Source organism: Centropristis striata, chromosome 8, assembly GCF_030273125.1.
Source record: "Centropristis striata isolate RG_2023a ecotype Rhode Island chromosome 8, C.striata_1.0, whole genome shotgun sequence".
Taxonomy (NCBI): Eukaryota; Metazoa; Chordata; class Actinopteri; order Perciformes; family Serranidae; genus Centropristis; species Centropristis striata.
The window spans coordinates 22,101,616-22,162,563 of NC_081524.1; the positions used below are offsets into that span (position 1 = coordinate 22,101,616).

Genomic DNA, 60,948 nt, shown 5'->3' on the forward strand with positions numbered 1-60,948 from the left:
GCGGATGAGAACAGCCAGCCCTCCCAGTACATGTTGATAAAAATGCTGAAAATCTGTGTCCGAGTCTGATGCTTATTGTGCACACCTTGTCCAGCCGGCATCCGGACAAGTTAGCTACTGAAGGAAGGAGTCCAGCTAAAAAGAAAAGGTCACCTGGAAGTGTACAGCAGTGGGAAGCCTTAAAGGTTACCTCCATCAAGCTCCATCAAATATTAATGACATCAGAGCCACTGACAGGACCCCCCAGCAGACAAACAAGTCCATTTAGCAAAGGGGGTTCTTTCAGAAGCCTCGGCACTGCGATGCAACACTTTGTTGTTGTTGTTCTGCTTCGGACTGATCCTTCCTGTTAGATTCTCACTTTGTGCAGCAGCTCTGTATATCTGTAGTGCTTCAGCAAAGCCTCGGCTATCCTGGACTGGCGGTGTTTTCAGACACAGCATTCCTGGATTTCTTTTAAAAGGTCACAGGCAGGTGGACTGTGACTTCTTGCCCTTATACATCCAGTATTTTGTATTAACTTATCGATCTAGTGAACGTCAACGAGGGAAGCATAAAGGTTATAGCCGAGTGTGTTATCTCTGCACCTCGCCTTATTAACTATGCAGCTGGTCTGGAGACGCTATACCTGGCAGTAAAAGGAGCCAGAGCTAATATTTAACTGGGGAAATACAGCCATAAATAAACCCTACGTCGTCCTTCCTATAATGGAATATTGGCAGTACTCCTAACAGAAATAATATGAAACGCTGCGGCTATGTCTCTGACTCATTCCAAAAATGGATATTTTACCTCTGAGAGGGCAAGAAGGGTAAACATTGCAATAAAAAGATGAAAATGCGGATCAATCTTTTTCCTGCCGAGCAGCAGCACAGGTTACTGCTGTTTACTTCTTTCCAAAGTTGCTTTTGACTTATTTTAAGCTGAGATAAAGACTTTTTCTCTGTGGAGTGTTGTGCAATAGAGACATGCAGTGAGTCAGGTGCAGGAGTTGGCCAGATGTTCATGCAGGATGCTGGGAGATGCATGCAGAGTTTCAGCTGTTATTTGTCATTGATTGTTTGTTTTTAATGATTCATGCACATAAAAGGACATAAAAATCACTCAAGACAAACTGAATGTGTACACAGTAAAAGCCACAAAATGGCAGCAGCTCTCTGCACAATAATAAGTGAGACTGTGCTTTTTTTGTACACAATCTCTGGGCTTGAAAAGCTAAGCTAATGTGGAAGTGTCTTAAACCTGTATTCTGCCTAATGGCCAGCAGAGGGTGACAGCACTGATTGCAATTCAGGTTGTATGAAAGTCAATGGGAAAATGACCCTACTTCTGACTTAAATTATAACCTCACAAAACATTTTTTACTAATGAGTTTATGGTCTCAGTTACTAGTTACCAGTCTTATTCAATACAGCATGATGTTTATTTTGCAAATGATGGTCTCATTTAGAGTAAAATAGACAATAAAGCAGGGTATGCTTTAGGGCGGGGCTACTGTATGATAGACAGGTCATGACCATGGTGCACTTTAGTCTTACAACATTGACCCTTTCACAGTGTTTTCAATTAATCAAAGTAAACTAGAACTAAAACATTTTGGACTCTGGTTGGACATAAAGGCGCTGTAGGGACACAGTGGTTCGTTTTAAATAAAGGTTGCTGCTTGTTAACCCAAATAGATGGCTAGCACTATGTTAGCTGATGACATATTGTCATTCCAGCTCCTGCATTACCAAATAAAGCCTTAGAGTACTCCGCCTATTTTTATTCAAATAAGCAGTCCGTGGCACAAAATGACATCACTACGATTTACTTCCAATGGAATATCTAAAACACATTTTTAAATGTAAGCTGGATGACTTTGTAAAGATCTTGCCACCCTTCTTTAAATTCTTCTCTGGCCACCCTTCTTTAAATATGCTGGTAAAGACTCACAACTATTATTATTATTATTATTATGAAAGGGATGATAGATGGCAATGAGGAAAACTGGCAAACTGATGTTTTGGGGTTATAAGGCTGGACATTACTTATAATTATTATTATTATTTTTAATTTCCTTTCAAAAAACATAGCATTTTCTCTTGGAATTGAGATTATTGTAATTCTTTTTTTGTATTACTCTTCTTTCTTTCCAGATATATTTGCTACATTGCTGTCAGTTGTAATGGGACGGATTATATCAATTGTATTGTATACAGTGATGGAAAAAAATATTAGACCACCCTTGTTTTTCTTCAATTTCGTGTTCATTTTAATCAATTTCCCGTGGTTTTCTTGATAATAGCCAAAATCATTATCAAGAAAACCATGGAAAATATCTAGATATCAGTCTTAAATTAAACTCTTATGAGATATTTTTGTTGTTATAATTATATTTTTCCAAACTAAATGTACCTTTAGTTGTACCAGGTAATAAAATGGAAAAGAAATTCAAGATAAAGGGATGTTCTAATACTTTTTTCCATTACTATATATAACATAACAAGTAGTTGGATATTTGCTTTTTGTGGCCACAGTGTGGTGTTGTTGTTTGCGGTTTGTGTCTATGTTGGAAAACGTTAAAATGTTATAAAAATATTGTACCCAAAAAGAAAAAAGAAAGAAGCAGTCCGTTTCTGTTAGTCCTTTTATTACCTTGGAAAAATAAAATCGTATTCAGCCTGTTTCTCTTTCTTTCCAAGGGTAATATTAGCTGGTACTTGTGGAAAAGTCTGTATATCATCGGATTATTCATAATAGTGCTCATGTGTGAGAGGGCAGCCTTAATACGTTGTCAAAGCAAATAACTGAAAATTGTCCTAGTTAACTTGTTGCCATATTAAAACATGAAATACTGTAAGAACGCTAAATGAGCCTATGTTTTATTGTTTTCATTGAGGCAGCTCTAATATGCCTCTGCACAGTTTGCTGTCAGATCATTAGCAGCCACAGTTTCTACTTTCTTTCATATACTTCAAATAATTCAGCTTTTTTTCATTGCAATTGAAAACATTATATGTTTTTTAACTCGTTATGGATATATGCAGGAGCTCCAGTACCCAATTGAATCATATATCTTTATAATTAAACTTAATGGAGCAGTAATTGAATGAGTCACGCTATTATTAGCTTTGCACAGTTAGAAAATGATGGCATTTTTACTCGCTTATGAAACGATTAAATCAATACATCCAACTGTAGATGTACAGTAGGCTGCACGCCCCCTGATCCAACATGCACAAGGGTTTTTCTCATTATTGGTAACGAAGGAGTACCCTAATGAGTTGCTTTTCTCCATCAGTAAAGCTGTAATGGAATCATTTTTAATGGCTTGAAAAGCAATGTTACCCAGCACCACATACAATGAAGCCAATGACAAAGTCTGCACATTTCCAGCTAATTTCTGCTGATATTTTCATTTCACAGTCAGACCTCATATTGGATTAATATCCCGTAGTTTTTCTGCATTAAATGTGGATAGCACTAGAAAATCTGCCATTCAGACTGAATACAAAACAGGAGAAACTCATTTGTTGCTTGAGGCTCTCTATGTAGAGTGTTTTTTTTTTTGCTGCGCTCCCACCCAGTACTCACATTTGGTGCTGAGCTGTTGTGCATCTTGTTTGGTTGTTGAATTTATGGAACATCTTAATACAATACAGGTTGCAGAACTATAGCACCGGTACAGTCCTTTTTCTTATTTTGAAGTTGGGTGTTATGCACACAAACCTTTCTGAATAACACATTTTTGGATAATAACCTGCTGCTGGAATTCAACAGGGCCTCTTCTCAGAAAAAACATGCACATACATAAAGATAGAGATATTCAGGGAGATACTGTACTCCGGTTTACATCTAAAAAAACGAAACAATAAAAATATGATGACTCCTTCTGCGTCGGGGAACCACTGTGGCTTTGCAGAAAGCAATTTTTTTCTGCCTTGTGCTCTTTTGACTGAGTCGAAAGGTCAGGAAAGTTGCAGTTTTCTTACAATAAACTACCACACAACCCACGAACAACTACAACTCAACATCATATACGTTGAGGATGTAAAATGAATGGATTCCCTGCTTGCTGCTGTATTAACCTCAATACCTTCATCCCATTGAGGTGAACCCTGACCACCCCAGCAGCCCTGTAGGTGCCCTCATCTTCCCTCAGCTTTGATCCAGTATTTAATAATAGATTGTGGTCAGCCAGTCAAGTCCTCCTCTTGCTTTGGGGGGCCTCCAAGGCCTGCAGTTACAAGGCTACTGTACTGCCGCTCTCTTTACACAGTGCGCGGACAGGGAAAACTGGCTTCCCTGCCCACGGCTCCTCGCTCTGCCTTCCTGTTTGTAATAGTCTCTGCTGCGGCTCAGCAGGCGAGGCGGAGGTTCACGCCGTCACACTGGGAGGCTCGAAGAGAAGAAACTCTGCAGTTCATTTCCATGTGAGGAAAACGAAGCGCGAAAAATAACCACAAGGAATTGCTTTATGTAATCTTTTATGTCTGAGTCTGCATCCTCAATTTATGAGGCTGTAAACAGTATGCGCATATTTCATCACCGTGAGGCGAGAAAGAGTGTGTGTGTGGGTGTGTGTGGATACGTATGCATGTGGAGGAGAGTGGAGGGGAGGATTTGTAATAGCACCACAATATTAGAATGTGAATAATGCATATAATCCACCTTTTCAGTGTGAGATCAGACTGGGCCATTAAAAAGCTCCAAACTGAAATTGATGATAAGCATCAGAATTGCCAGGCAATCCACCGCAGCAGAGCAGCAGCCGTGTGAGTGGTCTCTGAGTAGTTAGATGACGCTGTTTGGCTGCAGTCGAACACGCAGTGATTGACTCACAGTTAAACAGGAAGCACCCTGTCTGGGACAGGGGAGGCCGGTATGGAAAGACAACTTTGTGTCTTCAATGTAAAAACCTGCATCATGCAGGGAGAGTGAGATCTTATATCACTAACAAAGGTGAAACGGAGAAACAAGGGAAAGGTAAGGCTGTTGTTTGATATTGAAAGAGTGTGTGTGTGTGTGTGTGTGTGTGTGTGTGTGTGTGTGTGAGTGTGTGTGTTCTTGTACTTCCTTCATAGTGAGGACCGGAACACTTTTTTAACCAACAGACTGAGGACATTTTTGTGAAGTGAGGACATTTTGGGAGTTCAGACTTTGTTTTAGGGTTAAGGTTAATATTAGGTTTGTGTTAGGGTTAGGGTTGGGTATTTAGTTGTGATGATGAAGTAGGGCTGGGCGATATATAGATATATTTTTAAATGTGATATGGAATTACATCATATCACATATATTGATATAGTAATTTTTTTGTTTTTTATATATAAATGCTGCCCTTTTTAGGGTTTGTCATTTAGTTCTTTTGTAATGTTCATTATTCTTTTCTCATGTAAATATATTTATTTCAGAAAAAGATTGGCCTATTTTATTTTTATTTAAGATATTTTTTATTTAAATGTGTACTTTATGAAGTTTTGATTTTTTTTTTTTTAAAAGGTACTCCTGTTATTATACAGTATTTATGTTCACTTAAATAAACGGTTTCAATAAAACTACAAAACAATAAAACTTTGACTGAACATTTGCTCTCACGTTGCGATATAAATATCAGGATTTATATCGTATATCGATATTCAGCCTAAATATATCGGGATATGACTTTTGGTCCATATCGCCCAGCCCTACGGTGAAGGTTTGGTTAAGGTTAGGATAACGGGCTAGGGAATTCACTATTCCAATGAGGGCCCTCACAAAGATGGAAGTACAAGAATGTGTGTGTGTGTGTGTGTGTGTGTGTGTGTGTGTGTGTGTGTGGCCACTTCTCTTAAAGATGGGCAGAAGTTTTTCTTGACCAATACTACCATGCAATTTTGAAATTATTTAAGAAAAGAATGATTCGAGGAGAAAGCTGTTGTGGCATGACCATTATAATATCTCTCAAACTATTCCGATGCCAAAGGATTCATGCAAGTAAAAAATAGAGAATCCAGGTAAATAATTGTGAAAATTGGAAGAAGAAGAACTGGATGAAGTCTTTTTGGTTCTACCACCAGGTGGCGCCACTCAGAAATGTTCAGGTCCTACACAAAGTGGCCTTTGGAGCAACTTTTTACTGAAACAAACATAAAAATGTTGTGTTGTCCGTCTTTTGCACTTCTCATCTACATCATAATAGTGTTAATTCATGTGTAAAGCACATGTGTAGTCACAGCTTTAAAGTATTAACATAGAAAGTACTTTTTTGTTCTAATCACAAAATCCTCACTCGTTGCAAAACTCACTGCAAAACTGTAAACAAAAGTGTATCAGAAGATAACACGAGGTTTCACCCATCCGAGTTAGACAAAAGATTTGGATATCTTGCAAAAATAGTATTTTCAGTATGACATTTCCTCTTTGAGTTTCCCTGTTAACTCTTTCCCTCTTGAGCTGCAGTGGAAGGATAGCAACACACAAAAAAAGTAATTTTGAACTAAGAGACTGAAACTGAAAAGAAAATCCACTGAATGCTCATATTACCTTCAACTCTTGAATATATTTTTGTACAAAACGAGGACTGTTGCCTCAGGTCTGTCATCATGCTGCTCTAGGGAGAAGAAAACACCATAACTTGCTTGTATTTCTTTAAACTAATCACAATCATCTTGGGAGTGATGCTGCCTGTGCAAAATAGATCACAGCGATTGTGGAAGGTGAGGAGAATTCTGTCTGAAATAGTCTACATCCGGTGAGTCAGACTTGTTTTTAGAAACACTTGAAAAACCATGACTCTATTTTTCAAGCACAAACACTGCTTTGCATCAGCCACAACTAGCTGTTAGTTCAATTTAACTCTTTAGATCCAACACTGTACACATATCAGTAGCTAATTCTTTGATTTCACACCATCCGCACACTTCAATTATTGGTGAAATATATGAAAGTGTTGAATGTCTGCCATTTGTTCGGCCTATCCACCTCCCCTCCCTCCCTCCCTCCCTCCCTCTCTCTCTCCCTGAGTGTGATATGTGCCATCTAAACTCTGCATCGCCATCAATCATTAAGTCCTCTGCCAGAAATCTGGAAGTCACATTCGCCTCAAACCTCACTTTTGATCCACATATTAGAAAAGTTGTCCAGTCCTGTTTCTTCCATTTACGCTCCATCTTCAAAATCAGACCTGGAAAAAGTCATTCACACTCATGTTCTTCCATTTAGATTACTGCACCTCCCTCCTCACCGGCATCTCACAGGAATCCCTTTCTCGCCTCTAATTGGATCAGAACGCAGCAGCTCGGCTTCTTACCGGTTTTAATGGACGACATCAAATCACCCCGATTTTAGCTTCTTTGTACTTGCTCCCTGTTCGTTTTAGGAGTGATTTTAAGATTTTACTGATCACTTTTAAAACTTGTTTAGGCAGGCTCCTAACTATTTATCAGATTTATTAATTCCGTACGAGCCGCCGCGTCCAAACAAAAGAAAAACCAAAGGCCCGACTTTGGAACGAGCTGCACAAGGAGATAAGGCTCGCAGAGTCAGAAACTTCTTTCAAATCACTTCTTAAAACACACTTTTGTAGACTTGCTTTTATGTAATGCTTCTATATTACCACTTCTTTACTTTTTACTTCTTTCTTTTTTTAACTAATCTTACCTTCTAATTCTGTGTATCTGAGAATGTCTTGTGATTGTTCCTACACTGTCTTATTGTTTTTTCTTTTGCTTTTTTAGCCTATAGGGCTGGAATTAGACCATATCACATAAATTGATATAGTTCAACTTTCTTTATATATAAATGCTGCCCTTACTAGGGTTTGTCATATTTAGTTCTTTTGTCATGTCCATTATTCTTTTCTCATATAAATACATTTATTTCAGAAAAAGATTGGCCTATTTTATTTCATAGGCTACTTTTATTTCATAGGCTATTTTAAGATTTTTTTATTTAAATTTGCACTTTTTGGAGCTTTGATTTTTAAAAAAAGGTTCTGTTGTTATACAGTATTTATGGTCACTTAAATAAACGGTTTCAATATAACTACTTGTGACATGTCATATTTGGCATTGACTTTACTCATTTGCTCTCACTTTGCGATAAAAAATATCGGGATATATATCACATATCGATATTCAGCCTAAATATATCGGGATATTACTTTTGGTCCATATCGCCCAGCCCTATTTTAGCCTCATGGCATCGTTCTCCTTGTTATTAACTACTCTCTGTCAAAACACTTTGTAAGCTACTGTTTTTAAAAGGTTCAATATAAATAAAGTTTTTTTTATTTTTTTATTTTTTTCAGCAAGATGACAGCGGTGGACAGCCTAAACATAAATATGAGTCATATTTTGCAGCCTATATTGTCGTTTTTGAAGGGAGACCGGTCTCCAAATACATACACAGTTATGACGCTATCGCAGTGACAAAATAAATACCTGGGAATGTACTCAAAAGGCAAAAACTATACCAGCCACACAACTAATGGATCAAACATTCAGCTGGGAAGTGAAACTCTACTAACGAAGTAGAGGAGATGTGCGTGCATTTATTCTAATAGGCGTTTCATTTAAGCCCATGCTGGATATCAATTTGCGAGTGTCTAACTGGAGAAGTCTGGGAAGAGAGCATTGACGTATTGATGTACGAGTTAAGGTGAGACTGCACCATGGGAGAATGGGAGCCACATCCTGTTTACATATGAATCAATACTGTTACAAGTCTAAATGGTGAGAAACGTCCAGCACACACAGGGGAGGAGGAATCCTGCAGCAGGAGAGAGCAGGCGGGAATGTACAAGTGGTGTTGTGGATTCATAAATAGATACAGGTAGAAAGAAAGAGTACATTGTGCTCTTTGCCACCCCGAACACTCTGTTATGTGATATAAGATAACTTTAAAAACATAAAACAATAGCGTGCCTGGTGAGCTGGATGACAGGCCGGAGAGCGGGGAGGAGTAAATTATTGCAGCGTATACAGGCCTGTGAGAAAGCTTTATGTGAATAAAACCCATCAACTTTTTATCACTGAATTTCAGAGGCGACATCAGCTTCTCTAATTAAGTGCCAAAAACATCAACAACGAGCTCTGCGGGTCTCAGAAAATGGTTCAATAAGTATAAGTAACAGTGACTTTTCAGTGTGCTGTCATCCAGGTAGAAAGCTAAGAAGATCTCACTTTAATATTCTGTCAAAGAATGCTTTGCTGAGCATGCATGCTTTTTTTTAATATCACATTCACATTATGCAACACCTGGGAGCCCGTATAACTACAGATTTCTGCTGCTGGCCAATGAGTAACTGAATCACAGGAGATGGGATTGAAGTGCCTTGCTTATGCCCCGTGGAGTTTTCATTAAAATGTTTTGTTTTGCATTCAACCCTTCTCATCAAAATTCACTTTGTGTATCGTTAAGAGCTAACAAACATCATGAATCCTCTGTCCCCCAACTGGCCTTCACTTGCGCTGTTAACAGCCACTGCAGCTCGTTCAGTGTGTTGCAGATGGAACAGATGAGTTATATTAAACATCAAAACACACTTGACTCTCGTTCCTGTCTTCAATCCACGAGAGCAAATGTAAAACCTTGATACAACTCAGTGGGGTTTCAAAGTAGCATACAAATGCAACAAGCTGCATAAACAAGGTTTTTTAACCGTTTGGTTTGATTTGTTTGCTTACTAGCTTTTCAAGAGCTACAGTCAAATGGGTTGTTGTCAGCGTCTTCGAGATTTTAGCTGATGTAACAACAACGCTTTGTTACGGCCCTCAGCGTCTGATACCCAAACAGAAAACACCTTTTTGCATCAGTTATGAATGTATGAACTGTTTAGTTCCTGCCACCTACTTGCATTGTGGCTTTTCAAAATAAACTCCTGTGTTTATAGGTCGTTCATTCCGGCTGCAATCAGACTGTTTAACAGCAGCACCACATAATACAGCGTTGTTTGTTCCACCAGGTCACTTTACTGTTTATTTGCACTCTCTCTGTTTACATCCAACCACATTGGGCCTATATTAGGCCTGCTGTATTTTTACCACTTACAGATGCTTTTCAATGAATTAGAATATCATAAAAAAGTTTATTTATGTCAGTAATTCAATTCAAAAAGTGGAAATAACACATTATATACATCCATTACACACAGAATTAAACATGTCATGTCTTAATTTATTTAATTTCTTCTAATTATAATAATAATGGCTTACATTTAATGAAGACCTAAAATTCAGTGTCTCAAAAAAATGTAATATTACAATAGACCAATTTTTAAAAGTATATTTAGTATGGAAATATTGGCCTCTGAAAAGTATGTCCATCTGTATGCACTCAATACTTGGTTAGGGTTATTTGACTTGAACTACTAGAAATTTACTTTTCCATGATATTCTAAATTATTGAAATGCATCTGCATATATACTGTGTATATCTCTGCATATATTTAAATATATTTATTCATTGATGTTCATACTACTACATACAACAACCTATTTAACATGCTAAAATATATTTTCTGTAAAATGCAAAGTACTTTCAGGAAAACAAACACAAAAAATATATATTAATAATAAATGCCAAATATCAGAAATGTATGTATATGTATGTATGTGTTTGTATCTTGACCTGCTGTGACACTGCGGGAAAATAAAGTCATATCTTATCTTATCTTACCTCTTAACTGTTTGCAAAATACAAAAAAAAAATGCAAAATACTTCCGTTACTCTGACACATCAGAAATCATTGGTCCCATATCCCGCCTCCCTTCTACCCAGGACTTCTCACTCAACATCGATGGACACAGTCACCCCCTCCCCCTCTGTCCAAAACCTCAGCATCAGCCTGGAGCCAACTCTCTCCTTCCTCAGATCCTACGATGCAAACCTTCTTTAAGATAGCTTACAAGACCTGACTCCCACCACCAAACCTGAACTCATAAACTGTCATTTCTGTTTTTGTTTTCTGAATTTTATATTTGTTTCAATGTATTGTGTAAAGCAACTTTGAGTACCTTTAAAAGCGCTATATAAATCAAATGTATTATATTTATAATCATAATTATCTCAGTATTTGGGATTCAGGCCGGGCTGGTTAAAAACGTCAAAAACAGTTCTCAGAAGTTGATAAAGACAGAAATGCATATTTGCGTATGAGGATCCAACTTTTGTTCCCTAGGTTGCCCGGAACAGTGCATGAAATGAATAATAAAGCATCCTCTTCTCTGTGTTAAAAAAGCTTAGAAGTCAATTAAAAAAGTGACAAAACTATCAATGAAAGGGAAGAGAAAAACAAACAACAAATTAACATAAATGTGAAACAACAAACAATTATGCCGATAAAAACCTGCAGCTGACACCTCCTCTCCAACTAGACCGGAGACTGGCCTTACCTTCTCAGTCTCACTTCACTAGAACCAACTAGCTGCAAAGGATGACCTCAATATTCCCTTATATACACAATGACAATGATTTTACATTTCTCTGTTACTGCTAACAATATAATTTACCTATTGGCACACAAACATCCCATTAACCCTCTGAAATCTGGGGCTATTATGTCCATTAAAAATCTTTACCATGCCATGTTGGTATCAATTTTTCCAGTGCAACCTCACCTATATGTCCTGATAATTAATTTTTAACCTTGACTTACTTGATCAAAATTTTGAACCCAAAAGAAACTAAGGAAAACATAAAATCTGACCTTGAAAATTGTTTCACACACAGAAATGTACATGTTGCAAATATGCAAATATATGCAGATATTACATATATTCGGTAAATTGAGGATAATATCTAGTTCTATATTTTTATACTACATATATTTGACATTATCTCCGGATTTATTTGGCTGATTAACAGAGTTTCAAACCAGAACTTTAGAGGGAAGCTGGTGGCAAGACTCAATGTTGCTACATTTTTATGTCTTCACGTCATGAAGAAGTCATGTGCAGGTGCTTTCATGGACTCCAGAGGATTAACACCAAATATATTTACTACAGAAAACTGTTGGGGTTTTTTTAGCAATCCTAGCCAGACTGTATGCAGGTGATGTGTAGTGCACAGTATATGCCACTAGAGGGCTCTACTGGTGAAACAGACAGCTGAGCTGAGAAAGACGGCCACTTACAGGACTGTCAAAAACAGTCAAACTGGTCTTTGTCCCGATAATAAAGGTGAGCCAGCGAAAACAGAGAAGGATTTTTGAGGCAATTTTTTTATCATTTTATTCTGCAAATTTAATGGTCTGGCTTCATATAACAGCGGCTGCAGCACTGTTCAGCAGATCAACTGGCAGAGTGATACAACGGGGGGAAACAACAGGGGACTGCTCATTGTTCTGATATCCCAATGGGCTCGGATGACCCAATAATTTGAAAATACACAGTGGAGACCAGTGGCTTTTGATGTGCTTACTGTTGAGACAATGGTTAAGGAATGGCTTGTTTAGGCAGGCGGTAACCTCCAGGTCTGAGCAGTGAGGCAAACCAGGAAGTGCCTAACACCAGGATTCCACTGGATGCGTAACGGCTGCAGATCCGTCGTCAGAGCCGTTACGCACTCATTATAATCAATGTGTGAGATTCCACCGACTCCAGATCCGCTGCGTAGTGAGTCCGACGTCGCACGGCTATCCGAAAGCCCTCGCAACACTTGTGCAGAGCTTCTATTTTTGTCGGACGACGGAGCACTGCGCATAAATTCAGCACAGAGCAGATCGTTCGGGACAGGAAGTCGTGCACAGACACAAAATAAAACATCCGGTATATTTTCAAAATAAAATACCTCGGGTTCACGGCGGATCGTATTTCACAACTTGAAGACGTCATGATGCGGGGACAGACCTGAAGTCAACAGGTTAGAGGTTTTCACTCGTCTTTTCACCCCACTGACACCGCTCACTCCGGTGCTTGTAGTAAACAAACAGAGATCGCTAAGTGAACACCTCCTGCAGCAGCAGCACATACACACTGTACTGCTACAAAGATGACTGTAGCTAACTGCCTCGTTAGCGCTCGTTAAGACTGAGTCGCTGGATTTGTCTCCAAATGTCTCCAAAGACGGACCCGTTTCGGAGTTGTAACGCATCCAGTGGAATCCCGGTGTTAAGGTGACATTACCACAAAATGTCTTTGTCATGGCAACTTGACATAAACAAAATATGTTTCTATATTTGTGTTTATGGCAAGTTGGCATAATGATTATTATAATTAGATGTGCAAGGTTACAGACCAATTCTAGCACTTGGTCATAGATGTTTGACAGAATACCGACAAGATACCCAAAACTGCTAGAATAGAAACATATTTTGTTTATGTCAACTTGCCATGACAAAGACATTTTGTGGTAATGTCACTTTGGTTAAAGTCAAGTTGTCATAATCAAGACAACCCAAAGAATGTCAACTTGTCATGACAAAAACCGAATGACACTTAATGACAGCAGTCATAAACGTTTATGACATTGACATAAAGTTTATGACACGTTTATGATGGTGTCATGTCACAGTTATGACAGTATCATGTCACTATTATGACGATACCTTCAAGTAAAGTGTTACCAAAATCTTCTTCAAGACAATTTGATGTTAATAGTGTAAATAATGGCCCCATTTAGAAGAAAATAGAAGATAAAGAATCTTATGATTTGGGGCGCGGCTACCTTTGATTGACAGGTCACTAACAAGACGAGCCGTCATAAGGAGAGAAGCAGCAACAATGCGTTTCCACAGCAACATGTCAATATATATATGTGTGTGTGTGTGTGTGTGTGTGTGTGTGTGTGTGTGTGTGTGTGTGTACAAAAGGACATTTAGCGGTTTGGTCTCATAACTTTGACCCTTTCACACTGTATTTTTCACTCAATGACAGTTTTTTTAACCATTTTTGTGTAGTCAGTGATCAGATCCCTCTCGCTCCTCCACAGTCCAATTATGGTCTGCTCCCCGTTTCCGAAAAAAAGATGGCGACACAAGATAGCGACACAAGATGGCGACGAATGTAACGATGAACTCAAACGGGCAGTCCACTAACCAATGGGTGATGTCATGGTGACTACGTCCATTAGTCACAGTACAGTCTATGGTTTAGGCACAGAAACACTTGGTTATGGTAAGAGAAAGATCACTTTGTGGGCCTATTGAGAATGTACAGTCTGCATGTTTTCCCATTTCACTATATGGATTCAGGCAAAGACTACATTTTTGGAAACACAATGTACTAAAAAAGGATGTGATGCAGCCTTTTCATATTGATTATGAGCAGCACAGAGACCCTTCCTATGACTGTTCACACTGAATAAGAGCTGAAATATGGACTGTTAAAATTAAAATCCTATAAGTAGAAAAGTAGAATCCCGGACGCCACTGCATTCTATTTAGGATCACTTCTTTATTGAAAAAATTGCCTGAAACAGCCATCAACTTATCCCCTTGGAATATTCAGTCGCCCTGCTAATACCACTGTTCTAAATCGGTACGATTCTGATCCCTACATCAGCACGGATTAGCGCTCTCTATCACTTGTGTGTTTTCGGAAGAACAAGCTGGGACGGTACCGTGGCATCAATTAGTCATGTAAATGTCATCATGGTTATTTAGACTGGGTTCTGATACCTCTATTCTGAGCGAGCGGGGCTTAAATGAAAGCTTAAAATGAAACGAGAGGAACGGGGAATCTCATCTGATGGTATCCACACAGCTGCGGATAAAATATTAAACAGAGACCTCCGGGGCGCGACGGCTATCTGATTGGCAATAAAAACCACTTGAACAATTTGAAACGGCGCTAATTGGAATGTGAGAGACAATGAGGCGAAGCGGGAGGGGAGACACAATGAAGAGAGGACAGTTTGCATTATATTTCCTTTATTACCTCTGATTTCATCTTACTCAAAAAACAATATGCCGTGTCTCCCCTCCTGCTCCGGACGCCGCGCCATCTGTTGTTTCTCTGACTGAATTGTTCTCTCGTGTTGCACTTTGCTCTTACAGTGGCCAGGATTGTCTAACTGTACCTCAATTTCTACAGAGATGAAAAAAAAAATGAAATGAACAAAAAGGCCCATTTCTACACAGATACATTTTCTCTCGGCCCAGAATGGAATGAGTCTATCTGTGGCCCTCGCAGAAAATGTAATCACTCTTCAAGAAAAAAAAGAAAAAGAAAACCGCCAACTTTTGGCTCCAGGTGATGTTGAACTGGAGATGAAGGTAGATAGATAGAGCTGCATACCTCCTAAAAAAAATCTAAGCGCTGTCAGTGCCTGGCATCAACAAAGTACTTTCTCACTGCTTCCTCTCAGGCCTTTGATATGCTTTAATAAATGTTAATAGAATACAGAGTGCTCAGGGTAGAGTTTAGGAATTACAAATTGCTGAGCTCATTCGCAGGCATCCTCAAGGGACTTCTTGGACTCCAACACCTTGACACATTCCCTCGAGGGCCTCGAACGGGGAGGAATGAGAATCGTGCAAGAATGTAAATTGACTGGAGGCAGAGGCTGCCAAGTGAATGCGCAGATGGTTGTGTCAAGCTGGCAGAGGACGGCGGGGAGGGATGGGTGGCACGTGGCTGTCTTTGGCACACCGCAAGCATCTGGCACTTGTGGCACAGGAAAAATGTGCATCCCCACAACACCACTTCCACCCACATCACCGACGACAACCCCACCTCCCTCTATTTTCAGTTTATCTCGCCGCCCAGCATTCGGGAAGACAATAGGGCTGTGAAAATCAAGCCTGTGTGTCCCCTCGCTGCGGGGGCCTCTCTGTTTGTGCCGTGAATGTGGACGGCTCAAGGTTTATGGTAATCTCATCCCAGGGCCGACAGTGTTATGCAGGACTGGGTGGTCACGGCGAGTGAAGCATAAAGGAGAGTTGTAGCTGCAGTAAATGAGAGGTTTTGTTGAAGATCCTGCAGCGCAGCCTTCTCTTCAATGTACTGATGAAGTTGTACACGGTGAGCTCCCCAGTGGAGGACTCTTACACACTTTATGGCTCATCTCGCTCTTCCAGGCCTTGCTGGGTGTAATGGCTGTGATGACAGAACTGTTTTTCTGCTCCTCAGTTGTAGACCTTTAAAAGATGGCTGTAATGTTGTTATTGGCCGGTTTCAAATACACAAAAGGCAGGACACCAATTTGCAGATTTTCCCTGCAGAACAAGCTGTGAACACAACATTTTGAAACTGAAATGTGTTTACAACTCTCCAGGCATCTGGCTTTAATGCATACATCTAAAAAGGACATACTTTTCTCTACTCTATTTTTTTTATATTTTTTCATAAATTGCACCTCTTAAATTTCTTGTATAGAGCAGGTCTTATATTTGCCAGCAAAAACATTTCACGCGTTTGTGCTTGTACAACTGGAGGGACAATAAAACATCTTGACTGATCCACAAGGAAATATGTGACTGAGCTATGTTAGAATGCAGTTAGTCCATTTACTCAAGTACTGTTACTTAATACAACTTGGAGATGCTTAAATGAATGTTTTTAGTCATGCTTGTAAGTGCTATCCTCTGGGATCTTTTGACATGATGATGATTTCTGGAGTGTTTGTGCTTTTAAATTCCTAATAAAAATCAATCAGTGCTGCAAAACTTTTACAGACAGCTATAGTTAAGTGGCAGAAAAAAAGTATATACTACGCATTGTTAAATGACTACCAAACAGTATATACCAGGGCAGAAATTTCATGAGGGCCATGGCCCAATTTGGCCTCGTGCCCTTAAAAAACATATCTGCCCTGCAGTTTTCTAGTCTGCCTCTTTTCTGTCAACACAGCTTTGACACCTTTGTCTTTTGAGAAAAAAAAAGCATCTTTTGATGACATTCATCATCAGCGTTGGGTTTGATTCGAGCCTGGCATGAACCGCTCAGACGGGCTATAATGACAGTTATAAGTGACACAAATCTATCAACAGCCAAGCAAGGAGACTTCATCAAACACACTCTAATCTGTCCCGCCATAGTCTCATGTGCTGCGCTAACGTCACATTTCAAGCTACTGAAAGTTTTTTTACATGATAAAATACACAGTATACATAATACAGTTACAATAAGTTATTTGGCGTTGTGTTGCCGTTGCTCAGCAGAGTGTCTGTCACCCGTCAGTCAGTCAAACCCAGACCCACCTCTCGGTGCTCCTCCGAGATATGCAAGCATTCACACACTTAAACACACACACGCACACTCGTCCCTCATCACTCAGCACTCATCAACCTATCCGGGCTGTCAGAGGTTCAAATACACTGTTGCATATGCCGTTCGGTAGCCGCAAACTAACATTAGCTAACAGTTTATGTTGTTTTAATCACACTAAATTGTGACTTACTGTTTTGAATAACTTCCTGTCGCTAAACACATGCAGCTTCCAAAATAAGATCGCAGTGTGTTAACAGAATCGACCACAGAATTTACAAGAAGACTGTTAAATAAAATATGCAAGAACCTTTATTCTTCTTTAAAATAATTCTTAAAATATGCAATTAGGATCAGTGTAAATGATGGAATAGTGGAATTAGAATGTGTGAGAGGCCACCAATTTTGGGCTTTTATGGAAAAAATTCCAGCCAGCTATTATTCCACACTTGCTGGCTGCTCCATGTCCTGGTGGAAAGCATGTTGACAGCAATTAAAAATGACACAGTATAGGATAACAAAGATTCTATAACATGGTATCTCCCGACTGTGAAAAAGGTTGTGAGGTGTTTGCTCTCATTTAGCTCTCAAAGTGCATGAGATTTATGCATTTTACTTTACAAGGAGATATTTCTTTACCTGCTTGACAGTTTTGACTGAGACTCCAATCTGAAGTGTCATTACTAGTCCTTAAATTAAATTCATTATGGACGTGGACTTAAAATCATTGTTTTATTTTATGGCCTTCATGGTGCCCTCAAAATATTGACAACACAAAAGGCCAAGTGGCCTTGCCCCTAAAATGACGAAATTCCAGGCCTGGTATATGCTTTCAGAAGCACGTAGAAGCTCCTACGGTGGGCTTCAAGTGACGTGGTAAAAACATGAAATCTCTTAAGCCAGTGTTTGGTTTGTCGATTTTGGGCTATTGTTGAAACATTGCAGTGCAACATAGTGAGCTCTTTGGAAGAGAACCTGCTCCTTATGTCGATATCAAGGGCTAATTCTCAGTGCAACAGGCCAGGTCTCAACTACAACAGACCGCATCCCTAAGATTTATTATCTGTCTGACCCATTGCATCCCCTGTTGTCCTATTAGTGAGCTCAACTATATATTCTCATCCACATTTATGCAAAAGACACCCAAAGTGTCTGAGAAGTAGCATTTTTGGATTCCAGTGGTGGGATAATTGTGGATTAACGTTGGCTGTTTTCTGATGTCAAATGAAACTGTAGAAACTGCAAGTTAGGTTGTCACTCGGTAACAGGGGTACCAAAAATAGATGGATCAAATTTAATTCTGTACTGTGTTATTCTGTTAGAAAAATACATTTGCTCAAATTTGATTTTTTTGACAGGACTGCCTGAACCATTTACTTCTATTGCTCACCAGGTGATAATAACATAATAATGTAACACTTTGTGAAGCCAATTTTACTGCCAAAATAGCACTTTTATTAGTTCTCCTGCTCCTATTTTGTAGCTATTTCCTTTTGTAAAATTTTGGGTGGAAATGAATGCAGGACTGACAGTAGAAATAAAATTGAAAGTCTGATTATCAGGCTGCACAAACACTTGTAATTAAGTATTTTTACATGACAGTATCTGTACTTTTATTGACAGTAATGATCCGAATACGGGTCACAGCTTAAGACAGGGATACAGACTAAAGGGGTAGAGAAAATAGATACACAGAGACAATAACAACACTTACAGCGACTGTATGTACTTGAACTGAAGATAAGAAGAGAAGCAGCCAGTGGGAAGCATGAGTCACACTCCCTTTCATGTTTAACACACAGAAACACAGAGAAAACACCGCTCAGCGCTCTCCTCCTGTGTCTGCTCCATTCCTTTTGAAATGCAACAAAACTTGTTACGATGCATTCTCACTCCAAGCAAAAATCTACCAGCCTGAAATATTTCATACCTGCAGACCGCCTCACAGAGCATCTATCTATAAAAGCAAGAAGCATCTGTGTGTGTGTGTGTGTGTATGTGTGTGTCTAGGGCATATCTCGCTGACCGTTAGTCAGACTGACCTAAGATTGCGTATGTGGCTTGCGCATGGCACGAAGGTGTGCATCCTCGATTTTGAAGATTTTTTAATTCATGTAGAACCTGATAATGTAATAAATTCCCGTTAATGTAATAACCCCGTTAATGTAATAAAAATCTGCACTTGAGTCCAGTGAAAATGTAATAAAACCTGATAATGTAATAACTTCCCAGTAATGTACTAAAGTGTATTTCCCAATAGTGTAATACACTTTTAACCAATAATGTAATAAAGTATTACATTAATGGGAGGTTATTACATTATCAGGTTAGCCTTCATTTCGCAAGTCCTGATAATGTAATAACTTCCCGATAATGTAATAAAGTGCAGCAGACCACCCATTACTTGGTTTCAAGTGGTGATACTGTGTATCAACACTAGCTCAAGAGCTCTAGCGCCACCAACAGGTCAAAGTTGAATGTTTATTCACTTTTGATCCGTTCATCCGTTTTTCACAAACGAGGTATCACTGAAACCCTTGGGCCAATCCCAGCTCAATGCATCCTCAATGGGGGTTTTCGGCCATATTGGATTTTCCGCCATCTTTGATTTGATCAAAAACCTTTAAAAGGTCTCTCTTATCACAAATTTTGTCTTATCTTCTCTAATCTTGGCCCAGATGATCTTCAGACCATGACACACAAATGCATTCAACATCTTCTTGAAATTCAAAGGCACTTGGCTGTGACAGCCAATCAAACTTGATGGTGAGGTCACCAAACAGGAAGTAAGCCCATTTCTCAGTAACCCTTTAGCATATCTTAACCAAACTTGGTACATATGACATCATGACATCGTCATATGACTCATGACATCATCCTGGGGACACCCAAAACATCTGGTGACCTTTGACCTCTAGGGGGCCACATATTCTGTCCACTCTTCATGAAACTTGGCATATGATCTTCAGACCAAGTTGAACAAATGTGTCCAACAGCTTTTTCAAATTCAAAACTATTTGGCTCTCTGACAGCCATGATAATCTTGAGTGCAGTATCTCCAGAATGCATTGGTGCAAGTGCTTCAAATTTGGTATGAGTGTTTGTAGGGACTTAAAGATTAATTGATTTGATGATGAAGGTCAAAGGTCTCTCCTTATATTTCCTTGATGCACGTGTTTCAAATTCAGCAGCTAGCTCAGTGAGCTCAGCAACATAGCAACATTTTAGCCAATACATTGCATCCACTCTAGTTGTTTCTAGTTGTTATTATTATTACTACTATTATTGTCTTTAATCATCTCCAGTAATACATTATTACTACTAATACGAATAATCAAAAATATAGTATTACATTACAAGTATTGCATTACCTACATAGTTTTAACAACTACATGCTGGTACCAAAGGCTCATCGATAGCTGTCCAGTGTATAAAGTCCCTTGTTTTATTATAAATGTATTTTATATTCTATATTTACTTCAAATAGTCTATCTACTAAAACATGGAGGGCAAATGAGGCTTTGGTTAGTGAAGTTATTTCATATAATATTCACATTCAATAACGACAATACATTGTCTATTTGCTATTAGTTTATGGATTATACACCAGTTCAGTATATGGATGCCGAAAGAAAGTTCAAATCCATGTTCAAAATAGCCATGATGAAGACATCAACCATAAAGAAGTTCTAAAATGGTGGCTCTAAAATGAGGTTGCTTTTCTGGATAGGCTGCTTTTGTTGTGTGTTGAAATTAACTGAAAAAATACAAAATTGTTGCATTTGGAGTCCACTGCCATTTGCCAGTGATATTTAAAAAGTTCAGAGCACTGTTTGTAACACTATATAGTACTGGCTTTTCTGGATATAGGTTACTTTTGTTGTGTGTTGAAATTAAATAAATAAACAAATACAAAATTGTTGCATTTAGAGTCCACTGCAATTTGCCAGTGATATTTAAGGAGCTCAGAACACAGTTGGTAACACTTTATTTTACAGGGTCCCTAATACAATGTATCCAACCTATGTACTTAGTAAAAATTAAAGTGTTACTGCACTGTTTGAGCAGTGCTTTGTAGCCTAATATTGCTGTTGATTATGTGAAAATGTTCTGAAAGCACTAGGCACAAGTAGTTACATATAGTTTGAGTTACAAAATAATCCATTCCAAAAACGTATAAAAGCTGCAAGCATGTATAGTGGATTGCACCAAGGCTGGTTGAGACCAGGTTTTTTTCCTAGGTTGTAAGCCGGTTTAATGTCAATAAGAGTTAAAGTTGTTTTTTTTTTTACATTTTTTATTTTTATTTTGTGAGAGCATTATCATACAATGCTTACTTTCAGACAATATACAATAGTATTTCTGCCACTCACAATCAAGGTTTTTTGTTTACAAAACAAGAAACAAGATACAGAAAGTTAAACGTATTACATTTGAGAACTTTGAACAAACTGGGAAAGGTAGACATATGTAAGAGAGCAAATAGAAAAAAGAAAAAGAAATTATCCACCATGGAGTTTCAAAATGAAATACAAGTAATACAAACTAATCATTAGACCCAATAAAACATAGTACAATGTTACAGTACAAAACAGCATTACAGGGTCATCCTTACAGTACTTCTGTCTGTTCCACATTAACATCTTCAACTCACTTAGACCACAGTTTAATACATTTATCTTTCTGAAAGAGTTAAAGTTTAACACCAGGATGCTCAAAGATCAGAATGGCAGCCAAATTCTGATGTGCAAAATAGTTTTGGAGCTATTTGGAGAGGTCTGGCAATATCACCAGACATTGAAAAATAAGTTTGCAATCCACTTATGTGAAGATATAGGAGTTAAAACACATTTACGATATTGCACCGCCCCCTAGATGTCAAAGTTCACCAAATTGTTTAGGTGTTCCCAGGATGATGTCATGACTCTATGTACCAAGTTTGGTTAAGATATGTTAAAGGGTTGCTGAGAAATATCAATATCAAGAAGCTTTTGAATGCATTCGTGTGTCATGGATACCTCGTTTGTGAAAAACGGATGAACGGGTCAAAAGTGAATAAACATTCAACTTTGACCTGTTGGTGGCGCTAGAGCTCTTGAGCTAGTGTTGCCTACACAGTATCACCACTTGAAACCAAGTAATGGGTGGTCTGCTGCACTTTATTACATTATCGGGAAGTTATTACATTATCAGGACTTGCGAAATGAAGGCTAACCTGATAATGTAATAACCTCCCATTAATGGTTAAAAAAAAAAACTTGGTTAAAAGTGTATTACATTATTGGGAAATGCACTTTATTACATTATTGGGAAGTTATTACATTATCAGGTTTTATTACATTTTCACTGGACTCAAGTGCAGATTTTTATTACATTAACGGGGTTATTACATTAACGGGAATTTATTACATTATCAGGTTCTACAATTCATTTTTCAAAATATCATCATTAATTACGGACGTGTTGCAGCATTGCACTGTTTCTGATTGGACGCCTTTTAGGGGAGCTCCGCCCCATTGTGTGATAGGCCTACACCTGGTCAGTAACACAATTCACTCTGGATTTACACCCTGACTCATCTCATCTGGAAGTCTATCTAGCCTACCTATCTTTCAGAGTTTAAAAGTGCGCTACAAGGTTTGATTTTCCAATAATATTCGAATAGATTCCAGCGAATATCAATGTTCAATGTGTATGTGCTGGATGGTGTGCGTACCTTATGAAAAGTAAGTGTTTTATGGAGTTGCAGACGTTGTAGTGGTCTGCATGTATTGTGCAAATTCTGTTATTCACATCCATCTGTTTGTGCTGTATGTAAACTTATTCCCTCCTATATCTGTGTCTGTATATATGTCTAAGCATGTTGAATGCTTAAGTTTCTTTTTCTTAAAATAACTATTTCTGTGTATCTTCGTCTATTTCTCATGTATTACCCAATATACACTTTGTATATTAACACGCAAGAGTATTACACCTCATTGTACATCCCACTTTCACACACAACCTAATTTGGCCATAATTGAAAAATCTACTTAGTCTCCCACTATATGAATACATACTTCCTACGGACACTACACTAGAAAAGTTAAAGTAATACTTCTTCTAATTCAATATCAGTTTAGTTTTTGTGCACTCAGTTTGAGGTCAAGGTTTCCTTCCAACTTCTCCAAAATTCTCACGTCTGGATTTTTTTTTTGGACTGGTTGAAAAGAGTTTGCAGAGGAAGAGTGAATGTGCAGAAAGAGAGAGTGGAAATTTCTATAGAGGCCAAGAAAGAGCAGGAGGCTACCTGAGCAGATGTATAAACTGTTAGCCTAGAGAGCTGCTGCTTCAGCTACAACACAACTTAAGGATTTTCCCCGCGGATTTTCCTGCCGTACTGAATGCTGGTGTCTTTTTAATTTTCAGAGGATATTTGACAGAAATATATCACACCAAAAGAACTTACAATTTTGTCATATAAGTTTTTGGCAAATTACTATTATCTGTAGTACTGAAGTCCCGCCCAAACACTTGCACACCAGGCAGAGGAGTGTGTTCAGTGGTAGACTCCTGTTCCAGTCCAGCTCCACCAATAGACTTAAAAACTCTTTCGTCCCCCTGGCCATCACACTGTACAACAGCTCCCATCGAGGGCAGGGAGGACAATAGACAATGGACAATTTCACTTTCTGTTTTGCACTATTTTCTTGGTCATCTTTGCTTGTTTAATTTATCTGCCATTATTTTTTATTTAATTTCCTGAAAATGTTTAATTTCACAGTAATGTCCCATTTCTCTGCAAATGTTTAAATATTTTAGCAAAGGTTTTAATGTAAATTTAGATTCATCATAGGTTAATTATTTTTAGTTTGAGTTTATTTTTAATGTATGTATAGTGTATGTTCAATGTATGTTTGAATGCTGCTACTGGATGTCTGATTTTCCCTCGGGATAAATAAAGTATCTATCTATCCATCCATCCATCCATCCATCCATCCATCCGCTTGACTCAAATCGCGAGCCGATAACAACCATCAATTATGACGTCATAGCATCAAATTACTAATAAAAAACTTAAATGGAAAATGAACGCTTGAACATACATCAGTACAAACCATGCCCTACCCGATAATGGATGGGGCACCTATGAACTATACTGCAGTCTAAAACCAGGGGTCGATTAAGATGTTTTGGCTTTAGTTTTGGGGAGCAGTCACCCTGTTCATCTTTAGCCTGTGAGCTCGGTTAATGATGCATTAGACAGGGTTAAGCATCTGCTTATGAAACAAATAGATTAAACTGATATGTATCTCCACAAATGGTCCCCAGTGCTGCAAGACAGAAAACATATGCACATGTAGTGTTCGTCCCGAGGCGGAGCTTGGTTAGCATGCACAACAGCTAGCCTACTGTACACAGGAAATGACTAAAAATGTTAGCCCTTTGTTGCTATATAGTGTCTACAGTGCAAACAATAAAAAAACCCTGTTTTCTTGTCTTTGTGCAGTTTTCAGTTGAATATGTGGCACAAGGATTAGCAAATAAGCTAATTTTGGTTTATTTATGTTTAAGACATTCATGTCCTTTTTTGGAATTTGGGATGTACAGGGTGTCCATAAGTTATCGTTACAATTTAAAAAATGTATTACAGAAGCAAAAGAACAGACAAAGCGTGAAAATGATCGGCTGTTGATAAATGTGGCGGCTCGAAACAAGCGTCATTTATATGTCACGCCCTAATATATATAATATATCTATAATATATACCCGATTCAGATGACTCGCCTTCAGAGTTTACGACACCAAAGAGCGCAATACGGCCAAAAAGAGGAAGTGAAACGCTGACGTCCAACAGCTGCAACACAACAAACTAGTTTTGTTTGGCAGCATAAGAAGTGAAAAGGAAGGAAATCAGTGGTGCTGTCAGCAGAGTAGTGGACCATTAAACTCCCGGCGAGGTTTGTGTGATTAATTTATACATTGTGATATATAAAGCCTAACAATCTATATAATATCAGAATATTGCCATTATTATGATGGAGATATATTATTCACCTCTTTGCATTTACTAAGAATGATGTCCTAGTCAGAGGAGTGTGTGGGAGCGCTGATTGGAAATGTTCCTATACAGGCAGCACCGGTGGTAAAAGAGACGCTGACGCTCTGGTGTCCAGCAGGATAATAATAATAATGGTAATGGCAGAAGACAACAACATTTAATATCCTCGGCTGGCATTCTGTTTAAAGAATTTCACAATCCTAGGGTGTATATATTTTTGGATTATGTTTTAATGATAAATTATGTAGTCTAAACATGTTTTGCTTTGTCACTATTAAAAATCAAAACACCAGAGTTTTATCAGCTCCAGGCATCGATACTATAGTCTAAGATCAATTCTCAGACTCAGACGTGTGACTCAAATTTGCGTACACGAGCTGAGAGCAGACGTGAGATCTGATCGTACCCTCCGCTCACGTCCAAATTGATAAATGCCGAGGCTTGCGTAGAAATCATCTTACGCCCACTTTACGCTCACTTTCTGACGTACGCTCGTTTGATAAATGAGGACCATTGTGCCTTCTCTTGAAGAGTAGACATTTTTATAGGGGTTCATTTACCACTAGCTATCTCATCAACACTACCTGAAATACACAAATGCAATGTGATTTAAAACTTTGATAACCACTGAGCACATACAACAAATCTGATTAAGATATCTCATCAATTGCCTTTTAGATATATTTTTTTTAATTGTAAAGAGACTTTATGGACACCCTGTATAATTACATGTATTATCTAAAATTATTATTGACATCCTTCTGTGAGCCCACAGGTTTAGTATGAGAAATGAATGGCATAATGCTTGAACAAAATGTCTGTACATTTAGCATATTTCCTATTTATCACCTTTTACAGAACCTGCCCACAGACCAGCGTGTTGTCACTTTGGCAGCCAACTCATTAATGAGTTTAACGTACGAGACCAACAATCTGGTATCCATTTACCCCCTATGTGGTGATTCCTGCTAAGACCCAATCACTTGGCAGCGACCTGGCAACGAAGCATCCAAAAGCAGCCGCACAGCAATACACCGCACACACTGGCAAAACACACAGCAGAGACTTATCTACACTGGCATGAAAACCAATCCACACATTACAGGGCAAAACATGCTGGCTGACACACTCATTTTATCTTGTTAACAGTGTATAACATGATATTATGTCTCTGTGTCACATGAACTCAACTCTTGGAGTTACATTTTTTTAAAATGAGCATATAAGAGAAAAGAAAAGAGAAAGAAGATAAAAAATAACAAGACTCTTCGCAGACAGGCGGCAGGGATTGCTGGAGCACCATGTGCACCAATATCTCACCCAATCTTCCAAAAAACTTCAAAGCAATTGAATTTTTGATGGATTGTGGGTAACCATCTTTCACAGAAAGTGAAATTTGTACAAACTGCTTCAAAAGGATCCAGCCTACCTGGTTTTAATGCAGAACTTTGATGTTAAATGTCCCGTGTCCATGGACCGCGGAATGCATCTGAACAACGGGGGGACACAAGTTCAAGGTGCACAGAGGGGTGGGGGGCATGTGCACTGAAACAAACCTTTACTACAGATGTACATTAAGTAACATAACAGAGCACTTTTTTAGTCCGACACCACACACTGCCACATCTGTTTGCATGATGATTACAGACATATTGAAATGCTTGGATTAACAGCTCAGATTTAACACTAAAATTCACACAAAACAGGCCTTTTTACACATAAAAATGCAGATAAATCAATAGCAAACGTTAAAACTCAGGAGGTTAATATCATACAGTCGGGTGTGCAGAGCCGTGCAAACATACTTCTATACTAGACAAGCTTTAATTAGTTTAGCTGATAGCAGTATTTTATTCCATATTGGTTTGGTTCCTTATCAATACTTTTATTGGTTCTTTTGAATTACTAAATTAAATAATTTATTTAAAAAAAATACTATTTTAAAAAATAAATTCACAACAGCAACATTTTTCTTAGTATTTCAAAAATAATTAAATGTTTCTAGAGAAGCAACACCAAAATGTTAAAAGGTACAGTACTGTGCAAAAGTTTTAGGCAAGTCTGAATAAATGCTGTAAAATAAGAATGTTTTTAAAAAATAGAAATATTAATAGTTTATTTCCATCGATTAACAAAATACAAAGTGAGTGCACAGAAGAAAAATCTAAATCGAATCAATACTTGGTGTGACCATCCTTTGCCTTCAAACCAGCATCAATTCTAGACATTTTTTCACACGTGCCTAAGACTTTTGCACAATACTGTATGTATAAAAGAACCAGTTATATCGTAGATTATCAGTACAGTCACACTTTTGGGTACCAGTCCATTCTTGTGATGCACATGCATGGCTGATAAAAAAAATTAAAATGATAGATAAATGTCACATTGCATAGCAGTAGTCAGTGCAAGTGGGTGACAATGACTCAATAAAAGTTTTGAGTAAAAAAAACACAAATATAATGCATGTTTTATTCATAAAATCATTATATCAGACTCTAAAGGCCACCCAGTCTATACCCAAATCAATAATACTGGTTATCTATAATCCCCTAGCTTTACTTTTACTAGCACCATACCCAGAGGAAAATGCACAAAGAGATATTGCTTTCCTGAGCATATGGATATACAAATCAGATGAATCTTAATCAAACTATGCATAAAAAATGCATATATCGCAAATAAACTTTATCCTTGTGGCAATCATGCAGAAATAAATCAGACTAGATGTGTTTGCCCTTCTCTTTGCACTAAAACATCAAACTTGTTAAATAAGAGTGACTTTGCTGCAGAGATGTGTTGCCAGCTGACAGTTGCCAGCAGATGCTGATACATACTGTCATGAATGATAAAAAGACCTCCTACTGCAGAGGGACATTGTGAGTCAAGTTCAGATTTCTGTATCATCTGCTCTACAGAAGAGTCTTCTGAGAGACAGAGGATTATAGATCCAGTCCACACTCACGCTGCCGGGCCTCGCCACCAGACGCTGTGCTGGGGGGAGGGGAGGGGGGTCTGCAGGGGGCTCAGAGAGACTCAGACCATTTCAAGAGCTTCCACACAGAAGCACTGCGCTGGTTCATCCAGCAGGGGGTGTTTAACCAGCTCATCACGCTTAACAGTGCGACTGGGAGTCATCGGCTGCCAGATGACCTGTCCTGTGCTGCAGGCTGCACGATTAAAGGACAATTCCCACCTCAGAGTCTCTGATCTCTGTGATATTTAATGTATTCAGCTGTTCTGTGATCAGGTGCTGTGATTTCCTTATTTGCTGACCCCTTTCTCTCAACCTCTATGCCAGCTTTTTTTTTTCCTTCCACAGAGAACAAGCCTGGACTAATTAGCATTAACTATGGTTGGATTAAAATATCATTTTAAAAATAATAAACAGCAAAAAAATATGATGTTTACAGCAAATTAAAGGTTTCCTTTTTCTGAAAACACAACTAAGAAATTAAAGTGAAGACTGCAGACACAATAAAAAAAATTATAAAATTTAATAAAATAACTGAATTATTTTACAGGGTTTTGCTTTTTTTTTTTTTACATTAAGTGTGAATGCTATAAAAAAAAGTAAATTACATTTATTACAAATATTAACCATAGAATGGAAGTTGAAATCTGTAAATTAATATAATGGGATATTAAAGATTGTTTTTACAGTATCATTTAATTGCTTAATGATCTTGAATGTTTATTAATGACAATGAATTATATGTAAAAAAAAAAAAAATACAAAAAAAATGTATATATGGCTAAATGGTCAAATTAAAGCAACTTGTAACAAAAAGTAGAAATCAAAAATTAGATCAGATATTTTCAAATACAGATATTTATTGATTTATTGTATAATTCATTTATTTTATTGTTTTTTTAAAGAGCTGTAAAAAAAACGTATTGTTATTTACAATTATTTACTGTTATTTGATGCAAAGGATCAAACTATGACTATAAAAACAGAATGCATTATTAGTGTGGAGTTTCAAGGTTTGTTTTCATCTGTTTGGATAAAAAAATACTTTAATTAAGATTTAATGGATTCAGAAAAGTCCCAGTCCTTTCCATCAACAAAACAAACCTCTTGAACCACATACGCTAAATTTAGATGTTCTAATACTTCGCTGATGGCATCTCAGAAATAATAACAGAGCAGCTGAGGACTGAGTGGAGCCAGTTATTACCCACAAAGCATTTCATTACATCATCGACCCGGCAGTAAGAATCCTCAGGTTTCAGGCTGACAGATGACAGTTTGTGACGAATGTGGTTAAAAGTGAGAGTGAAGTTCATCCATTATTTCAGTGTAAACAATACTTCAGCAATGATCTGCGAGACTCTGCTGCAGCGTTGTGTGAATGATTCGCTTCACCATTGACTGAACTGCTTCACTATTCCAGGCTTGTGTTTTTGAAACAATATACTACACACACACAGACACACACTCACGAGCCTGGCCACGACCCTGTTTTAAATTACCACTTTCTGATGATTACCTCCCTTGCTGCGGAGGGTGATGTTGGCTTTTTGTTTCACCACCATTTGTTTTCTCTCCGCGTTCTCTCCGGAGCATCCTGACAAAGACTCCATGACCTTGCCTCCCATTTAGCCATCACTACCCAACCGAGCAAAAAAGGCACTACTCTGAGGAAGAGAAGAAAAAAAAAGAAATCACAATTGAAGAACAATTCCCTGCAGAAACTCAGGGAATAAGAACAGGAAATGGGATGCTCACTGATGTGCTGAAGAGTGTGTGTGTGTGTGTGTGTGTACGTACGCATTGTGTGCCTCTGTGTGTGTGGCGGCAACAAACTCCAAGAGAAGACGAAGGCAGAAGAATCAACTGATCAACATCTTTTTGTTCTCGTCTTTTCCGGCTCCCCGTGTTATACGGACACTGTAAAAAAATCACACGTTGGGAAGAGAAGCCGCCTGGAGAACTGCTTCCTTCAGCACTTGTTCAAGTTACTAAAATAAAATGTAAAAGTTTGCTTCTCTTCACAAAGACTCTCTCAGCACACACACACTCACTCTCTCTTTGCCTGCCACTTCACAGGAGCAGAAATAAGTTCTGCTGTCACTTTTAGAGATGGAAATGTACAAAATCAAGGTTGTGAATTGATTTATCTGAATTATAGGGAAGGTGCCAAATAGGTTTCATTTATGAAATGACATGTGAAGTTAGATCCTGATTTTAGCATAAAATCATAAGAGAATTGTTCCCAGCGTTTCTAACACTGGGTTCAATTATCTGCTTTTTGGTTTCATTCCGTCCGGTGTGAGCTGTTTGGCCCATATAAATCAGTGTGGGCAGATGGCAGATCAGTAAATTGCATATAAAAGGCGGCTAATGCTGAAACCCCACAGACAGAAAACAGATAAAAGGAGCAAATGAATAAAGCACTGATAGTCATTATTACAATTCATTTATCACTTATGTGACCGCCTTCGGTGTCCTCACTTCACCCACTGCAGCGATGCGACATCTCCTGCCTGCTAATAGCACGATCAAGGTGTGAAATCAACACAGGACTGTAACATCTGTTAGCAGCCTCGAGATACTCTGGTAATAAGCACATTTAACTGATGCCTTGCAGAGAAAGTGCTTTCTTGGCAACTTTAATTTTGTCGATATAATGCTTGAAAACTTCAGGTAGCCTTCAATGCATTGTCTCAAAAATCCACTGCTGTTAAAGCCATTATCTGACAGTATTTACACAACAAAAATGCACAGTTTCTTTACAGATAAATCACTCATTACATTGTTTCCACACAGCAACTTATGACCCTTACAAACATGATTCATGTAAACATTTTCTGCTATAGTTATGTTCAAGGTTTTGGTTGGTACAGGCACAAAACAAACATAAAAGAGAACAATAATGACGGTTGGTAGGAAACAGGAAATGAATAGCAGTCTCCAGTGCCCAAGACACACGCTTTGTTGACTAATCCATCCACTCAGACTTCCTCCCGACAAGGCTTAGCGGCTCTATAACAATGTCACGCTGCTAACGCCTTTGTCACTGACAAACAAGAGTCATAATTCACATGGTCACTAGAGCTCCTTGTAAACAGGTCTAGAACTGGAAAGGTGACGGATGACATCATTTTTCATTGAAGGACAGGAGAAGAGTTTGAATAGTATATGAAAAATAAGCAAATTTATATTTTTCAACACATTTTTACTTTTTTTTAAACAATAAAAAGAGACAAATTAAATGAGAAAGAGTGGAGAAACAGCACCAGAGCTTGTTGAATGTTTTGGTGAAAACTACATGAAGACCTTTATGGTCGCCTATGGATCTCCATACAATACTAAATTATACAATCTAAATTCAGTCATGTCTGTGATTATCTCTGACGCAAAATACACTACCACTCAAAAGTCTGGGGTCACTTAGAAATGTCCTTATTTTTTAAAGAAAAGCTATTTTTTTAAATTAAAATAACAGTCTGGTATGTGGTAAATGACTATTAAAGCTGGAAACGGCTGATTTTCTAATGAAATATCTATTATATATTGTCAGCAACCATCACTTCCAGTAGCACATTGTGTTAATCCACGTTTATAGTGTTGAAAGGCTAATTGATCATTAAAACACCTGAGCATTATGTTAGCACAGCTGAAAAAAAAAAAAAAAGTTTGTGCTGATTTGAGAAGCAATAAAATGATCCTTCCTCAGGCTGGTTGAGTATCTAAAGGTAAAGTTGGAGATTTGTACAGGTTAAAATTATTATTTCTATCCTTGTCAATGTCTTTACTGTATTTTCGATTCATTTTGTAACTCATATCATGAATAAAACAGTTTGTTTTCATGGAAAACAACACAGACATTTTCTGGGTGACCCAAAACTCTTGAGCGCTAGTGTGTGTCCATAGGTCATGTCTGGTGGATTTAGCAGTGGGGCAGGGGTGTGTTGCCCCCTCGATGTAACCCATATATGAAAAAAAAGTGCTTTCTTGGATGAATGGGATGAAGTACCCTCTCTAAGATGCCTTTCTGGTGGAGAAAATGTCATGAAGTTCCTTTCGAGGTGCCTTTCAGCCTTTCAGGTGGGGAAAATGTGATGAGGGTTATCCTTTAGGTGAAAGAAATATGAGGAAATTCCCCTAAGGTACCAAGGTACCTATAGTCCAATGAGATAACCTGATCAAAAAAAGGCCGTACATATAAATGAGGGAATATCTTGTGCTGGGAGTTCCACAGACTTGGCAAGGAGCATTGAAGCCGTTCTAGAGGCTCAGACTTCATACTAGGATAAGTTGATACTGTCTGTGTATGACTCTCTCTTGTCCTGTATTTTGACTTTTTATGATGAGGCCTAGTTTACACTCTCAAAATGTGGCTATCCCTTCCATTTTTCCCAGTTTTGTTCTTTGGTGGTGTTTTTCTCTCATGTCCAGCCACGACAATAACATTTCTAATTTGGCAGACGTCAGCCTTTGGTGTCGGTCACTCACAATCAAAGAGCCCGAGGCTTATTTCTAATCTTACAATCCTGCAACAACATTCAATAATCAAACAGGGAGAAATCCATCATAGAAGGCGCACAGAGACTCATTTCTCCACCAACAGTTGTCCCAAGAGACTGAGTAAAGCAATAAAGCCACATACTATGTTGAGAGTAAGAGGAAAGACTCATATGTAGTCCTATTAGCACCGATACTGCTCTCTACAGCAACAAAAACAGCTACATACAAGAAATGTGGGTTTAATCTGGACAATTTTGAGATTTTCACTTGAAAAATTATTTAACAAGGAACATTGACAGATACTGAGGGCGCACAAACACATTCATTCATAGCGGAAAAGCTGATAAAATAATTAAGGTATTATTTCACACTACAATACAATACAATATGACATCTACAACAGCAGTCAGAGAGTGCAGAGCTCTGCCAAGGTCAATGCCCTGTCTCACAATATTAAGGAAAGTGAAAAATAATTTGTGTATCTGCTCTGGGATTCAGATCAGCTCAAATGTAACAGGATCCTTGGTCAGTTCTACCGTACGGCCTTCTGCCAAGTTTTTCCAATAATGCTAACGACAAACAGACAAACAGGCAAACCAAACTGAATACATAACCTCCTTGGCGGATGTTATAATGAATAATGGGGGTGTGAAGGTTCGTTCTTGACCTCAAAAAACAACATACAAAAAACCCTCAAGGCTCACTCACGAAACTCTTCCACAGCCTTCTGGTACGGCAACACATCCACAAATGCAGGTGATATTCGTGCTGAATTTTTGCAGTCCAGGATGTGACGCACAAAGACTGGTTTGCACCATCCACAAACACACTTTTTTGCTCTTGGTTGAAGCTACAACCATGGATGTCAAAGTTCACTACAGTCAAACTCTTTGTGATGCAAAGATACAAATATTGGGGATTGGATTGGGAAGTGAGTACAATATGATCTGAATCTGTTCAACCAATTAAATTGTCTGTATCTGTACACAGAATGTGCTAACCAGGCGGCAAACTGAAATAGAGCCTTAAGCTGCATTCTATCAAAAATTCCAACAGGGGGCGCTGACGGCGGTTGAAAAAGAACTCCGGTCCTATCTATCACAGTACAAAATGAGACGACGTCTCACTTGATTTATTACCTCAGAAAAAATTATCGTGGCAACATTATGGTCTGAATCGCTAGTTTCAAGTCTTCTTTAGGACAATATGATGTTAATTGTGTAAATAATGGGCAAATTTAGAAGAAAATAGATGATAAAGAGGATTTTGGCCATGGTTACCTTTGATTGACAGGTCGCTAACATGGCATGCTGTCATTAGGAGAGAAGCAAAACTAAACAAAGGATGTCCACGGCACTGTGTACATCTAGAAAGCTGTGAACTTATTTGCCGTGTTTTCAACTTTGACCCTTTCATCGTGTTTTCTCTTCATGAGTCTATTTGAACATTTTGTTAATTTAAAAATGTCTTGTTCAGCGTTCGGTTGTACTTGGAGACACTCGAAGGAGTCCGCGGTTAATTTTTTCCAGTAAGTAACATTCATATTGTTTAAATATGAACAGTTTATTTTTAGATGCACCCGTCCTCGCGCATCCCCAGTGCAAATATGGGCTCTCCTGATTTCAAGAAACAAAGATGCTGATGGACATAAAGCAAGATGGCAGCCTTAACACTGAACTCGTTGATGCTTCAAGCGGGCAACAAACTGTGATGGGTGACATCACGGTCACTACGTCCATTATTTATATACGGTCTATAGTGCTAACCAGAAGTTGAAATTTTACGCCTGAAGTTGATATGGGTTGAAGAAGATGACATGTCTATATGTTCTTAAAGTATTTACAGAACTGAGCTAGAGAACTATTTACAGAACTCTAGTCTTGCATTGCCAGACTCCTCATTAATGCTGGAGAAAGGTCTAGCTCCACCTACTATCATTCCTGCATGATTCTCCTGGTTGTTTGTATCTTTTTACACCAATCACAATCTTCTTGGGGGGTGCTATTCGAATGATACTCGCACTTTAAAGTACATTATCTGTACCGGATACTCATTTCAAGTATAATATGCTTCGCCACCAGAAGCTAATGCTTGATTTTCTTCTTCGCTCGCATAGAATGGAGGCAGTAATGTTCATTTCACAGATGTGTGACCGTGCGCTAAAGCCGCGAGTGAACCTGAAGTTTAATGATCGCAGTACAATAAAGAGGTTTAAAGGCTTAGTTCCCCCAAATCACACAAACACACACACACACACACACACACACACAAAACATACTTCCCCATTTTCTCCTAGCAATATAGTTTCAGTTATAAGGTTATGAGACAGAAAGTTTTAGCATGAAGTTTGTGGATTATTGTGAGGAAGTGAGTCACTGTTTTTGCTGCAGAGTCTGAGCGGGGAAGATATCGAAACATGAGCAAAGAAAACCCAAAGTCTCATGGCTGCATCCTGTTTGGAGGTATTTGGATTGTTTTTTGGTTGGGGGCTGCTCTGACCTTTTAGATTCTGTTCTCCCTAGAGTCTGGATCCCCTCAGTGCTGAGTAGTTCTGTTGGATTTGTTTGGTTTCAGATGGTTAGATTGTAAACTCATGGATAATAGGTTTAATGTATGTGTCAGTGTAGGATGGGATGTGACTGATAGGAGGTTTGTTTGTGCGTTTCTAGCCATGGATAGGTTTTACATATGTGTGTGTGTGTGTGTGTGTGTGTGTGTGTGTGTGTGTGTGTGTGTGTGTGTGTGTGTGTGTGTGTGTGTGTGTGAACTGCACAGTGAAGATTTGGACAAATAAACAGTGGGCTAACCTGTTTACACTCTGTATATGTCTGGATACTGTATGTGACCTTTTAGAGTATGCATGCATCATTTGTGTGTTTGTGTGTACATGCGAGGTAGAACCGGTACACAAAACCACATTAGAGCTGTCACAAGCAGAGCTGAAATTGGATTAGTGTCACCCGTGATAAGGCGAAGGGGCGAAAGAGGGAAAAGGAGAAAATTGGAAGAAAGGAAACGGCTATTTCACCACCACTACCTCCCTCTCCACCTCCACCTCCCACAATAATTTCATTTCAAATTCCAGGCACTGAATGCATAACCGCACTGCCATGCCGTTATGGAGCCGGCTGAAGTTAATAGAATATTTATATGCAGACTGTGGATCCCTGAATTTCCTTTCTTTTCCGAACAGCGTGCAACCCCCCTCCTCTACCTTTCTCCTATCTCTACTTCTAGAATTGCCTTTGTTAGGATTTGACACTATTTTTACACCTCCAAGAGCACTGTATTTCCATCGGCTGCAGTTGAAAGGGCCTGTAGAGAGAGACAGAGTGAATGTGAGCAGCATTTGGTCAGGTGCTATTAGCTTCACCGCACCGTGCCACATAGAAATCAATGCAAAAGGAGTAACAACAGACGACCCCACATCACGTACTTTTTAAACGGGCGGTGGAAGATTCAATTAAGCTAATGCAGAGAGAGACAGAGAGGGACATGCTGCACGGGCATGTGAGCAATCAGAACAATACTCTGGACTGATATCGCCAAAATGCTGCGTTAAATAATGATTGAAGGTGAAAGAAAGCAAGCATGACAGGAGATTGAGAGTATGTCTGCATGGAGAAAGTGAAAAGAGAAAAGTAGCAGGTGGAGTATAGGATACTGGGGGAAAGATGGAGATGCTGACAGGTGAAACTGAAAAGACACAGAAGGGGAGGAAGCAGGTAGGTAGAGGAGGGGAAGAACTCACAGAGGAGCTATAAATACAGGAGAGAGAGGCCCTTTTTTGCTGCATAAAGCCACAATAAGATGCTCCAACATCGTTAGCATTCAGCTAGTGTAGCATTATAGCCCAGCTCCTGCTGTGTCTATAGTAAAACCAATAAGAGGGAGGTATCATGGGATTGTGCTGGAGAAATATGGTACATTCTTAAGCGGCAGGGGGGGAGGCTGGGCGCTGAGCGAGGGGATTGAAAGATAGTACAACTGGGATACAGATAGACTCCCATTAAGTATTCAACCGCGGGGTCACAACGGTTACAGCTCCTCCACAGAGGCAGAGATTTCCATTTTGCCACATCCTAGAATTCATCCCTATAGCTTTTGTGCAGTCACAGTCCTGCTACACCGAAGGGATTTACAATTTTATCTGGAGGAGCTGCTGGTTGTAAACAATAAGAAGCAGTTTATGGCGCGAGTTTGTCACCCAATAACTTTGCGGTCTGTCGAAATGCTCCAATAACCCGCTTCTGCTTCGTGCTGATGCTTTAATCAATGTCCCACGTTTGAATAGCGAGCCCCCCCCTCCCTGCTTTGATACAATAATGATATCAGCAGCAGACGTTTTGCTGGAGCTGAATAAGTCCAACTATGTACGGTTTCCTCCAGTGACTCTGATACTCCCCTGAGATTGAATCATCCCTCAGTTAGGCTGGCTGAGCCTGATAACTCCTTCAGCAGATAACAAGCAGGGACAGACAGGAAACATATATGAGCGAAAAGACACCACCTGTATGTGAGGAAAACAGGGCTGTGTGTGTGTGTCCATTTCTGCAAGTGTGTGTTGTTCACATCAAACAAAGGGAGGGAGGTGTCCTTGGCTCCCCGTTAGCGTTTGAAAAATGACATGAATGGACACCTTTTGGAACAGCGGCACCTCTCTCTTTGTGGGAAGGAACGAAGGCAGGGTGTAATATTAACGGAGCGAGAAAAAGATGAGTCATGTTGTCTTTAATGAAAGCATCCGCGGCATCTGTGTGGAGTTGTGGTTGGCACCATCAGCACATTGTTATCTCCCTCTGTTCCCTGGCTAAGAGGCGGCGGCAGACCTCCCAGGCCGCCGTGTAGCACAGCAGCACAAGAGGCCATTAAAGACAGCCAGCAGCACCTGGCAAATAGGGGAACGCTGGGGAGACGGAGGAAATGAAGGGGAGAAGAAGCAAAAAGAGCCACACAAGAAATGGAACAGAGAAGCTTATTATCGCTCAGAGCGGGTATTACAGGCACACCTTTGGTTTCCTCGTAGAGTGTAGGTGTGAGGAGTAAAGTGGTGGCTGGAAAATTTAATTCTGGCTGACAGTGTATTCATAATTAGACCTCAGCATGATAGGTGTAGCCTCCTAACCTTCCAGAGCAGAATTTAAATACGAAAAAAAGCAGAAGTGGACTCATTTTTTCACCTTTCATGACCAAATTTAGTCTAAAATTATGTTTATTGTAAAAGCTTTGTATATTTTTGCAACAGGATGGATAAAAAAGGCCACCAGTGTTATAATGGAATGTCTGATCTTACTTGTCTGGATGCAAAAAGGCCAGAGTCACACATTGCTTTTTATTTTCAAGCTCAATTCAGCAGCAGCAGAAGCGTTGGGTAAACCAATAATAAATCAGGGGTGTTGTAACAGTGCCCCCTTGTGGACATAAAGAGGTGAGTGAGCATTAACCTTGAATGTGCAGGTGCTCTGTATGTATGCCACCTCACTGAGACACAGTGGAGCAGCCACACTTGTTGGTGGCTATTTGAAGCGTGTGGCAGCTTTACCACGTTATGCCTTTTCTATGATGACTAAATAATTAAAAATATATTTTTTAATTCAAAAGTTGTGTCTGCAGGTCAAAACAGCATCATGGCACGAGTTAAGTGTCAATCTGTATCGATCAGCGGTAGACAATGGCAGCTATAACAGGAGGTCTGAATGTTTTGAAAGAATTTATTCAGCTTCACTTCACAAACACTGCAAAACCTTTCAAATGCCAATCTCAACACAATGCCCGTCAGTTGAATGTGCACCTGACCGTAATTATGCAAATTTAGAGGTAATTAGCCAAGAAACCTGGTAGCCCTAATGAGTTGTTGCAAAAAGAGTACAAGCTAATTTTGGATAATGAGCCTCACATTGTGCGCTGTGGTTTACATAATGCAGAAAACTAAATGTCTTTTTTAAGGGATTTCCACATACAGTTGCAGCCACCCACAGGTTCCGTCTCTATTCAGAAGCTGTAGAGTTAGACCCAGTATGTTTGAGGCTAAGAAAGTTGTGTTTTTTTTCACTACCTGCCACAAACACGCCTTGGTGCTGCTATTTTGGCCCCGGTCACCTATTGACCTGACAGGCAAGTGTCAGGCACATGTCAGCTGCAGGTGGAAACTCTCAGCAGGGAGCGATGCTGTGGCGCCGGCTGGCACAGTTGGATATCACAGCACAGAGGGACTGCAGGTAAGGGGACTTCTCTTTTCACCTTTGCATCCTTTTTTACCATTTTGGTTTGTATTTTATGGCTTTTTATTGTCGTTAACTGATTGTATGAAAGCATCACCAGCTGCTTAATTTCCCTGTGATTCTTTTCAGTAGCTTGTATTTGCCACAGTGGTGACATTTTACAGGTAGTGTAGAACAAAACAGCAGCAGACAGCGAAAAATGCTTCCCTTATTGACAACCTCTCTCGCTTTGTTTTTCTTGTAGCTGTAGCTTGTGCCTGAGAGGGTTACCTAAGGTTTCATGAGGTTGTGTGTGACGCAGGTAAAAGCCAATTTCCCTCTTTCCTCCCATGCATGCAGGTGGATATATGCAGTACTTCTCTCCTTTTGGCACTGGAATCTTAAGCAAAATGTCTTATTTTAATCTCATGAGAAGACAGTGCCAGAGGTCTGTCCTCTGCAGGCAGAAGGGATTTTAAGAGATTTTCTCAACATTGATATTTTAAACTGCTGACCCTGACAAAATGACTCCTCCAACCTGTATTTCAGATATGCAATTCCTGCCTCTTGTCTCTCCTCAGCTAAGCAGTTAACTTGGGCATCAGTCTGGAGGTTTCCAACCCTCTGAAAGATGTACGGCCTGTATTTGGAAGCAGTGAACGATTACATTAATGAATCCTACGGAGAGGATGTGTGGAGACTGATCGAGAACCGAGCAGAGATACCTCACCTCAAGTTTGTCCGACATCAGATGTACAAGTAGGTTGTTGTTTTTAGAAATCATGTTTTCCCATTTGACTACTACTCCATTTTTAAGTGCTTGAACACCAACAACTACTGGATTTTTTAGGCCAAGGACTCGGCGGACTTGAGTACCACATACACTTAGAATAAGTATATAATAGAAAAGCTTCCTTTCAGTGCTTCCACTCTACCTCTATTCAAGTACAGCATGCTGAATCTCTGAAAAAAATGTAACTGCCAAAATATGTGCTGCCACTCACATTCAGAAAGTAGTTATTCATTGATTAGACAAACTATATCGGAGCCTGAACCTCTTTAGTCTATGAAGTGAGGCAGTGTGACAATGCACTTCAAGTTATGTCATAAACAGTGTGACACAATTAAGCATAGTGGTGCAATAGATATACAGTTGTAAAGTTATACAGTTATAATTTCAGTTAGATTTAGTTTTCATATATTTAGTTTTACAGCAGTTTTAGCTTGTTTGTGTCAGGGCCAGGTATAATCAGAAGTGTACAGAACTGCATATACATATGAAATACATGGGTGGAGAACTGTGTAGGAATGAATGGCCATAATGTTGAGTCAACAAAAGAAAACTTTTTACCTGCAATTCCCTCCAAACCCCAGTTTGTTAAACATTAAACCTGAGCTCAACAGCTTGGTGAAATGACATATGGACGGCAACATTTAAATCATTTTCTTGTTATTTAATTCTACAAGAGTAGACTTCATGTGAAAAAGGATTAATTGTGAGGCAATTACAGCACAGCATCATCTCCTGGAATGTCAAGTTTTTCAGTTTCTGTGGTTCAACATCACAAGAGACCTATATTATATTATATTAATCATAGGTGCTTATTTTTGTATTAGTTTATGGTAATAACCCTGTTGAAAAGTTGCATTATTGTTGATTATTCATTTAGAGACAGTTTTGAGACAATGTTGTGCTCATCCCCGCATTTGATTATGATTGATTGTAAAAAGTATTTTTGCATTTTGGTCATGTCTCTAATGAAAAAAAAAGCTATTTATCAAAATCTCATTGGGATAAATAGCAGCTAAGCAAAAACTGCATTAAAACAAAAATGAATGAATACATTTCCTACTATTCAGTGACAACCTGATCCTGCGGTTGGCGAAAGCGGCCGGAGAGGTTCTGGGAAAGACCCACGATGAGCTGATGTACGCCTTCGGGGTCTATATGGTCAAGAGGATTGGAAACTATGGATATGAGCGGATCTTAAAGGTGATGGGAGCTAACAGCAGCAATAAATGCATGTCCTTCTTCCTACCCTCCATCACTGACTGATAATAAATTAGTGATTTAATGCAGACCTTGCACCTCTGACCTCCGACTCTTGGCAGCAGATACAGTTTGTTTTACATTTGCAAATCGATTGAATAAGTCCGTATTTGGAAGCAGCCTCATGAATCTTGATAAGAACTGTGCAGTTAGCCGAGGCGGTTACAACTAAATAGTAAAAAGCATCACTTCCAAACATATTTATGTTAAATTGTTAAATTGGCAGCAAAAGGTCTTATTTAGTCAAAATTAAACAAGAATACATTACTGTTTATACAGTTCAGTATAAGTATATATTATAGGGTTGAAGGGTGATCTTTAAGAGCTGGAAGAAAGAAGAATTACTTTTAAAATAGATATTATTGTTATTATTATTATTATCTGTCGAATTTTGCATTTTAACCACTTAGCGTTGGAACTTTTTGCCGACTTTTTGTTTCCAAGGGTGCAGTGGGTTAAGCATTTAAGCTACTAATATTATACTGCTATCATATAAAAGTAGAAGATTTGAGGAATCCAATTGCACCATACCAAAATTTAGTGGGAGAAAAAATTTACATTGCAACTTTCAAAGCGGTCCCTCGACCTCTGAACTCAAGATATCTGAATGAAGTTTTTCTCATGCATTAAAATGTGTAATTTTCATCTTTTGTATTCAAATATGTCTGCATACTGAGGTCCCTAAACCATCTCGGAATTATAAATAAATTGGACTGGAAAGCTGAAATACCAGAATTATGACTAGAACATCTCAAGACATTGTGAGCAGAAATAATCTTCAGGTTCCAGCTGTCAGATGATGTGCATCACCATCTACTGACCTGCTATCTCCCCCAAAAAACCACACCCAGTGCTTTTTAAAATGGGGCAGAATTTAAAGGGGTTAAATCCTTTCATCATCCATCTTTTCCAGGTTTTGGGGAGAAATGTGCGTGACTTCATCAACGAGCTGGACAACCTGCACGAGTACTTCCGCTTCTCCTTCCCCAAAGTGCAGCCGCCGAGCTTCTGTGTGGAGGAGGAATGCGAGACGAGCCTCACACTGCACTACCGCAGCACCCGCAAGGGCTTCACTCAGTTTGTCAAAGGTAACATGAGCCACAGCAGAGGGGGGAAACCCTGGGGGTTCAATGGTGTACCACAGAGACAGGAAGCTGGGTTCGATCCCCAACCCCAGACCTCTCTGTAGTGCTGAGTTTATGTGTTTATTTGGGTTTCTGCCCATTGCATGCTGGGATAGACTCTAGCAACCTCAATGTGATTAAGAAAGTCAAAAAAATGAGTAAATAAAGTGTTGATGGCTTGTCCAGTGTACAAGATATTATTACTTTTCAACACAGGACACAGACTCACACTATTATAAAGATACATATCTCTTTTTGCATATTTTATAATATGTAGATGTTAAAATATCCAAATAAACTTTCTTAGGATAGACAAAAAAACAGTGTTTATGTCTTTTATTTAGTTGTAATGCACTGCAGATAAACCAATCTGCATTTGAGCTGCATTACCATAAAAAGGTAATTTAACTTTGATGACATTAAACCAAATGTATGCTTACTGTGTGTGGATGGTATATTAATCTCTGCGCATTAATTTTCATCCTGTAGTGAACTGAAGGTTGGAAAAGTCATTCAGAGCACTGGAGTGTGGTTTCTAAAACTGTCTGCAGTCATGCAAATTAAATGGAAATTGTTAGATGAAGAGATGTACAAAATATACAAGACATTAATTAAGCTTAGGTTCTGATTATTTTTGCTTTAATGTTAAATAAGAGGTTAATATTATAAAAGTGTTACTTAATCGTTTTATATGGTTAATGTTTGACCTTTTCTGTGTCTTCCCTTTTAAAAATTAGTCCTATATAAGGTGTGCTGCGTTGAAAAGTAAAATAAATGACGTGTCAACATGCCATCATCAGGCAAGGTTAATCCATGGAGACAAAGTCATAGATTGACGCGATGCATTGATGATACTCAAGTTTCCTCTTCCTTTGAAATTAAGCTTTCACAAGCTCATTTTGACTGAATGTCTTACAAGCTTACAAGGTTGACCTCTACACATTCACGTGTGTGTAATTGTCTCCTGCAGGGCAGCTTTCTCAAGTGGGCCGGCAATTTTACAACACAGATATCGAGGTGGAGATCCTGTCGAAAGAGGAAACTGAGAAAATGACATATGTGGTATGTACCCGGGTTCAGGTCAAGTATCAGTCGAGCTGTCGGACGCCTGACCTCGACCCCGTGCCGCTTCTATCTGCACCGAAATTAATCCATCAGCTTCGACGAGACGCCAGGCGGAGTTATTGTTTACACTCAGACAGCAAGTGTTTATTGGATGGAGATAAGTGTATATTGGGATGGGACTCTGGGTAAACTCGTATACCTGTTGTGTTACTGTCTAGCACCTGCTAACATCAATGTCACCCCTGTTGTTTATGAGTTTTTCTCATAAGCAGAAAGTCAATGTTTGGATTCGTGACATAACCACTGAGCCCTGCGCTAACCAATGAAGCCCAGGTTATTATCATACAATAACTGATAAGTCCAATATTATCTATTTCATTATTATTTTGGCATCACTTTGTAATAAGACAGTTTATAAAGAGTTTATAAAATGTAAATATTCACTTTATTGATGTTATAATTATTTATTGCTAGATCATAAATAAGCTATTTGTAATAAAATAATTTAGCTTCCACAAAAAGTTTTCAACTGCAGACTTATGGGTTATGTAGCATGTAAACCCACTGCCTTTATTTAATGATTCACTTACATACATACCATTAGATTTACAGGCTGAGAAAAATGAAATCATTAGAAAGTTATTGTATTATAATCCATCAGTTCTGGAAAACTAAATATATTAACAAGATGTGAGTACAACAAGTGTGGCACAAATGCTTTAGAAACTTTGTCTTTAACAAACTTTTGATAAGGTTGTGATGTCACAACTATACAACAGGCAAAAGAGAATGACTTTACAGTCATTCTCCAGCTGCAATGATGGTGCAGAGCAGACAAGGCTTTTTCGGAAGTGAGGCTTAAAGAGACAGGCACTATAATGGAAGGTTTCATACGGAGGGTGAGTACAGGTGTATTCAGACAGACAGTATAAGAAAAATAATGTGTTTTTTAGTTGAAGCTGAAGCACAATATGTCTCCCGTAAACACACCACAGTCAGGGTTACAAAGGGGTGGGAGTTTCCAGTAAATTACCAAAAACTCTCCATTGGAAGTTAAGCTGGGGAATTTTGGAAATATTCAAAATAAAAATAAAAAACATGACATTTTAATATATTTATTTTTAAGTAGAACTTTATCAAGTTTTAATTATTTCATTGAACAACAAAAACATGAATGTTGAGTGAAATATTACTCATCTGGCCCGACCCCAGATGAGTAATATGTAAATTAATTGAACATGTGATGGAGGAATTCACAGTGCATGCAGGGGGCGTGGCCTCAGTAGCCCTGCTGAAGAGGTGTGCTATGTGTATGTGATCGAGGAATAGCATATATATTTTGTTGTTTTGTTATTTTGTTAGTTTTGCCTCACAGCAAGAGGTTTGCCAGATTGACTCCCACCTGCGGCTCTTCTGTGTGGAGTTTGCATGTTCTCCCCGTGTCAGCATGGGTTCTCACCGGGTACTTAGGTACTTAGGTACTTAGGGTACACTTAGGTTCAATTGGTGACTCTAAATTGTCTGTAGGTGTGAATGAGAGCATGAATGGTTGTCTGTCTCTATGTGTCACCTGTCCAGGGGGTACCCCGCCTCTCGCCCAATGTCAACTGGGATGGGCTCCAGCCCCCCGCAACCCGAGTGCAGATAAGCAGAGAAGAATAATTATTTATATATATATATATATATATATATATATATATATATTCAAGTGTACTTGCATGAAATCTGCTTGATTTTGACAAGATTATGCTAAAGTATATTTTTACCAACTATATTTAAGTTCCGTATTCAGGGCCAACCTTCAGTTTTGTAAATTCCCTGTTTATTCCCGTTTATTCCCATAAATTTCAGTTAAATCCCATATATTTCCGTCAATCCCCATGAAAAGTTTCCAACTTTAAAAAATTCTTGGAATTTTGTAACCCTAATCACAGTGCATGGTAGAGATACAGTAAACGAGACCAAAGCAGCATTCACAATGATGCAAGACAACCACACAACTGCAAGTTTGTTTTAAAAAAGTGGCTTTAAAAGCGTCCAGCTAGTTACCAGCAGAAGTTCAGCACAGTGGACTCAGACATGCAGAGATTTTGCTCTTGCAGTCAATGAGCAGCAACCGCTTCATACCTTCTACCGCCATGATCAAAACCACTTCGCTTCTTACACCCTCCCCTTACTGAAATGGCTTGAGCCGGCGAGTTACCATGTGGCGGTGCTTTTTGAGCAACATAACTCATAACACACATGACAGAAAATATGTCCTCAAAGTAATTTAAAATTATACAAATTAGCTTTTTAATAGATTTCAAAGCTAAAAAGAAAAATATTCCAGACTCAACACAACAAAATTTTTGCACTAACTGACTTGTATTTCAGAGGTTTTACTAACTTCACACTGCTCGTCCAGGTTTATAAGATGAACTTTGACAACGCCGCCTTCAAACACCGCATGCCCCAGCAGAAGACGGCGCCGGGCTACGAGAAGCTGCCGATGAAGCGGGGAATCTTTTTCGACATGTTCCCCTTCAGCGTCATCTTCCGCCGCGACATGACCATGTACCGCATCGGAGATGGCCTCAAAGAAGTCTTCTCAGACCTCCAGGGCAAGAAGGTCAACGAGGAGTTCACTCTGATCAGACCCATGCTGGAGTTCAGCTGGGATAACGTGAGAATGTTTCTTTACATATTCATAATTACTATATCGTGCATGTGCTGGCTTACTTAGCCATAGAATTCTTTCCGATTTCTCTCATTAGATCTACACACATTTGAACAATGTGTTCGAGCTGTTGTCTAAAGCGGTGGTGGAGAGCAAGCAGAAAGTCATCCCCAAACTGAGCAAGGAGGAGCCAGAGGAGAAGGAAGAGAACGAGAAACAAAAGAGGGAAGAAGAAACAGGTCTCTCCATTTCAATCATTTCAAATGCATTATGTATTTCTAAAAAAAAAGGGTTCATTTAAAATAGATGTGATCACAAAGTGTCAATCAAGTCATTCTTACCCAAGGTCATTGCTTTTGGACAGAGCAAAATGAAATATTTATAATATATAGAAGTGGAAATGACTATCAAACAGACTGAAGAGCCCAACCACAATTGCTCATTTAACACTAAAGTTAAATGCACCCTCAAAGCTCTTTATAACTATATTTTAATACATAATGTAACAACGCAGTAGCACACCAAACCAGCAGTCTGCAGCCTGCTGAATGTCAGAATAAAACAGGAGGAAAAGTAACTAAACAAGAAGATTCATTCGTTGCATATTGCTAAGGGTGTAATTATTTCAGCAGGAAATGACAATACCAATTTTTATCTTAATGTTATGTGACAGAATGAAACATAACGGACATAATCCAGAACATAACCATCAAGAAGGCACTAGAACAGATCTTATAACAAGGTGATGAATTCATAATATATTCTCATGTTGAACATTCTGGCTGTGTGATTGGAATTCATGGCGCCGTCTTCGCACATTTATGCCCTCGTTAGCTCACTTGCTTCACTCACAACCTGGTTCATTCATTCATTCAGTCACCGACTCTGCTGCTCTCCTTCCGTCAGAGGTGAAGGCAGTGGAGGAGATGAAGGGCTCAGACCAGAAGTACAGCAGCGCTGTCACCCAATACAACAGCTCCACAAACTCTGGAGGGGAAGATATTGAACTGCTGGCGTTCCAGACTGTCACTGGTCAGCCTTTTTCACTTTCTGTGAGCATGTTTTTAATAATTGCCACAGTCTTGTTGACCGGTCCCTCATTGTTTTTTACAGGAAAGTGTAGTGAGACCATCTTTGAGGACATGCGAGAGCCTCCAAAGAAACCTCTCCACCTGAAGGGCCAGATGAAGTATGTCCCCCAGTGGGACTCCCTCATCTTCCTGGGGACACCCATGTAAGACCACAACCGACCGACTGTGTTTAGCCCTCTGATCCCCAACATCAGGCTGTTTCAGGGCTTTTTTTTTTTTTTGCACTTTTTACATTTTACTCATTGTGGCCATGCACTATATAAAATATATATAAAATACATAAGTCTTGCAGCTCCATGGAATCAACACCATCATGGCTAGAAGAGGGAACAAATCAAAATGTATTTAGCGGGGCATTCCTGGTGGCACACCTGGTAGAGCGCATACCACAAAGGCCTAGTCCTCATAAGCGGCCCGGGTTCGATTCTGGCTCGGAGCCCCGCATGTCTTCCCCTCTGTCTCCCCCTTTCACTCTAAATATCCAAAAATCCCCAAATTTCCAAAAAATATATTTAAAAAAACAAAACAGTATTTTGTGCAGAATAACACAGTTGTAATGACATACATTACTGCTCAAAAGTTTGGGGTCACTTAGAAGTGTCCTTACTTTTTAAAGAAAAGCAAATTTTTTTAAATGAATAACAGACATATACACAGTGTAGACATTGTTAATGTGGTAAATGTCTATTAAAGCTGGAAATGGCTGATTTTCTTATGAAATATCTATTATATATATATTGTCAGTAACCATCACTCCAGTGTTCCAGTGGCACATTGTGTTAATCCACGCTTATAGTGTTGAAAGGCTCACTGATCAACATTATGTTAGCACAGCTAGAAACTGTTTTGTTCTGATAGAAGCAATAAAATGATCCTTCCTCAGGCTGATTGAGTATATAGAGGTAAAGTTGGAGATTTGTACAGGTTAAAATTATTATTATTTACCCTTGTCAATGTCTTTACTGTATTTTCGATTCATTTTATTTCAACTCATTTCATTAATAAAACCGTTTATTTTAATGGAAAACAACACAGACATTTGCTGGGTGACCCCAAAAATTTGAGTGCCAGCGTATATTTTAATAAAGTTTAATTTCTCTGATAAATTATTTTTCAAATATTGGAATAACACTTTTCTAAGTGCCCACAAGTGTCATGATTATTGGAAAAGAAATTGTGTCTCCACATGCTATACATATTGAATTATTGACATTTTTTACAGCCACTCCTGTCCTGTCCTCTGCTCTGTGTAAACAGATCTTGTCACGTGACCGTTCGTCTCAGCAGAATCAATCATGGATTTTTTTTCATTTATTTTTTTTGACAGACAGCATCCCAGAAATATTAGCAATTCTTTAAATATTGGTCTTTATTTACAAAATTAAGGAAATTGAAAGTCAATTGTTAGACTTCACAGCACCCAGAATGTTGTGTTGGAAACTTTTATTTTACGCTACTCCGATATTTTAAAAAGTCATGGACAATGATGTGTTGCCAGCCTTTTTTTTATTAAATCCTGAATTGTTTCACTGCCCTGAAAATCATTACTTAATTTTGGAGATTGGATTTATTCATGCTAATTCAGTGAAAAAGATTAATTTACATTCTCTTGCTTTCCTTTCCCTTTACACTTTGTGCGTCTCTATTTCTCCTCCTTATTCTTGCAGCATAGAGACGGTGGAGGACATGATAAAGATGGGTGTGTATGTGAATGATCTGAACCTGCATGACTCCAGCAGAGAGCTGATTTTGGCCGGGACACAACAATCGGCTGAGCTGCAGCTGGCCCTCGACCAGGTGATGAAAAACGGCTGAATCCTTAGTCTGCAGGGAGCGGGCATCATACTAACAAAGCAGACTTTAACTGGGGAACTCAACTGTACTAAATCACAGGGTTCATGTCGCCTCAGAGAATGTACTGAAATAGGACTTGTATGATTGAAAGCAGAAGACGAATTATATGATACGCTGAATGCACAAAATGTAAGGACTGCCAGTTTTCTCCACGAAAAAAAGAGTGACCAGGTGAGCCCAGGTGAAAGCTCGGCTCCGGTATTGATTTCACCCATTAAATCCACTTCAGTCATGCAGGAGAGATGTGGATTAAGAGGATTAGAGAAGGCAAAGAGGGATTTTTGAGTTTTAAGAGATGTGAGACTGTAACTGTAGACTCTTTTGTCCCCTTTCTGATCCTCTAGGAGCAACAAAAATATGCTCAGCTGCAGGAAATCATCAAGAAGCTGGACGAAGAGAAGAAGAGAGGAGACTCTTTGCTGTACGCCATGATCCCTAAAGCTGTGGCCGACCGCCTCAGGAAGGGGATCACTGCACTGGAAACATGCCAGGTACAAGGCAGTGCTGTTGACGATGATAGTGCTACTCAAGAGCTACAAATATTAGAGCATCAGGCTCTGAATAATGGCTTACTGCTAAACCGAGGCCATTGGTGTTTTGCTGCGATCTTCTTAATAATGTTTACTCAAAAGAGCCGCACGTCTTGCATTTCAAATACTTTTTGTAGCGTCTACCCACTGCACATGGAGGTCAGGGAGGGTCATGCAACAGTGGTCCTGGCTTGGCAGTGACCTCCACATGAAATGGAGCTGCCGTTTCCATGAGCAAAATAACAAGTTTGCAGGAAACAGAAGTAGACGATTTGGCTTCAGTCTGAGCAGCAGCTGTGCAAAAGGAGTGAGGAAAAGTGGAAATGCTTTTTTCCAACATGTAGGGATTCACCGATCAGACTTCTTCAGCCCTTAAGTTAATACCTGAATCTTGTCCAATAGTTGATAGTGAGTACGTATCCAAAACCAAAACTGTGTGCATAAGTTTGCTGAAGTGAGTGGGATCATATGTAAGGCAACATTAGGCTTGAAGCATAGATTTTATTTACTTTTTAAATCAAAATGTAACAAAAATACATAGATATAAATAAGATGATGGATAGGCATGGTTTTCTTGATAATGATTTTGGTTATTATCAAGAAAACCATGGAAAATGGCTAGATATCAGCTCTTAGGAGCATTTTTTGTTGTTATCATTATATTTCATCATTATATTTGTCCAAACAAATGTACCTTTAGTTGTACCAGGCATTAAAATGAACAAGAAAATGAAGAAAACAAAGTGGTCTTATATTTTTTTCCATGACTGTAGATGGATGGATAGATAGATGGAAGAATAGATAAAACCCATTGTCACTGATACCAGATCCAGCTATTTGAGTCACTAGCAGCCCAGTATCTGTTGCCGTATCAGTGCATCCCTACCAACATGTTCCAGAGAAAGGAGAAGGTCAAGATAAAGGGCAACTGCAGTCATTCCAGACCAGACACAGGTGGGGTGCACAGCAAAATGAACCTGCAATTACTCCTAGCCCTCTGTGAGAAATTAAATCCATGGCTACCCCTGGCAACGGTATCACATCAGATGCAGTGCCAAATTTGGCTGAGAGTAAGGAAGAGGGAGCCAGTGGCCTCTTCCTCACCTTCTACCCTCCCTACTTCTGGTGCCCTTGCTCGGACCACACCCATCTTCGAACTTGGCCTTCATTATGATTTCAACTACACACCTACTAAGTTTTGTGACAACATCTTGTACAGTCCAGGTTGACAAGATCTGTTCAAAAATAGACAGACAGACAAAAAAAAGTACTCAAAACAACTTCTGTAGTAGTACCCACTACAGCAGGTCTCCAGGACCAGAATTTGTCACAATGACACACACAGCTGTACATTCGTGTCTTAGAACAGACACAAAAAGCCAACATCGAGTCACTGTATGTCAATGGTTGGTAGATAAAAGCAGCATACAGATTTTAGTACAAATTAGGGCCGTGACTCAATTAAAAAAATTAATCAAATTAATTAGAGGCTTTGTAATTAATCGAAATTAATCGCATTTTAATTGCATATAAATATTTGACCTGAGAACAGTGAGAAGTAATTTTTTTCACATGGATTTTTAGTATACCATTGAATAATGACTGAATACATAAGCTTAAGCAACAAAAATATTGTTTATTTTTGTTCAAGTCCAACAGACCAGTGCAATTTTTGCCATTAAGTGTAGCAATAGCATATTTAGCCGCTAGCTGCTATATATTTAGCATTGAGTTGATACTTGAGGCTCGATGTGCTGCGGTGATATGCAAATTCCTTGTTGCATAGCAACACAACCATGCTCTTATCGACACTTCCATCCGTTGGTTTTTTGTAACAAAATGTCCCATCATCCACGGGGCCAACCAAAGCGCTCTCATCAGCTTCTTCCTTCTGCCTGAAACTCATCCAGTGAGAAATGTTCCGCGGTGCAAAAATAAGTGCGATTAAAATGTGTCAATTTTTTTAACACGTTAATTTTTGTGTAATAAATTAATCTTAATTAACGTGTTAAAGTCTCGGCCCTAGTACAAATGTACAGCAGCTAGAGGGCAGGAAGAGCAGTTTTAAAACATCTAACATGCCAAATATGGAATAAAATAATGCATTACTCGGACGAACAAATGAATATCTATTCACACTAGAAAACAGCAATAACAAACATGTAAGTGATGACTCGGGGAACGTGTTTCTGGCTGACCTTCAGCTCTTCTGGTACAAGCACCTGGTGAGTACACTGGTGTTTACTCTCACTGTGAGATTAACAGAACTTTGTTTGTTTGTGCCGCAGGTCTTCCCAGATGTGACCATCCTGTTCAGCGACGTGGTCAAGTTTAATGAGATCTGCATCCACATCACACCCATGCAGGTAGTGGACATGCTCAATGAGATCTACATCGTGTTCGACACGCTCAGCGAGAAGCACAACGTCTACAAGGTAAGTGTTTGAGATCGCAGCCTGGTGTGTCTGCAGAGGACTCAGATACTTCAGGGATGGGCAACTGGAGGCCCGGGGGCCACATACGGCCCTCACCCTCACTTGAAGTGGCCCTCAGTACAACTACATGCATTTGAGCATGAAATCTTAAAAGTGCAGTGTAAAAATGCAAAAAATTACTTCTTGCAATTAATGTTGGTCTGCTGTTCTTGCACTGAAAAAAAAACACAATCAGTAAGTGGTTTTGTTTATTTGCTTCAAACCTTTTGTATTCCTATTTATACTGTTAAACATGCATTTGAGCATGAAATATGTTAAGTTACTGCACTGTAAACATATTTAAAATTGCAGTTTCATCATATCTGGTGAAGTGCACGCTCCTATATGTGGCCCTGTGGTAGTGGCCATGAAAAATTGTGGCCCCCTGCAGCATTTAAATTGCCCATCCCTGAGATACTTTCAGCTAACTTGTGTAATTTAATCCTTAGATTACAGTTTAGAAACAATCTCTCTGCCGTCTGTCCAGGTGGAGACGATTCGTGATGCCTACATGGTGGTGGCAGGTGTTCCCAACAAGACCACCTTCCACGCGCACCATATCTGCGACATGGCCCTGGACATGCTGAGTTCCATCGACCACCTTAAAGACCCCTCCACCGGAGATAACATACAGATCAGAGTCGGTGAGCAGGACGGCTGTCTGGAGCTTTAGCAGCTCAACCATGATAACACACTTATGTTATTTTGCTCTTTTGGGTTTTGTGAGCAGGAGGTCACGGCTCAGGGGTCAGACACCCATCTCTGAGTCAGTGTCTGCAGCCTTGTATTCCAGACAAGGCTTTTTATCCACTCATCCACGGAAAAATATAATCTCAAAAATATTTTTTCCTCACCAGAGGACAAGGTAAAGCACACAGTTTCACAGACAGTTTATTATCTGTCACAAGGGGTCACTGTTCTGAACAGAAGCATTTTCTAATTAGCGAGATTTTTGTATGTCCCTAACTGTGTTTAAAATTTAGCAAAATCACTATCTGAGGATGATTACTTTGACAGGACTGAGGCGTAAATTGAGAATAAATATTTTTTTCCCTTCCAGTCCTATTGAGACACATATACAAATAGCCTGCTTGGAACAATAATATGTGTCGGATATCTTTTTTTTTTTCAGCAAAAAAAAGCATATTTTAAGTAAGTTTTACATGCATTTATTTACTTTTTAACCTATCTTTTATGCCCATAACCTAGAGAAATGGTTTTGTAGCAAAAAATGTAACAAAACTGCAGCCCTTTCGATATCGCTATTTTTAGAAACTCTCCTGTGTGCATCAATTGTATTTTGGCGTATGCATTGCACATAATTTGAAAAACCATGTTACCTGTACGCGGTTTGGTGAGAACGGGTTGGGTACGTTGATGGCTGTCTCAGATCAAACTGTCAAACTAGGCCACGCTGATCAAATATTAATCAAGATGATATTACCGCGTTGCCTATTATTCACCTTAAATGTTTTCAGAAACACATTTAAGTGACCTGTAATTTAAGAAAGTTTGCGACCACTGTGGCCACTTTTTCCTGATTGAAAATGAACCAAACACCGCCCGTTGCTCTGATTAGTTGGATCTACTCAGAAGCATTTTGGTCTGCAATCATTGATAACAATTGAAATTGAAAATAAAGAGAGGTTCAAGACTAATGTGCATTCGTAAGTCAGTCTAGCATGCCAGGCTCCTGATTCCATTTAAAACAGGTGAAATAATTGACAGATTTATTTGGTTGTTTGAGGAAAATATGACGTAATCCCTTGAGCCAAAAGTAGACAAGTTTAATTTTTGACAGCACAATTAACAGATACACAGACAGTGTTGTTGTTTTTCAGCAGAAGAAAGTATATTTTCCACATTAAATCTTTAACAAATTATCTACTTTCTATACTACTCTACTGCTTCTACCTTGTTTAAAAATGCCAGAATATGCACATTTTATCAATTTCTAATGTTTGCATGCGTGACACAATATATTGCCTAAATAAATAAATACATAAAATATGACGAGGGTGACCAGACATCCATAAACAGTTCCAAGACAATCCCAAATTACAGTCAGTTGTCCTCAAACCTGTTCCACTTATCTAAAAAATGAATGATTATAATAACAGAAAGGGCTAATACAAGCTGAACAAGCACCAAGCTGAAACAAGGGCTGTCTGTTTCCTGTGAGACTCAACTTGACTTGAGACTTGAAGGACAAATACTGATCAGACCTGACTTAGTGACACAGAAGTACATTTAGTTGTATTTCCTTGAGTATTTCCATTTATGTAGCTTTATATTTCTATTCTGTTACATTTTGAGGCAAATATTGTACTTTTTACTCCACTACATTTAGCTGATAGCTTTAGTTACTTTTCAGGTCAAGATTTCACATGAAATAACATTATCAATTTCAAATGATTACAAATTATGAACAGTGTATTAAATAGTTAAAATGCTGCTTAAATAAATGCATCAATAATAATAATAATCCAATAATATATAGGGAATATATATATATATATATATATATATTATACTATAATATTATATAACAGCAGTTTAACCGTAACTACATTTTAATGGTGGTGCTTTTGTACTTTTATTTAAGGTTTTGAATGCAGGACTTTTAATTGTAATGGAGTCATTTTACACTGTGTTAATAGTACTTTTATTAGTAAGAGAACTGAATACTTCTTTTAACACTAAGTCGGCTTATATTTCATAATGCTGCACTTACCAGAGTGTGTGTATTCAAGAGCTTTTAAATTGTCATAAATAATTAATAACATAGAATATATATTTATTAAATTATCAATTTGTCTACACAAAGTTATTTTTTTACTCTGAATCCGTAAAAAAATATCCTGATCTAATCACATATGTAGGCTGTAATTCTTGTATTATAATAGTATTATTGATTGTGTGTTTTCACTTGTCTGTTGTGCTGATTAGGGTTATCACAGATTGTTGATGTAGTTTGACCTGATTTATACCAGAAGTTGGAGACTTCAGCCACCCCTGCAGTAGGAATTTATTATTAAAAACACTTAAAATGGGTTTGTTAGATCGCTTGTTAGTTTCTGAAAAGATGTTTTAAAAAGGATATTGTGCTCCCACATATGATTAACACACAGAGTGAGGAGCTAAGCATTAATTAATCCATCTATTCTGTAAACCATTCATCATTATCCCAGCATGCATTGCACTAGAAGGCTTGTTTATTGACGGCTTTCTAAGCAAACATTGTATAGACCAAACGCTGAAAAAACATCTTTCTATTCAAGGGTGGATAAACAACTGATGAGTCATTTTTATTATTACACAAACCTATTGCACAAATATATCATGGTCATGTTGAGGGACAGAACAGGTAAAACGAAGTGCAACTTGGGAGTTTTCCTCTCTTTACATGGGAGAAAGGACATATTTTCTGCAGGTTGCAGCTTTGACCCTTATTGGTTTCACCATTGGCTGTTTATAATGCTAACCTTGGAGTTTAAGTGCAAGATGAACAACTACTGTAAATGTATACCAGGGCACATTTGACAAAAGATGGATTAATGCATTTTCTGATCAAAGCAGCTCATGTTTGGTTCTATAAGCTGTTTTTCCGCCCTCAGGTATTCATTCGGGTATGGTGGTGGCTGGTGTGGTGGGTCTGAAGATGCCTCGCTATTGTCTGTTCGGTGACACAGTGAACACAGCCTCGAGGATGGAGAGCAATGGAGTGGTGACTACACTAACATATTTAACAACCCATCACCCAGCACAATGTGCTAAATAACCCACGGCGATAGTATAAATAACAGCAGTGATGTTGAAGATCTCCCTCAGTCAAATTCATGTAGATTAGTATAGAAAACCATTTTCTGTTTAATGACACCATTGTGAAGGCTGCTTTTTAGTTAATGCAAAAGGAAAAACGCTTCATTTGCTTTCAATTACTTAATATAATATAAGTTAATGTTATGTTTTGTAGCAAATCTGTTCTATAATGGAAATAAAAAAAAAAAAAAGCACATTTGTGCAGGCTTAATTTCACTACTGTACGCTCACCAGAATTAGATCTTATTTCCCTGTAAGAGTCACTTCCTTTTGATGATTGCAGAAAGTTTCAGTGTTTCAATAGCTTTAGCAGTAGTTGTCTGTGTATGTCTGTCTGAGCAGGGCATGCAGATACACATCAGTCAGACCACCAAAGATCACCTGGAACATGAGCCATATATCATCGAGGAGAGGGGCAAAATCTTTGTGAAGGTGAGCCACAGACACATCTGAGGGGCCGTATAGGACATAATTCATATCTTCCCTCTCACATACACAATTTAAACTCTCACATTCACAATTTTAACGTCACATTAAAAAATGTACCTCTCATATACACAATTTATCCACTCAAATACACAATTGAACCTCTCATATACACAATTTAACCTCTCAAATACACAATTTAACCTCCAAGATACACAGTTTAACCTCTCAGATACACAAAAAATACCTTTTTTTTGTAAATGTGAGTGGTAAAATTGGGAATGTAAGAGAGCAGATATGAATTATGGCCTACATAGCCGTGGCCCATCATAGACACACGTTTAGCAACCTAGCTCTGTCAATTTTAACAGCAAGTTATCGTTTTCTTATCCACCATCCACTAATTGAGATGCACATCATGATTAATGCTTTACATGTTAGGTTTAGCCAGTCTTGTAGTTCTTGTATTACAAGAAAAGGTTGCTATTTAAAAAAGGAGGCAGAATATTCAGTCTTGAGATATTTTGGACCTGACAGAAAGCCTCAAAGTGTCTAATATTGATTCATTTTAGATCAAATGTTCTTTGCAACATACTCACAATATTTCTGATCAATACATTTCATCTTCCTCACATCTTCCAGGGTAAAGGCTACATGAAGACCTACTGGCTGAAAGGAAAGAAAGATCTATCATTCAAGACCCCGGCAGAGCTGCGCTACAGCAGTGAGCAGAAAGACTCTGAGGACAAGAGCTCTGATGGGTGAGTGTAGACAAAAGGAGAGCAGCCACCACTTTTCTTCTGTACCCAGTGTGGACTCAGGATGCCCCCTGTTGATTCAGTCAGAGCTGTGCTCATTGCCCCCTGCAGCACCAGACAGCAAGCAAACTGAGAGGTTGTATTAGGTGCTTTTGTTTGTTTCAAGGAGTCATGCTGGCCAGCAAAAACTAAATTTTCACTCAGTTGGGGCGGTGCAGCTGGTGGTTTACTGAAAACAAAAACGGGGTGAGACAAAACACAGCACTACAAAAACTGTTTCTTCAGTCTGATATCAAGGCTATGAGAGTTTTTCATAAAAGATATGATTCTGTGTGTGCACCAGCAACACAAAAACTGTATGGTTCTGGAAAGGGACTACAAATGGATTGATTTCATGGCTTGGAAACAAGATGATTCTGCCGAGCTCATGTTTCGTCTGATTTGGACAGCCAACCTGACCCTTGATGGGCCGATAAAATCCATTTATCTCATATGGATCTGGTGTGATAGGAAAGCTGCAGTTATGGGTCAAACAAATCCCAGACTGTCACCCAGGAGACCAGTTCGTGTCCCATTTGAAAACATAAGTAAACAATGTGATTCAAACATCTTAACTTCTGTAACTATGTCACTTCCAGTAATCATGGCGTCCTTGTAACTACTTCACCTCCACCATTTACATGCATTTATTTACTTTTTAACCTATCTTTTATGATGTCTAGCCAGGAAGTTTTCAGCCCATAACCTAGAGAAGTGGGGTTTTTTTTTAGCAAAAATGTAACCAAACTGCAGCCTTAGGATGTCCTTCAACTGGTAGGGTCCCTATTTTTAGAAACTCTCCTGTGTGATCATATGCATGCAAAATTGGATTTTGGCGTATGCATTGCACATAATTTGAAAAGCCATGTTATTTGTACATGGTTTGGTGAGAACAGGTTGGATACGTTGACTGGTGTCTTACAAAAATCAGATCAAACTATCAAACTGATCAAATATTCATCCAGATGATATAACTGCGTTGCCTGACTACGATTAACATTAAGATTTCCTTATTAGTCCCACAATCAACCTCTGCATTTAACCCATCCCTTTTCTTTGACACACCAGTGAACACACCATGCAAAGAACAGTGGGCAGCACATTTCTGCACACCCGGGGAGCTGTGTGTGGGTTTAGGTGCCTTGATTAAGGGCACTTCAGTCCTTGAACTGTCTGTCCTAGGATTCAAACTGGCTGACTATCTACCTGTAATTTAAGAAAGTTTGGGACCTTTGTGGCCACTTTTTTCCGCTTGAAAATTAGAGATGTTCTAAAACCATTTTCTCCCTCCTGATACCGATGCTGTGGGTATCGGCCGATACAGAGTACCGATCCCATACCAGTATGTTATAAAAAAATATCATACGACACCTGCATGACTGTGATATGATTATCATTGTGGTAAGGCCTGGCTCAGGTTAAACCCTTTGTAAAACATGAATAAATACAGCAAATTCAAGCCATTTATTTTTCAATTTATTTTTAAATAGAACAGTATACAAAATAGTAGTGCAACAGCAACTTAAATAAATATATCTAGGAATATATTTAAATTAAAGTGCAGCCTCAATATTACAAAATGAAGGTACAGTATAAAAAACAGTAGTCCAACAGCAACTTAAATAAATAAAGCGCCACTGTTTTAAGAGAGGCGAAGAAGAACTGTGCCAGAGCTTAACGGAGCGAACCAGTAAATAGATTACTAATTTAATAAATTACGTGGTATCAGATCGGTGCCTGGACTCCAGTTCTCGCCGATACCGATGCCAGCATTTTCTGTAGTGCAGTATCGGAACAATTTCCGATATTTTCTATTGAAAATGAACCCAACACTGCCTAACATGCCCTTGTCGCTTAATGCTACATCACGTTTCATTGCTCTGATTAGTTGTAGGTCAGAATAACTGATAACTGTGGCTCAGTTGGTAGAGTGGTCACCTACTGATCGGGTGGTTGGTGGTTCGATCCCCGACCATGGCAGCCTACATGTTGAGGTAGCCTTGAGCAAGATACTGAACCCCAAATTGCTCCCAATGCTGCGTTCATCGGTGTGAGAATGAATTCCCAATGGTGGCAGGTGGCACCGTTTAGGGTAGCCTCTGCCACCAGTATGAATGGGTGTGTGAACGGGTGAATGAGCAGTCTGTAATGTGAAGCACTTTGAGTGGTTGCAAATCGACTAGAAAAGCGATATACAAGTGCAGGTCCATTTACCATAACTGCCCTTGAAAATTGAGAATAAATAAAAGTTCAAGACTAATGTGCATTTGCCTAGGGTACTGATTCCAATATATATATATATATATATAGAAAATATGACGTTATTCCTTGAGCCAAAAGTAGACATGTTTCATTTTTGACAGCACAATTACAGATACACAGACAGTGTTGTTGTTTGTATGTCTTTTGTGAATCACTGAGAAACTCTGCTAATGTTTGACTGCACTAGTTCCACAAGCATCAATGCCAAGCGCATGGGCTCCAACATCCACATCACCAGCAGTGAGGAGCAGGCTGAAGGGAAGCCAAGCCCCAGTGACCTCCCCCTGGACACCCTGCCACAACCAGATGCCGCTAACGAGCTCCTCGCCATTTCAGCCGAGCCTCAGGAGAAGGAGAAAGCCAAAAAGACTAAGAACAACAAGGGGGCCAGGCTGGAAGTGCCCCAAGGAAACGCAATGCCGGAGTCTTTGTCGCCCGCCGACGGCCTGGAGAACCCGGGTCCCTTTCTCAACATCAAGAGAAACAGCTTCAGGGAGCAGTACGCCAAGCTGCCCACCAACCTGCCCATGCGCAGCGGTTCCTGCTCCATTCTGTGAGCAGATGGTTTGTGTGTGAGATTACAAGACGGCTTCAACATGTGACAAGGGTGTGATCGTGAAAATATTGAAATTTAATAAGGGGCAAGATAAAACAGGCAATTTTCAACTGCATTCTAACTCGTTTTGAATGCCAATGGGTTAAAAGAGATCAAAGCTTTTATGACATTTTTATTGAAATAAGACTGTATGTCAACTTCACCAACACTTTTAAACTTCTTCCACTAAAGTCCACTTTTATGAAGGTCAAGTTTGTGCAAAATTTAAGGCTCCAAGTGTTTGATAATTGAGTGCCGTTATCTTGATTGAAGATGCACTCAAAGTCATTGCATTTAAGTTTACTTTAAAAAGATATTAAATGGAGAAAACCAGCATAATGTGCTTGTGTTTCATTCATGAAAACATATGTCCTGTATAGAAATTTGTACATCAACATCCTGAGTACTTGGAGCCACCAGGTTTCACAACAGGTTTCACAACATGCCTTCCTTATATCGACTATTTTAAAGAAAAGGAAGTAGTGTTCACATGCACAGAGAAACAGAGAACTTTAAAATGACACGACAGGTACGGGCAGCCATGACAATGACTTTATTTATGATTAACTTTATGCTACTTTACATTCACGAAGCCTCGCTGTTAAAACAAATTACAGGATGTTTTGAGAAATTAAATCAAGCAATTTTGTTACACCGTTTTTAACACAGAAACAGAAAAACAACTTCTATGGATGCTTCATTTAATTCACAGAGTAGACATCATAAAGAGGTTGTATTTTTATTTTGTTTAACCTAGGCATGTGGTAATTCAGTAGGCATTTGTCTGGACCTTCACAACATTGTCTTCAAGGGTTTTGTTTCTACTTTCTGTATGTAACTGACTGCATTAGTTTCACTGTATGATAGTGTCTATTTATATAAAACTGTATGTACAGCCACTGAAACTGTCGTGTTTTTATTTATTTGTAATTAGGTCAGAGTCCTCATCTGCAGGTTAAAGTGGTTGCTAGTTTTAGAAGGCACAGACCTGCCAGTTACAGATGTTATTAATATACACCTGTTTCTGACTTCAGAGAATCAGATGATATCACATGTCAGACCTCTGACAGTGTGAAAGGACAGGAAGCCTCAATCAGGTGCTGCAGTTATTTTATACATCTGTTAAAAATTTAAAATTATGTTGCGAGAGACACAGTTCCAGTCGCAGAAAAGTGTGTGTCTGTGTGTGTGTGTGTGTGTGTATGTGTGTTTAAGCAATTAAATAAATTAATTAAATTAAATATATATATATATATATATATATATATATATATATAACCCCTGAATCAGCACAATCATGCTGAGTAGTAGGAACAACTCTAACCCTTTGTGCAGCATAACCGTTATGATATAAATCATAAACAAAAAAAAACACA

The 60,948-nt window shown here is 38.8% G+C and overlaps 1 protein-coding gene across 1 annotated transcript; it reads left to right on the top strand.

Annotated features, from left to right (window-relative positions):
* Window positions 1-38,824: 38,824 nt before the first annotated feature.
* Window positions 38,825-60,471, top strand: LOC131976912 (soluble guanylate cyclase 88E-like). The gene is made up of 18 exons (XM_059340133.1): window positions 38,825-38,841; window positions 39,089-39,145; window positions 39,405-39,582; window positions 40,684-40,816; window positions 41,787-41,961; window positions 42,968-43,059; window positions 45,470-45,727; window positions 45,819-45,960; window positions 46,628-46,753; window positions 46,835-46,955; window positions 48,480-48,609; window positions 49,011-49,157; window positions 51,485-51,631; window positions 52,158-52,314; window positions 55,288-55,397; window positions 55,835-55,924; window positions 56,561-56,679; window positions 59,165-60,471. Exons 3-18 carry the CDS (start codon window positions 39,455-39,457, stop codon window positions 59,532-59,534), a joined length of 2,445 nt encoding a protein of 814 aa, XP_059196116.1. The 5' UTR covers window positions 38,825-38,841; window positions 39,089-39,145; window positions 39,405-39,454; the 3' UTR covers window positions 59,535-60,471.
* Window positions 60,472-60,948: the final 477 nt, after the last annotated feature.

Excerpts from the sequence above, each read along its gene's own strand:
- LOC131976912 (XM_059340133.1), top strand. The coding sequence starts at position 39,455 with ATGTACGGCCTGTATTTGGAAGCAGTGAACGATTACATTAATGAATCC. Across the intron at positions 46,754-46,834 it reads GGCGTTCCAGACTGTCACTG|GAAAGTGTAGTGAGACCATC; the intron begins GTCAGCCTTTTT and ends TGTTTTTTACAG. Across the intron at positions 55,925-56,560 it reads GGGGCAAAATCTTTGTGAAG|GGTAAAGGCTACATGAAGAC; the intron begins GTGAGCCACAGA and ends CACATCTTCCAG.